General features: G+C 39.2%; 5 protein-coding genes across 8 annotated transcripts in view; all 5 read right to left on the bottom strand.

The window, feature by feature from the left end:
• The window catches only part of mapk14b (mitogen-activated protein kinase 14b), a 41,520-nt gene extending 30,900 nt beyond the window's left edge, over positions 1–10,620 (bottom strand). The window contains exons 1-2 of one of the 3 annotated variants that reach the window (XR_014029529.1): positions 10,165–10,549; positions 1,531–1,660 (exon numbers count right to left, since the gene is read on the bottom strand). Coding sequence is in view for 2 of the 3 variants with exons in the window: in XM_081358603.1 (XP_081214729.1) it covers positions 1,531–1,660; positions 10,165–10,283 (249 nt within the window). In the remaining variant the exon portion in view is untranslated. Of the gene's footprint in view, positions 1–1,530; positions 1,661–10,164 lie in introns of all 3 variants that reach the window. The other 2 variants (XM_081358603.1, XM_081358602.1) reach the window with 2 other exon arrangements.
• Positions 10,621–21,876: 11,256 nt separating this feature from the next.
• On the bottom strand, positions 21,877–25,162 carry tmem167b (transmembrane protein 167B). Of its 2 annotated transcripts, none has more exons than XM_081357021.1 (3): positions 25,012–25,162; positions 23,538–23,669; positions 21,877–23,459 (listed from the first exon to the last, which is right to left on the bottom strand). In XM_081357021.1, the coding sequence occupies exons 1-3, from the start codon at positions 25,019–25,021 to the stop codon at positions 23,377–23,379; spliced, it is 225 nt and encodes a 74-aa protein (XP_081213147.1). In that variant the 5' UTR covers positions 25,022–25,162; the 3' UTR covers positions 21,877–23,376. The 2 variants fall into 2 exon arrangements, with proteins under 2 accessions (XP_081213147.1, XP_081213146.1); XM_081357020.1 differs by lacking the exon at positions 25,012–25,162 and adding an exon at positions 24,755–24,953 and having other exon boundaries at positions 22,014–23,459.
• Positions 25,163–27,547: 2,385 nt separating this feature from the next.
• b3galt6 (UDP-Gal:betaGal beta 1,3-galactosyltransferase polypeptide 6) lies at positions 27,548–32,154 on the bottom strand. The gene is made up of 2 exons (XM_081357019.1): positions 31,803–32,154; positions 27,548–29,219 (listed from the first exon to the last, which is right to left on the bottom strand). Exon 2 carries the CDS (start codon positions 29,210–29,212, stop codon positions 28,208–28,210), a length of 1,005 nt encoding a protein of 334 aa, XP_081213145.1. The 5' UTR covers positions 29,213–29,219; positions 31,803–32,154; the 3' UTR covers positions 27,548–28,207.
• Positions 32,155–36,890: 4,736 nt separating this feature from the next.
• On the bottom strand, positions 36,891–50,235 carry ube2v1 (ubiquitin-conjugating enzyme E2 variant 1). The gene is made up of 4 exons (XM_081358523.1): positions 50,110–50,235; positions 47,466–47,614; positions 44,166–44,291; positions 36,891–39,388 (listed from the first exon to the last, which is right to left on the bottom strand). The coding sequence occupies exons 1-4, from the start codon at positions 50,129–50,131 to the stop codon at positions 39,242–39,244; spliced, it is 444 nt and encodes a 147-aa protein (XP_081214649.1). The 5' UTR covers positions 50,132–50,235; the 3' UTR covers positions 36,891–39,241.
• A 4,458-nt stretch (positions 50,236–54,693) lies between these two features.
• Positions 54,694–70,094, bottom strand: pip4k2cb (phosphatidylinositol-5-phosphate 4-kinase, type II, gamma b; the record flags this gene model as incomplete). The annotated part of the gene is made up of 10 exons (XM_081357438.1): positions 54,694–54,777; positions 54,912–55,015; positions 57,653–57,917; positions 59,462–59,575; positions 59,852–59,890; positions 60,068–60,214; positions 62,318–62,467; positions 68,376–68,472; positions 69,620–69,717; positions 69,948–70,094. The coding sequence occupies 10 exons, from the start codon at positions 70,092–70,094 to the stop codon at positions 54,694–54,696; spliced, it is 1,245 nt and encodes a 414-aa protein (XP_081213564.1).
• Between the last annotated feature and the right edge of the window lie 1,995 nt (positions 70,095–72,089).

The raw sequence follows: 72,089 nt of genomic DNA, 5'->3' as shown, positions 1-72,089 counted from the left end.
CAATGGCCTAGGACCTCAATACATTGCAGATATGCTCACTGAATATAAACCCAACAGATCACTCAGATCACTAGGATCATATCAGCTAGAAATACCAAGGGTTCACTCAAAGCATGGTGAATCTGCTTTTAGCTATTATGCCAGCCACAGCTGGAACCAGCTTCCAGAGGAGATCAGACGTGCTCCTACAATAGTCACATTCAAATCTAGACTCAAAACACTTCTGTTTAGCTATGCATTTACTGAATGAGCACTGTGCCAATGTTCGTCCGACTGTACTGTACTGTATTTTATTTTTTTATTTTTCTTAACTGTTTTAATTATTCTTATTTCTTTTTATTATTTTAATTTCTTTAATGTAAAGCACTTTGAATTGCCATTGTGTATGAAATGTGCTATATAAATAAACTTGCCTTGCCTTGCCTAAATGTGTAGGTTGCTACTTTTCATAACAAATGCTATAGATCAATAATAAAAAATTATAAAAATAATTTACATGTCTCCAAATCTCCAAAGTGTCACAATAAATGACTTTCATCATCTGGATTCAGTCAGATTTAATGAGAATCTGTTGTTCGTGTGTAATAAGTGGGCAGATAGTTCGCTCCAGTACAGTATTTTTTATGTTACTTAGCCTATATTGCGAAAGATAGTGACGATAAATAGGTTTACGGATCATGTTTCGCTGCACACAAAGAAAATAGAGCAAAAACTTGCAGCTCGTGTGCCAGTTGTTGCCACTGGTTTCAATATGAAAAAGGAAGATTGATGTTTGAAGAGCCGATCTGTTCAGGGATTTGAGGGTTATTAAACATTAACATCTGTGAGACAGAGAGACAGACAGCGCCAGGGAACCCAAAAGTGCGTGCATGAAGGAAAGTGGAGGGAGAGAGAGAGAGAGAGAGAGAGAGAGAGAGAGAGAGAGAGAGAGAGAGAGGAATAGAGCGAGTAGGTGGCTGTGATCCAGCATAGAGTTTCACCCACGCTCAAACAGAGGCGGCACAGATTCGTGGACTCTGGCCTAATGCAAAAAAATGAAGGGTGGTTGTTGTTTTTTTTCTATGCAAAAACATGGTGAGTACCTTGACAAAAACAGGCAATAAATAAGAAAATCGCATAGGAACTACTGCATGCCTGCTGAAAAACAGCAGCTCTTAAATGCACTTTTGACCTTTGACTTAGGCATTTTGAACAAAGCATTACAGAGATCTGTCACAAAACTGTTTTAAAAAGCAAATATTTCACATTATGCATTTATGACGTTGCAGGGAACGCAGCACAATAATCTCTCCCCACGCCCTCATTAGCTCTCAGACAATAATCAATAGAGTTTCATAACGCACAGATGAATCCCCCGCTGGGATCTGTGCTGGTAGAGGATGTGAGGTTGCTTAATAGACATGAAAGTGGAAGGAGAAGAAATCACAGATCATGAGCCGCATGTGAGAACTTAAGAAATACAGTCAGCGCAATCCTGTCAAAAGAGGAGTCATACTTTATCTGAAGGTGGAAGAAAAACATCTTTCTTACATTCTCGTGTTTCATGTGTTTCAGCAGCCGCAGTTCTCTGTATGTGCGCTTGGCGTGGATGATGGACTGGAAGGGCCGGGACAGCTTCTTGACTGCGACCCTCAGGCCCGTCTTTGCGTCCAACGCGGAGCTGTGGAAAAAACAACACCATGTTATGGATTCGATCAACATCGCAGGCCACAAGATTACAGGAGACTCCTGGTTTCACAAGCAGTGATGTTGTTGGAAATAATCAAGAAGAACATCCCTAAAAAGCTGGAATAACTGGTTTTAAAAGCATAAAATGCTCCGTTACCATAATAAAAGTGGGTTAGTTTCATACAGCAAGAGTAAGAACATGAATCATCATATGCAAATGAGATTCTCATAAGCCTCCCTCCTCCAAAAACGTGACTTCTTACAACCATCTAGATTTAATAACTAACACAGAATGCTTTGTTTGGAAAGCCTTAAATATCAGCATCCTCCTCTCAGCCACTGCAGTGGCGGATACAGATGGTGGAAAGACTGATCCTTGCTATTAGCAATTTTCCAGTTTTATATGATTTGCCTCTGTTCACGTACAGGGACATATTTAAGAAAAATTATGCTAGGAAAAGTGTAGGGGAGAGCGGGACACAAAGTAACGCTTTGTGACTTTCTCAGTTTGTGTAAATCTACTTATGGTTCAGAGTATTTATTTTTCCCACATTAATTTCACACGTCTAGTACAATTAAGTGGTTTTGTTTTATTGACACAGTATATACTTTTTTCTTGATGTACCCTGAAAGAATGGAAGTGAAATGTGACAACATGAAAATTTAACTTAAGTAAGAAATTTCTCCTTATGCTATGTTTTAATAAATGTCTATGGATATCTTCCAAAAAAGTAATAATTTTGGCGCAATTTTTTCTCTATATATTGTTGATATGGCAACTAGTAAATACACCAAGTTTCGTCATGCTAGCATGTGTGGAAGTATTTAAAACAAGCGTGTTATAACTAGCCCCGCGTCACGTTGTGCCCCGCGCTCCCCTGTCTGAGATTGTGGGGATTCCAAATAGGTTTAAATCTGTAAAATTTACTATTAAAGCATTTGTGTTGAAAATGTGTTACAAGTTTGACATCAAATAAAACCGTGTAAATGATCAGATGTGGTGAATAAATGTACCGTATTATTAACCTGGAAATCCAGAGCACACATTGAATTTGCTCAGCGAGTTACTCTAGCGGCGAGTAATGAAGCTCATTAAATATGCCCTCGTATCCGAGCTGCACCAATCACATCGGGTTATCTGATATAGGCGGGCCAGAGGCGAGCTAAAGATGACGACAGCGCTGTGGTGTCCAAGTCATTAGTAAACATTGCAAGATGGCTATGGATGAACACCAGTTGTTTGAAACGGCTTTGGCCGCTACAATGAACGAGTTAGACTTGGCTTTTTATCTAAAACAGGAACAGAAGACGGCGCTTCAATCGTTCCTTTGCAAGAAGGGCGTTTTTGCTGTTTTGCCGACCGGATACGGTAAGAGTCTGATCTACCAGTTAGCTCCGCTGGTAGCTAGGCTTGACTCACCCACCGCTAGCCTAGCTTAGCACAAAGACTGGAGGTAAACAGCTCCAGCTAGTAAATCACTCCGCAGAAGTAGCAGTGCTTCGCCTTCTGAGAATATAGTTCCCAGTGTGTATACGGTTAGAAGATGGATGTGTCTCATGTGACCTTGTTATTTGTACACGCTGTGACTATACAAATCACAACATGGAAATAGGAAAATGTTGGCGTTATTTTGTCACTTTTTTGGGAGCAGTATGCTAGCTGGAGCCGTTTACCTCCAGTCTTTGTGCTAAGCTAAGCTGGCGGGGGGTGCGTCAGACAGAGTTACGGTACGCACAGAGATGAGAGGGGTGTGTATGGACTTATTATCTAATAATACGGTGAATAAGCTAAAGTCCCAAAAAGTCGGCGTGTTCCTATTAATATTTTTTATTAATATAAGAATATTCATGTCTATGTAATTCTTATGTACAATTTCAACCAATCATCTACATTACAAAACATCTGCTCAATTCACAAAGCATGGCTAAGAAAACGTCATCATGCCAAACAGCCTCCGGCCCCAATTCCGTTTTCCACATAAGTGCTGGAACAATGGAAGAGCAGTGACTCCGGCTTCTGCGGTCAGGAGAGCCAACAGGCTTTCCAGGAAGTGTAAGTAGGCCAGTTTCACAGATGGAAGGAGCCTGAGTTACCGTTCTACAAAGAACACACCTCGCCAAAGTGTCTGCCCGCCCAGACAAATAATAACACACTGTCACACACAAACCCACAAGACACTATAATGAGAAGAATAGCCATTTACAGTCCAACAAACATGCACTCTAAAATTAACAATTAAACCATTTATTCCTGTGATCAAAGCTGAATTTTCAGCATCATTACTCCAGTCTTCAGTGTCACATGATCCTTCAGAAATCATGCTAATATGAAACTGTGGGTAAAAGTTTTGTATGCATATACATACGAAATACACATAGGGTTTATTATGGTTAACTAAAAACTAAAACTATTAAAAACACTCTGGCTAATTGAAATAAAATATTAGTTGATAAAAATGTTAAATTATGCCTCGGCAATAAACGGAAATAAGTTGAAGTACTGAAATTATTAACTGGGGTTTATTAACCCCCCCAAAAAACTAAATAAAATAATAATAATTTTATAATAGATAAACCTTAAAAATAAACCTTATTACATGTTTTTAGACTAATAAAATGACAAAAACACATAAAAATGATCATGAAAACTAACAAATATATACAAATAAAAGCTCAATTCAAAATATTAGAAACTAAACACTAAGAAACAAATAGACTATATATTTATTTTGTTAATGTTTGTTCACTAAGGCTGCAGTTATTTGATCAAAAATACATTAAAACATATTGTAAACTAGTAATATCAATTTGTAAAAAGATCACACCCTTGGAAAAACGTGTTGCCACACAGGAACACATGCAAATCTTTGTGATGCAAAAGTATTGAAATGACTTCCTAAGATAAATCACGCTCAGACATGCTAAAGTTTTGACAGACACACAATGCCAACAGATCCGCAGCTTTATAGTTGAGTCTTGTAGTAATGCTTCTCTTCTAGACTCTTACATAACGAGCAGTACGTGACTCAAACTAGCTCAGCTATTGGGATCAGGCATTGCTGAAGTCTCTCCACGGCACACGCTCATGGGTGTGGTGTTTAAGGGAGATATCGACTCGCACGTATTGTGAACAGACGGCTACAGACTGAACATTAGGTACGGTTAGCCAGCGATATCTGCACAGCACACCGGCACAGGACTGGTGCTCTACATGCATGCTGGGTCTAATCCAACAGAATGATCTAGTAGAGCGAGAGTCGGGCCAATGACTCAGAGCTGATTGTGAAACATGGGAAACCACCACAGAGCACAGGAAAAGTCCCATTTCTCTATCAAACTGCTCGTACTGGACACAGAGATTAGCATTTAGAGCCTCAGGCTTTTCCTCTGTATTAACTCAAAATACACGAACAGCCTATAAACATTCACAGATCATCAGAGGTTTTCTTGGCTTTTATCGATAATGTTCACTGCGCGATGTATCGTTTTAGCATCGATATCGCAATGTGCACATCCACAATCGCAGGATATGCGATGTCAAGAATAGGGATCGTAGTTGATCCGCGATTCATGATCCGTAGCGGCTCAGAAAACCATATATCAGAAGTTCACTGATAAGGCTTTATATACGCATGCAGATAATAAACTTTCATGATGAAGAACTGCAATGATAATCAAAACCAAACAGATGTTTGAGTTTCTGGCGAAGTGTCTGAGGCACGAGTTGCACAGGCTCCGCCCTCTTCTGTGAAACAGCAGCTCATTTGCATTTAAAGATACATGCATGAAAAAAAAGCATGTTTTTCCTTTATTCCTTCCACTCAAAAATCATTTACAACATGGTTTAATAAGTGATCTGTAGGGTATTTTGAGTGGAAACTTCACAGACGCCTGCAAGATATTACATCTTGTAAAAAGGGTGTAATGGGTCCCCTTTAAAATTAACTTTATTGAACTGTTGTATAAAATCAATATCACATTAATCATGCTGATATTTGGAGAAGAACGGCACTCTTCGTGGGACATTGATTAACTATATTAAATTATATAAATATAAAAGACATACGGACTTACGGAGGTATTTTTGCCGTTTTCTTGAATATTGGGGGGATTCTAAATGCATTTTAATACATCACGTAGTGTATGCGTGCGTGTTTTTGTAAAGTGAGGGACATTCAATATAATAATATAGTCACAATAAAGAAGAAAAGATGATAGAAATTTCGGTTTCATTCTGACTTTAAATCTGACTCAGTTTCACATATTGATTCAAAAATCAATCATCAAAAAACCCTTATTATACTTATTTTACGGAATGAACTTTATATCCTGAAACTGTACAGTGTATATGTGGTCATATCAATGTTCATTTTGAATAGCACCAAAAGTAACTTTGACTCATCCATTCCAATAAGTTTTCTAGAAAAAAAAAAAAACATTTAAAAAGCATTTTCATTGAGACTCTGTAAACTCTATTTTTGTTATTTCATGAATGAAGAAAAACTATTTTACACATTGAAACCAGAATGTGCCTTTAACACAGTAGCCAGGGAGACAGTTGTGTCTTCAGTTCGACCTTATCTAGATCATGAAGAAACAGTGCCAAGGCAAGAAAAACAGGACGGAAACAGACCGAAGGAGTTTCCGCCGTGACTCGATCGTTGCGTTCCTGTCCTTCTGCCCTGCACTCGATCACACACAGCTCTGACTGAACGACTGAAGACACACACTGACTATGTGCTTCTGCTCAGCTGTCGCACTTCATGTTCCCCACGGATGCACTTGGATGATAAACAACACTGTTCTTCACTTCTTTTTTCTTTTTTTAAATACATGGATTTTCCCTTTGATTCAGCAACTCCAAGAGAAACTCCCAATCTTCCAGATTCTTTCAAACAACAAGACTTGTGACCTCAACAATGTGGGACGTTTGCAGACGTTCACAGCCTGGAATTTCATGAAATCACAGATTAGATATTCCACTGGTGCTCCAATAAAACACACCTCTAACAATAAAAAGGAAAAAAGGCAGAGATGTCCACTGAACAACATTACATTGCTAACCTGTATATCCCGTTCTCAAATTTGATTGGGCGGGTGGCATGATATTTAGTACAGTGAGCAACAGTTCATATTCTATAACAATCTCTATATGTTAATAGACTTTTATCAATAACTCATCCACCATATTTTTTATTGTAAATTGAAGTTATTTATAGCTGTACAAAACAGGGCTGTGTTTAACCGTAGAGACCATTGGTGGCAATTGTTAGGCTGACACCGTGTCCTAACCAGACGCGGTGCGATAAGATTCCAACGACAAATAATTTGTCTGTCCACATTAGACGCGACGCGACTGCGAGATGCGTCAAAATCAATCAAAACCCACAGCCAATCAGAGCAGCGAGTGGGCGGAGTCTCGCGGCACCAGAGAGTAATCTCGACGGCACTCACAAGAAAATGGCTAAGTAGACATAATCAGATTCACAAATATTACACCATTTAAACATTATTGAAAACATAGGCTACTGAGTTACTAAAACAATCTTTGTCAAATAATACACTTGTTTGTTCACAGTTTGAACGTTCTTGTTTCCATTTGTATAATTTCAAGATCTGAGGTGAATTAAAGTGGGTCATATATTTAGTCGAAATGTAAAATAAATTTAGACTTTGGTGCCTTCTTGACCGAGGAAAGACAGAAAGTAACTTTAGGGCGCATTTGTATGGAAGACAACAACTCCCACAATGCACAGCTCCACAAGCCACTCCCACTAATCCAGAACACCACCTATGAGGTCTCCACCTATCAGAGAAATCACTCTTCCGCCTCCTGTTCCTCCATCAGCCTCAGCTGCTCTTCGTATATTGCGGCTCGTAAAGATAGCCACCAACATCTGATTCGAGCATCAGACTTTCAAAATCCTCTTCTTCAATATCATATTGAGTTCCTTCCGCTATCGTCGTAACTTCACATCTGGCTCCACAGCGCCTGTTAGCTTAGCTTCCAAACAAGATGGAGGATTTTGCTTTTTAAGTCCCACCCACTGATCTGTAATTGGTCAGTAGCGTGAGTGGGTCCGACCCCCTGGAGAAATGAGGAACGAGTGTTTGTAGTCTCAACCCCTCTACAAAGATATGGGACTTCCTGCTTAGAATGACGCGAAATGACGATTTTTACATCATTATAAGCAGGAACTCTGTATTTCTCCCTGTCTCAGGGGAAAATGAGGGAATAATGCACGACCATTCAAAAATATGACTGGGTTTCTAACGATACAAAGCTTAATGCAAAAGCGGTTCTCGTGACGGGGTTATCAGAAGTGTCTTTATATTCAGCCTGACAGACAGAGTGCTTCATGTGTGCCCAGAAACACGTGGCAGGAATGATTGACGTTGAACAGACCTGAACTGCTTGATTTACCAGACTGAAACGTCCTGGGAACACACACAATGGAGCGCTATTTATATCCCTGACAGAGGACACCGCGAGGACAGGACCCGCCCACATTATTAGGGACTGTCCAGGAAAAAGAAAGAGACCAGAATGGACCGTCCTCCAGACCCGTGGCTCGAGCAATGCAGGCTTCTCCTTCCTGAAACCCCCCGAGCCACATGGCAAACGGTTTTCTCTCATTCATTAGCCCAACACACACAGCGATACGAGCTCAGAGAATGCATTTCCTGCAGAGGTTTCTAACCATTTTGAGTCACTTGATGTCTAATGTAAAATCTGGGTCCTGGAAGGAAAACCACCACTAATCTAGACTCCTCGAGTCACTCATGTAAATGAAGTCATATTTAGCACAGGTCTAACAGGAGTCCTCACAAGCATGACTAACCCAGATCAGTGGTGAGGAGACCACCTAATCCTGGAATTATGAGTCAGAGCCGAGAGTGACATCATGCTGTCCTCATCAGCATGCACTGGAACATTACATTTCTTGGATACACCTCACGTAGAGTATACATATATATAATGCACCGATATGAACATTTTGGCCGATACCGATACACGATCATTTTTTATATTTAAAAGCCGATAACTGATATATTGGTCAATAAATCTAAATCCAGATTTTTATATTATTTTTTAAAGCCTGATTACAAAAACAAAAGTCTCACCATTAAAAGCCATGTCCCAAAGCACACAATTAAAATCATTGTAATTGCGCTGCACATGTTGCGCTTAACCGTATTTTTCTTTTTTGAAGAGATTTCAATCATATTTCAAGCAATTCAAAACCCTCATGTTGAACAGTGCGCATCTGAAGTGTCTCAGCTGGAGGAAATAATACATTATTTATCAGCTTTAATATATCGGAAACGATAACATTAAAAATGAACATATACCAGCCGATACGGTGGCTGATATATTGTGCATCCCTAATATATACATTTACTTGTATTATAATTAATTTACATTCTTTATTAAAATAATATTTTTATTATAGATTATTCTAATGTATGATTTACTTTTTATATTAAATGTGCGATAACTTATATAAACTGAGTTTTAATTGTGTTTAACTTTTTATTGCTTTTATACTCAATAATAAACTATTTTAACTTTATTATTTATGTTTATTATAGATTATTTTTGTGCAAAATTTACTTTTTACATCAAATGGTCTAAAACATTCACAACTGGGTTTTAATTACGTTTTTTACACAATAGTAACAGATTATTACTTTATTATTTAGATTGTAATATGTTATTAATTGATATTACTTATTTAAAATGTATATTTGTATCATTTTTTATTAGAGTTAATTACAATTAAATTTAATTAGTTATAAATACATTTATTTATTTTATTGATTTTGTACAATGATAACTATTTTTTACATTACTATATGTGCATTAATTTATATTATTTATTAAAAATAGTAATGATATTTGATTATATATTACTTTCATGTATGACTGCCTTTTTATATTACTCATTCGATAACTAATAAAACCAGGGTTGGGTGTAATTAATTTGAAAAAGTAAAGGGATTAGTCTTACTTTTTCTGTAATTTAATTACAGTTAGGCTACTTCTGATGTAAATGCATTAAATACTGTATATATTATAGAACAATTCTATATAAAACAATAGTGGATTTAACATCAAAATGTTGATATACATCGTGCAAAGAATACTGACCAGTACGTATCTCACACATGCATTATGTTCAACACATATAAATACACTGAGCATACGCCATTTGACACCCGGCAGTGACTTCTGCAAAGCAAAGCAAAAAAAAAAAAAAAAAAAAAAAACTTTTTTAATAAAAATCCAATGCATTCGTATTAAGAGTGCATGCCCGTTCACGTTCTCGGTTTGCAAAGAGTGTTTTCTGGCTGAACTTGCAGTGCTGCAACATGACTCTCCACAAACAGACCCAGAACACACACACTGTGGATCGCACGCGAGAGGCCCGAGCGGCCAGATCTGGTTATGCAAGAGCTTTACGCACGATACTATTCTCCAGTATAGATATTTACCATACGGATCCATAAGCTCCAGAACCCACGGGCGACAAATTCTGGTACCGCTCCGGCACCTCCCAGATGGTCTTATTGAGCTCCTGTCGATAGAAATTCGGTCTCTCCTTCTGGGACATTCCTGTAGAGGAGTGGAAACTTCTGCTGCTCTCCTGATCTCAGTGCTCTGATATAAACAAAACAACTAACTAAACAAAAGCGCGAGCTCCGCGTTCACAGAGCTGTCCGCGTGCATCAGAGGACAACGGTCACGTGCACTGGCGCTGAAGATCGTGCACAAACTCCAACTCTGATCCTTGAGGAGTCGCTGGGTGGCGAAGCTTGAGATTTCTGCTGCGGACTTCTTGGATTTCTTTCCCTTTTTTTCTGTTACAGGTTCTCCTCTGACTAACACGCTTGACGTCACGACATAAGGGAAACTCTCGGGACTTCGCCCCAAACCTCGCGAGAACGAGAACCTAAGCGACACAGCAAACTGTTTATATTACAGTCCAGTCATTTTAAGCCAACATGGGGGTCAACCTTGAACAAATTGCAACAGAAGCAAACTCAACTGATTTTGTATCCTCAATATGTCCCGAGTAAGGAAAAAAAAAACCCCGAAGAATTCCATTAGGGGAAAGTTTCGAAAAAGACCCAAATATTCATACGCCGTCGCCTATTCATTATTTTTCTCACGTGAATAGGGTAAACATTTTAACCTTTAGATATCACCATGACAATTACTGAGTTGATTACTTGCATCAAGACAAACAAAAAATGTATTACAAGTTTTTTGAAATGCTTTGTTAACATGGGCAAACGGTGCATAATCTAATTACGTATGTGCTAATTTGCATAAATACCACAACAGATCTAAACATTGGGTATAGCCAGGTGAAAATGTCTTGTTGAATCTTGCTGACACATAACAGTAAAATACTTAATGTTAAGGTCTGAATGGAACCCATTTAGGCTACCAATGAACATTAATACGTAGAGGCAGGAAGAAGTACTTTAGAAACCAGCCTTTATTAATTATTATTGCAGAGATGGGGTTTGGGTCCGTGGGACTGTTTCTAGGGATTCACTTTTTATTTTACTTTTTGTCTTCTGCATTCTCCTTACCATTGTCTCCTGTTCTTCCCTCAGACTCGTCCCCCAGAAACAGTCCCACAGACCCAGACCCAAACCTAATCTCTGCAATAATAATTAATAAAGGCTGGTTTAAAGTACTTCTTCCTGCCTCTATGTATTAGTGCTCATGGGTAGCCGAAATGGGTTCCATTCAGACCTTTACTTTAAGTATTTTACTGTTATGTGTCAGCAAGATTCAACAAGACATTTTCACCTGGCTATACCCAATGTTTAGATCTGTTGTGGTATTTATGCAAATTAGCACATACGTAATTAGATCATGCACCGTTTGTCCATGTTAACAAACAATTAAAAAAAAAACTTGTAATAATTTTTTTGTTTGTCTTGATGTCAGTAACCAACTCAGTAATTTTCATTGTGATATGTAAAGGTTAAAATGTTTACCCTATTCACGTGAGTAACAGAATGAATAGGCTATATATATTTGGGTCTTTTTCTAAACTTTCCCCTAATGGGATTCTTCAGGACCATTTTTTCCTTACTCAGGACATATTGAGGATATAAAATAAGTTGAGTTTGCTTCTGTTGCAATTTGTTCAACCTTTTTTCATAAAATGACTGGACTATTAGGTGAACAATAAAATAATAAAAATGTAAAGATATACAAGGGGAAAAATATATAAATAAATATATAAGTGGAAATGCTTACCTCAATGCTTACATCAATCGATCTAATAGGCTTGGAGCCAGTTTATGGAACTTCCCTAGCAATAATAGGCTATTAATACATATAAAATATATGTTTTTATCTTTTTCTTTCCTAGTGGACAGTGAAATATATTATGTTTTCAGATACCAGTTTTAAACAGCAGTTAACGATTTGTTTTGATACTTGCCAAGATTAAAATTTCCAACCGTGTCGTCATTAAAACTAAATCAAATGTTTATTTGTAAGCTAATACAACCATTTTGTAAGACAATGTTTCCAATAGTAGTCTAATAATAATAGTAAATACAAATATGGAATTAGTAAAGTTGAAGTGCTAGTAAAACGGGAGTACGCAGATCACTGTGATTGGGTCATCCTTCAACATCGGTGAGAAAAGTAACAATTACAACATGATGTTGCTTTTGGCCCAACATAAAGCCTTTACCTAGGTAAACTTTTACAGTCACTGAAATCAAAGTGATCAGTGAGAAAAATATAGAATTGTTATTTAAATTGTCTTTACGGCACAAACAGTCTGCTTAAAACATTTGGTGAATCACATTCCCGTCCACACCATAGATTTATTATTAATTTAGGCTAATACTTCATATCACATTTAAACCAACAATTAAACGATTACAATTAAAAGAACAACAACTAAACTATCACCATTCTCCAACTTTATTTTAATCACTAGGTACGTGAATGGAGAAACGACGATTTCTTAATCTTTGAATCAATCCAATAAATTGTAAAAATGATTCAGTGAAAAAAATGATTGAAAACACTGAACGCTGAGGACATCTGCTGGTCAAAAACGTGTCAATGCAAACGAAAGCCTCGAAACAAGCAGATGCAAACACAAAATGCTTCGGAGGTTACTGTCATTCACTATTTATTTCAGGATAAGGATGCGCGTTCATCTTTAAAATTCTTCAGATACACAGCTAATAATAGAATATGTATGATTTAATTGTATATATGGCCTATATATTATGGCATCTATAAAAAAATGAGCAAAATATTGGCTATCATTACAGAAATTTGAATTTACCTAATGTAACCCATCACATTATAGCCTATATATAGGGACTTTGACCTCTGGACCTCTAGAGTTGACATGTCATTAAGAACAAGAAGAAGAGTGATATATAGGCCTACTTTAATTAAGGAATCATTCAAACAAAATCATCACAATATCAGAGTAACTATGGAGGACGAAACCTGCAAAAACAATAAATAAATAAATAAATAAATACGCAAATAAATAAATATAAATAAATCCACAAAATTCTACATAGTATGTGCAAATAAAGACATAAATAAATGCATAAATAGGCCTACACATATTCCTGCATATATAAATAATTAAATGTGAAAAAAAAATGACTAACTAAAAACCAATGTTGAGGGGAATTAAAAAAATGTTAAAGGAAATGCTAAACTGAAAGATATATTTTCCTTTAAACCGTTTATTAATTTTTGAATGTAGCTCCGTATTTATTTTCCTTGGCGCAACATGCAAATGAGAATGTGTCAATCAAACATCAGAGGGCGGTCTCTATGCCACTATTGGCTGACACTATAGAAAATATAGTACACTATCTGCTGATTCTCTTCAGAGTAGATGCATCTATACACGCTTTATAGTTAACATCTACATTTGATGTGGGTGTAGATCCGTTTGTCAAGTAAAACAGGGCAGTAAAGTTAGTTTTAGGTTTGATATTCCTGCATATTCGCCTAAGCTGCTAAAGCGATCATCTGCAAATTCCACTCACAGTCCAAAAATACAGGTTTCGTCCTCCATAAGTAACAACTGTTTTAGAAAGAGAAAGCAGCAAACGGATTCATCCGAAGCTTATCTGTGATCATACTATACTCTCATTAATTCTTGACTCATTTTTTTGTGCTATGACTATTTTAACACGTTTTGTGTTCAATTTAATTTGATACAAGTTATAGCATGAAAAAATAACGTGCATTTGAAAATACAGCACAACTTACAGAAATGTATCATTCTCTTGTAATCGCTCAATCAGTGTTTCAACCGAGAAAAGACGTTAATAAAGTGAACAATGGCATTTAATGTTTCATTTAATATCAGTGTGTAGCCACTCAGGCTTAGCAGTTAGCCTGTCCTGGAGTTCTCTTACGAGAGGTTCTCTCGTATTGCGTAGTTGCTTACGCTACGGGAAAGCCTTTCTTTCTCGAGATACTGAAGCCAAAAATTATCCTTAATTTTTATAATCTTGTCAACGCAGTGCGGCAGCCTGCAGACCTAGGGCAAGCTTACTAGCGTGCCCATTGGCTGCCCTGCGGCAACTGCAGCAGCCTACCGCTGAGCCCTTGGCGTGACGTCACGACCAATGAGCGCGCTTGGCGCGCTTAATGCGTCACAGCCCGCGAAAAGGGGTGTGGCTTAGCGTATATAAACAGGGCTCGGAGGCTGCTTCTCTGATTTCTGTCTTTTCAGCGAAGCTCTACGCATCGCTGCTCTCTGAGGAAGCCGCCGTCGAATCAAGCGACCAGCACGCCGAGGATCTCAGCCTGAGGACGCCGGCCGCCTTCGCCGCCTTCAGCTTTCCCTGCCTGCTTCGCTATCCGGCGAATATATCCTTTTACTGCTCTGTGTTGTATGTGTTTGTGTGTTCGCCCCGCGACACACTTTGCATCTAAAAGAGCGCGAGGCGTTGTTGCAAATGCCTCGCTCATCCTGTGGCTCGTGCAGAGCCGCGCTCAGCGACGGAGACCGCCACGTGATCTGCGCTCTCTGCCTGGGTTTCGACCACGCAGCCCGCGCCCTTCACGGGCGGCTGCGAACAGTGTGAGGACTTGCCGATGTCGACCCTGCGGGCTCGACTCGCCATGTTTCACGATCCTCCACCTTCTCCGGCTGCCTCTTCCGGGCCGCGTAAGAAAAAACGCCGCTCTCAAAGGCCTTCCGAGCCGGTGGTTATAGCTGAGCGCTCGCCGGAGCCCCTCCCGCGAGCCTCGCTCTCTCCTTCTCCCCCGCCCTTCACCGACGCGCAGCGGCCGGCCTCTGCCCGCACTGCCGTCGCCTCAGGGGATGAAGCAGACCAGCTGGTTACTCCCCTCTGTCAAGCCGCGCAAACGGCGCCGCTCACAAGGGATGTCAGAACGGACGGTCACGGGCTATAGCTTCCTTTACGTTACAAGGAAGCTACCCCCCCCCCCCGGATGACGCACGCCCTCTCCCCCTCTGTTCGAGCCGCGCAAGGCGCCGCTCACAAGGGATGTCAGAAGTAGACGGTCACGGGCTGGCTTCCTTTACGTTATAAGAAAGCTACCCCGCGTCTCGGTCGCGCGCGTCACTCTCCGGCCACCTCCGTTTCTCACACATTTCTCAGTCCCCTCCTAGCTCAGGCGACTAGAAATATCTATATTGCAGTAAACGAGCCTGTTATACACGCACGCCTGCAAACAAACGATGTCACAGCACATAATGACATCTTCCCGCTCTCTCTCCCTTTGTTCGAGCCGCGCAACTGCGCCGTTCTCAAGGGATATCAGAGCGGACGTCACGAGCACCGGCGAAAGGAGGAAGAGAGAGTGTTTTCGTCCCGCTTAGGCCGGACTTCCTCCAATCCTCGCATATTTCTCAGTCCCCTCTAAGTTCAGGCGGCTGGAAATACTATTATTGCAGTAAACGAGCCTGTTGTAATACACGCGCGCCTGCAAACAAACGCTCGGTCATATGCTCGCACTGACTGGAAGCTCATGTGTGCCCCTGTGGCTCAGTGGCAGAACATTAGAGTTCCGCACCAGAGACCCGTGTTCGAATCCGGCTCTGGCAGCAGAAAAACTTTTTTCTGCTTGCTTCTCTCGAGCTCGCGGCCAGCTTTCTTACATACAGAAAGCAAACCCGCATCTCACGGGATACATATTTCTCAGTCCCCTCTAAGTTCAGGCGGCTGGAAATACTAATACTGCAGTAAACGGGCCTGTTTTAATACACGCGCGCCTGCAAACAAACGCCGAAACGAAACACGACGCTCGGTCATATGCTCGCACTGACCGGAAGTTCATGTGTGCCCCTGTGGCTCGGTGGCAGAACATTAGGCTTCTGCACCAGAGACCCGTGTTCGAATCCGGCTCTGGCAGCAGAAAAAACTTTTTTCTGCTTGCTTCTCTCGAGCTCGCGGCCAGCTTTCTTACATACAGAAAGCAAACCCGCATCTCACGGGATACATATTTCTCAGTCCCCTCTAAGTTAGGCGGCTGGAAATACTAATGCTGCAGTAAACGGGCCTGTTTTAATACACGCGCGCCTGCAAACAAACGCCGAAACACGACGCTCGGTCATATGCTCGCACCAACTGGAAGTTCATGTGTGCCCCTGTGGCTCAGTGGCAGAATTTTACGCTTCTGCACTGGAGAACCGTGTTCAAATCCGGCTCTGGCGGCAGAAAATATTTTTTCTGCTGTCTTCTCCGAGCTCGCGGCCAGCTTTCTTACATACAGAAAGCGAACCCGCATCTCACAGGATGGTGCTTGAGTATTTATGAGCGTCTAAACATATGAGCCATCAAAGCATTTGCTCTATAACGCCGATGGTGTTACAAGTGTAGAAAATGTGCCCACTCCCATGTGCTCACTGCTACACACAAACACGGTCCCCATGGTAACGCGTTCAGAGCGCTCTCTCATAAAGCGTTCACACGCCGCTCGAGTAATAAGTGTAGTAAATGTGCCCACAACTCTGTGCTCACATCTACCTGTAACTCGCTCTGCCACTCGGTTACCCCGGGCAACAGCGGCTCAAGCCGAGGGTGTTATAAGTGTAGAAAATGTGCCCACTCCCATGTGCTCACTGCTTCACACAAACATGGTCCCCATGGTAACGCGCATAGAGCGCTCTCTCATAAAGCGGACACAAGCCGCTCGAGTACTAAGTGTAGTAAATGTGCCCACAACTTTGTGCTCACACCTACCCGCTGCTCGCTCTGCCATTCAGTTACCTCGGGTCGCACACCCTCTAAGCTCCCAAACTCTGGCCGTGTCATAAGTGTAAACTCTGCGCCCGCTCAGGTGCACGCGCACTCACTTTTAGACATTACAATCCCCACGCCGCTTTCGCGCCAGGGGTGTTTGTCAGCAAATCGCGCTCCATCCTCTGGGACCGAGCTACCGAACGCTGTACAGCCGGCCAATACTGTTTACCAGCCCCCGTGTTCGAGCACCAGCGGCGCGCACGCCGCTCCATCCTCTCTGATACAGGTTCCCCAATCCCGCGCAGCGCGGCGATCTGAACCCAGAGACCATTCGACCCCTAGCTATGCATGCGGAAGCATGGGAAGCTATTCAGGGTGCGTCAGAATGGGTGCTGAGTACTATAAAACACGGCTATTCGCTTCAATTCGCTCGTCGCCCTCCGCGCTTTCTAGCACAGACGGAGACGAAAGTGAGTTCAGAAGCTGCGCACCTGCTTCAAGCCGAAATAGCGAAGCTACTGCGCAAAAGGGCTATAGAACAGGTTCATCCTTCTCTAAGCGAGTCGAGCCTTTACAGCCGCTACTTCCTCGTACCCAAGAAGGACGGAGCGTTAAGACCTATTTTAGATCTGAGACATCTGAACAAAGCCCTCATGAGACGGCCGTTCAAAATGATCACAACCAGAAAAATCCTCGCGCAGATTTGCCCAGGAGACTGGTTTATCTCTCTCGATCTAAAAGACGCATATTTTCAGATCCAGATAACTCCCCGTCACAGGCCATTCTTGAGATTCGCCTTCAACGGTCGAGTATATCAGTACACAATCCTGCCCTTCGGCCTGTCTTTGGCACCCCGTACATTACGAAATGCATGGACACGGCTCTCGCTCCCCTGAGAAAACAGGGAATGCGAATACTGAATTATCTGGACGATTGGCTTATTCTAGCGCTGTCAGAGACGGAACTTGTATCTCACGGAACAGCACTTCTCAGCCATCTGGAGGATCTGGGTCTCTCGGTCACTGGACCAAGAGCTCGCTATTGCCCCGTCAGTCAATTTCCTTCTTGGAATAGAACTGGACTCGGTGGCTATGACGGCCAGACTGTCGGAGCAGCGCGCGCGCCGCATCCGCCTCCTCGCCGCATCCCTCCAAATAGGCAGCCGGGTTCCGCTGAGGACATTCCAGCGTATCCTGGGGCATATTGCCTCAGCTGCAGCAGCGCTCCAGCTGGGCTTACTGCGCATGCGCCCGCTTCAACGCTGGCTGAAAGCGCGCGTGCCCCACCGAGCCTGGGCGGCCGGCGGCTTGCGAGTCAGAGTGAATCAGAGCTGCTTTTCAGCCCTGCAGCCCTGGCTGGCAGCCGAATGGTATCACACAGGAGTGACTATGGGAGTGATTTCACACCGGAAAGTTGTCTCGACAGACGCTTCCAACCTAGATTGGGGAGCGCTCTTCGAAGGCAGACCGGTCTATGGCCGCTGGTCAGACCAGGAGAATCTCCTACACATAAACTGTCTAGAGATGCTCGCGGTCGAGAAAGCTCTCAAACACTTCCTCCCATTCCTCCACGGTCACCATGTTCTAGTCCGCACGGACAATACATCGGTAGTGGCCTATGTGAATCACCAGGGCGGTGTCAGATCAGACGCTCTGCACCCTGGCGGAACGCCTCCTCGTGTGGGCTCAGCACTCTCTGCGCTCGCTGAGAGAGCCGCGCATGTGCCTGGCCACCTGAACGAGGGCCCCGACAGACTGTCCAGGGACAGCGTTCCCCCTGGGGAGTGGTCTCAACACCCCCAAACAGTCCAGTCACTGTGGCGCCGTTTCGGCAAAGCGAAAGTCGACCTTTTTGCGTCAAAAGAAAACGCTCATTGCCCAGAGTTCTTCTCGAAGAACGAGGACGCGCTGGCCCAGACCCGGCCCAGCGGCCCGCTGTATGCTTTCCCCCGGTCTCTCTGCTGCCTCAGGTCATCAAGAGAATCAGGGAAGCGCGCCACACAGTGCTCCTCTTAGCCCCATACTGGGAGAACCAAGCTTGGTTCCCGGATCTAATACAGCTGGCAGACTCAGCCCCCTGGCCGATACCGGTGAAGAGAGACCTTTTCTCTCAAGCCCGCGGCTCGATATGGCATCCCCATCCAGAGCGCTGTCTCTGCATGCGTGGAGCCTCAACGATTACACGCTGATCTGCCAGACGGGGTCATGAACACGATCATACAATCTAGAGCCCCCTCTACGAGGCGGCTCTACATGTCGAAATGGTCAGTGTTTAACAGATGGTGCACTGCTAAGGGGCTCGATCCACAGACATGTGGGGTATCGCGAGTACTGTGTTTCCTTCAAGAGTTACTGGACGCGGGCAGGTCCCCCTCCACGCTCAAAGTCTATGTCACGGCCATTTCAGCGCTCTCTGTTCAGAGCTGGGCCGCGCATTAGGAAGGAACGAGTTCGTCATCCGCTTCCTTAGAGGAGCCAGGAGGATGAACCCCCCGCGACCCCCCTCGGTTCCTATGGGGGATCTTTCACTGGTCTTGGAGACCCTGAAAGCGCATCCCTTCGAACCCTTGGAAACTGTGGATATGAAATACCTCACGCTCAAAACCGTTTTTCTGATAGCACTGTCTTCAGTCAAACGAGTGGTGGAACAGCTCTTTGTTTCGTTTGGCGGGCGCACCAAGGGTCTCGCCGCCTCGAAACACAGCCTGTCCAGATGGATAGTGGACGCTATTGCTGCTGCTTATGCGTCTAAAGACCTGCAGTGCCCATTGGGCATTCAAGCTCACTCCACCAGAGGCATGGCCTCGTCGTGGGCGTGGTCCAGCGGGATTCCCATTCATGACATTTGTGCAGCGGCAGGCTGGGCCTCCCCCTCCACATTTGTTAGGTTTTACAACCTGGATGTTCCCGCCTTGCAGGCGAAAGTGTTATCAGTCTAAGTCTCGCGTATGCCAGCCCACTATCTGTGCGCGGGCTACGTTGTGTGATTTAGCTCTACTGGTTGAGCTGCACTATGCAGGGAATTGTCAGTTCGGACCGGCCGTGCCGCTCCTAACCCCCTAGTGTGTGCTTATGTACGGCGCTAGCCCTCTTCGGGCCGCCCGGCTCTCTGCTATCACGTTCCCCGGGCTCTCCCTGGGACTCATTCAGTGGATGCTGGGCGCGCACGGCGTTGACAAGGGCGTTCCCGTAGCGTAAGCAACTACGCAATACGAGAGAACCTCTCGTAAGAGAACGTTTCGGTTACTCACGTAACCTCTGTTCTCTCTAGAAGAGGGAACGAGTATTGCGTAGCCCGCCGTGCTCGCACCACGAGCTCATTTCGCTTCATGCGACAGAAACCAGAGAAGCAGCCTCCGAGCCCTGTTTATATACGCTAAGCCACACCCCTTTTCGCGGGCTGTGACGCATTAAGCGCGCCAAGCGCGCTCATTGGTCGTGACGTCACGCCAAGGGCTCAGCGGTAGGCTGCTGCAGTTGCCGCAGGGCAGCCAATGGGCACGCTAGTAAGCTTGCCCTAGGTCTGCAGGCTGCCGCACTGCGTTGACAAGATTATAAAAATTAAGGATAATTTTTGGCTTCAGTATCTCGAGAAAGAAAGGCTTTCCCGTAGCGTAAGCAACTACGCAATACTCGTTCCCTCTTCTAGAGAGAACAGAGGTTACGTGAGTAACCGAAACGTTTCCCAGCATAAGTTGCCAGAGTGACTGAGTTTGAACTATTTTAAGTTTGCTTTATGAAACAGAATCAATGGACTAAGCAAAATAAGCCTGGCTTGTGTTCTAATCTTGTTTTATGGAACAGCCCTCTGGTCATCATATAAAGCAGCCGAGTATCTTCAGAAATGTTGGAGTAAATCACTCAATTCATATGGATTAGTTTTACAATAAACTTTTTAAAGGTCCCATGACATGGATTATTTTATTATTTTATAATGTTTCTTGGGGTGCCCTTATAATGTTAGTATGTTTTAACATCAAAATAATTTAGAAATAAAAGGCATTTTTCCTAGCCTGATTTTAGCCTCTGATTTGAAAGCTCTGTTTGAAGGGGCGTGTCTGTGTGAGACTTCAGTGTAAACGCCCACTGCTGTGATTGGCTGCTGTGAGACTTCAGTGTAAACGCCCACTGCTGTGATTGGCTGACATGCTTGCATATGAAATATCTAGCATTACATGTGGAACTCTCTCGAAAACTTTTACTATTATACATTTTTACTATTACAGCTATCGAGATTAAAGAATCGTGAGAAGTTGGAAAGGGATTGTTCTTTGATCGCTTTCTGTATATATTTTAATCACAGTTTAAGAAAGATTATCTTCATCCTACCAAGAGAAACGACGTGAAGTTGATCGTTCAGTCACTGGCTTGATTTACTGATGCATAAACGGTATTGAATGACTCTGAGAGAAAGATTATCTGTCTGAACTTGAACAATTGCACATCAGAAACTCACATAACCCACTGGTTCTTCAGAGGCTCGGATAAAGGAACTAAAAAAAATACTTTTGTGTTCATTTGTACATCCAAACACTGAGCGACTGCCATGCTTCGCTCGTTTGCAAGCCATGATGTCTCTCGAGGAAAACCAATATCGCGCTCGCGCAGCTTTTCTCATGGGTGGGCCAAGAAGAGAAAGGGGAGGAGACCTTTCCCCTAATGACGACATAAAGGGAAGATTCTAGATTCACCCGTCTGAGCTTTCATTTTCTCAAACATACCCAGGGCTTGGTTTACACCCATCAAAACGTCTAGCCACTGGGGGACAGGCTAGGGGAACTCATATTAAGGTTAAAAAACCTCATAAAGTGAAATTTTCATGCAATGGGACCTTTAAAGCGCCAAAGTGGTAGTTGTGTAGCTGTCAATGGAGGGACAGAAATCTCTCAGATTTCATCAAAAAGATCTTCATTTGTGTTCTGAAGATGAACTAAAGTCTTATGGGTTTGGAACGACATGAGGGTGAGAAATTAATGACACAAGTTTTATTTTTGGGTGAACTATCCCTTTAAGATGGTCAAACTATTGGTATTGGCAGATATCATCCTGAATATCCATTCACTATGTCATAGGCTATATATGAACAAGAAAAACCTCTTCACACATATTAGTATTGTGTTGCATAGGGTTTTATATCAATTATTTATTATGTTCCACATGTTTACAAATATGAACACCCAACAACTATAATTTTGTATAGAGCAGTTTTAGAGGATGACTATGTACATTTACAGGCCGAAAGAGGCGAGTTCAATTATTGACTTTTGTACATGATGCTAGGATTGGATTTAGGGCACACAAACTGAATGCAGAAATACAAAAGAACATCTTGGCATTTACACTTCTGTGATGCGTAATAGACAAAATTGCACCAACATGAGAAAAGAGGGTTTATATATTCAGCATTCTAAGGCTATATTACAGAAACTTAACATAATATTTGAAAAAAAAAAAGATAAATTATATGGTCACTAAACAGGAAGGATAAGACTGAAACCCTTGTGAATGTTAAAGATTTAAATTGTAGTGTGTAACAGAAAAACTCTGTTGTGTGTCTATGTTTATTGTGGTTTATCTCTACATAAATGTCCATTTAGCTGTGTATTTATCAAACCGAACCAAACACATCCTCAGACTGCAATCACATGGTGTGCGTCATTCCAAAGCGTTTACTTCCTCGTAGAGCTCGTGATAACATCTTGCAAGATTGGACTCTTCTAAGAGCTCCTACATGTACCATGTGACCACTGTAGATTGATAGTTGATAGTGCTGCCAGAGAAATGCATGATTCTCAGTTTGAGGACGTGAATGGCTACGTCTCGAGACGACATGGCGTGAACGCAGCATTGCTTTGACATATATAATCAAATTAAAGTATCTAGGCACATATGTAATATCAAAAAAATAATGTTATGTTTTTTTATTTTATGAGCCAGTACATTACAACTACTAAACTAAATGACTGTTATGCTTCCTGTTAAATTTGCCCCCTTTAACGTGAAACATTGAAACGGTCATTTTATCATGCTGCAAACAATAGGTCTTTATAAACATTTGGGATAACTTGAGTAAAGCCAGTTATGACAACAAAAACCTAAAATAGTTTTTTTTTTTAAACAACCTTATATTCAATAATTGTACAAGATAACATTGTTTCTACCTTCTTTACTGTAACCCCATAAGCCCAAGCAAAACATGTGCATGTTTGAGAGAACAACACAACAAAAAGATGTGAAGTTTGAATCCCTAAGTAGGCGCTCCATTTCCAAATGACCACTTCACCCTGATCTAGGACCGAGTTCCCCCAAAATCCAATCTTTAAGTTAAACATTTACAAAAGTGGAAAGCAGGTCCTGAACCAGTGTTAAGTCGGGTCTCTGAGCGTCGTCTTCTGGAGTGGGCGATCTCTGCCAGCACTGCATTTCTATCGGCTTTCCATAGTCCAGTGTCCAAGAGACAGATCTATCCAGGTCATTTCAGAAAAATCAGGTAAAAAGCCATGAACAAACATGACGCCGCCACAGCCACGTGAAGCCGCGTGCCGATCACTGCAGCTGCAGAGAAGACACAGAGAAATATCACTATCACTGCAGGAGAACGATCTTCAGTTGCAGGTCCTACACACCACTTACCTTTGTAAAACACTCCCCAGACACCTTTCTTCTCAGACAAGAGCCAGCTGTTGAGACGAGGGACCTTCTTCAGGTACGCACACGTGCAAATGAAGAGGAGTCCGAATACAAGAATGCCGTCGAAAGAGTACACTGTGAAAACAAAGAACACAACTAAGTTACTCTGTCACAAACATTTCATAAAGCAATGTTTTTCATTACATTAGCTAGACCTCGTTACTAAAAGCAACAACAACAAAAAAAAAAGTTAAATAACATTATATAATAATATTATAATATAAAAGAGAAACTAATAGAATAGGGTCATTATATCTATATATTTTACATTAAAGCAATCAAATTTAAATGTAGGCCTACACATTTAATAATAAAGTCTATCCATTCAGTCATTTACGACTCTAGGCGACCTTATGAGCCGGCATTCTCCATGCTATCCATATTTAATTATAGATATCACTGTAGATAAAAAATAGATAAAGTCTACTATTGGTGATTAATAAATAAAATACAATATAGTTGTTAAATATAACATAAGTTTTGTTTTTATTTTTAATGTTTATTATATATATAAAAAATATATTTATATATATATATATGTGTGTGTGTGTGTATGTGTTTGTATATGTATATGTATACACATATATATATATATGTATACACATGTATATACATGTGTGTGTATATATATATATATATATATATATATATATATATATATATATATATATATATATATATATATATATATATATATATGTTTTGTGATAGTGGAATAGCAGTTAATGTAGCCTGTATACAGTGTATATATATATGACGTCACAAAACGTTTCTTCTAGGCAACAAACACATTTCTTTATTAAAGATTTATACAATTACTGTTGGAAAATTAAATCTACTCTCTAACAAATGTTCAAACACATTTCCATTTTTCATGGGAAGAAAATAATTCCGCAAGGCATGGAAACGGGGATCCTCAACATAGCGTTTAATTCATGTTTGTACCTTACTAGCAAAGTGAGTTTCATTTTCACTCACATTAGTGTATGTCATGACGGCTGATATTTTAACAACAGATTGAGTATGTGAACATTTGACATCTACTGAGATTAATGTAATGACATGATTAATGATGTTCACACAGAAAACACTACGCCTGTGTACGTTAACTAAAACTGGTAAAGTTGAGCTCAGCTTGCAAGCTACCAACAGTCTCTCACCGTGACACTTGCTTCCGTTCAACGATAATATTAATAAAAGCATTTTGATTTAGACGCCATTAATGCTCGTTACTTAATAAAAAGCTTGCAGTGATGTTAAATATTAAACCAGCAGCCACCCTATAAGAGCCACGTCCACACACACACACACACACACACACACACACACAGCTCAGCTGACTGACAGCATTCATCGCTCTCCGACGTATAAAAGAGCACCAGACAGTTCACCTCAGAACACGAGTTTATTAACATACCGTTTGTCATTTTTGCAGATTTTAAATCCCGTGTTGAGATGAAGCGCAAGTTGCCAAAGCTTTTTTATTTACTGTCTTCATCAGTTCCGCATCGACAGCACAGGCTTCCCGAACGCTTCCGGTTCCACGGAATTATGGGAAATCGCCATACAGATTAAAAGCTTCTATCGCTCTTATTTATTTATTTTTGGTCATTACGGGAGTGTAATAATAATCAAATATATATTCGTATATAATGTTATAAAAATGTATCTTGAATATGTATTATTATATTTTATGTATCATGTTATATTATATATGTATTTGTTTTAGTTTACATAATAATAATGACAGCATTTTATAATGTTGTGTAATTTATTAGTAGACATACTTTTTTTAGCTTTATTATTATCAACATTATTAATACATAATTCTATACTATATATAAAATATACCTTTTATTATTAATAATAATTATGATTAATGATGATTAAAATAAACACTGCTAAAACAATAAGATAATAATAAATAGGTTTTTAAATCAATTTATTGTAAATCAAATGATTGTTATCTCTACTAAGTAAGTGAAACTCACACACTATTTTTAAATGCAGCAAAATTGTGAAAAGAGCAGTTGTCTTCATAATCGTTAATAACAGACCATGTCAAGTGTGCCTGCTGATGATATGAACATGATCCCAGGGGCGGTTTCTTCATTAGGGCGATTGGGCGACGCACCACTAAAGTCTGAAAGGGAATTTTTCAATCACATTCGCATTCAACCACAGAGTTGTCAAGTCAAGCAAATATTTCAATTTTGCTGTCATGACAGTGGACGAGCGTGAAGTTTACCCCCCGTGAAATTATTGATTTATTTGGTAGGTAGCCATGTAATAAGCAGGATAATGTAGAGCGAGGCGATTGTTATAGCGAATACAACCCCTTCAGGCTGATTCAAGACAATACAGTCAATACAACCGCCTCGCTCAACATTATTATCCCTTACATAACAGACCGCATTCTACATTAGAATTCAACCAAGATAAGTACATTATCCCTTACTTATTTTGTGCTGTGCCATCTCACCTTTAGTCCATGTGCAACCCTTCACTCGTTGGCTTTCAAAGTGCACTAATGACATTTTGTATCAATAACTTTTTTATAACCAGTCATATTTTTACTGGTCAATTTTTGAATTGCATTTATAATACAGGGTGGGCCATTTATATGGATACACCGTAATAACATGGGAATGGTTGGTGATATTAAAGTCCTGTTTGTGGCACATTAGTATATGTGAGGGGGCAAACTCCTCAAGATGGGTGGTGACCATGGTGGCCATTTAGAAGTCGGCCATCTTGGATACAACTTTTGTTTTTTCAATAGGAAGAGGGCCATGTGACATATCAAACTTATTGGTAATGTCACAAGAAAAACAATGGTGTGCTTGGTTTCAACGTAACTTTATTCGTTCATGAGTTATTTACAAGTTTCTGACCACTTATAAAATGTGTTCAATGTGCTGCCCATTGTGTTGGATTGTCAATGCAACCCTGTTCTCCCACTCTTCACACACTGATAGCAACACCGCAGGAGAAATGCCAGCACAGGCATCCAGTATCCGTAGTTTCAGGTGCTGCACATCTCGTATCTTCACACCATAGACAATTGCCTTCAGATGACCCCAAAGATAAAAGTCTAAGGGGGTCAGATCGGGAGACCTTGGGGGCCATTCAGTGTGTGAAGAGTGGGAGAACAGGGTTGCATTGACAATCCAACACAATGGGCAGCACATTGAACACATTTTATAAGTGGTCAGAAACTTGTAAATAACTCATGGACGAATAAAGTTACGTTGAAACCAAGCACACCATTGTTTTTCTTGTGACATTACTAATAAGTTTGATGTGTCACATGGCCCTCTTCCTATTGAAAAAACAAAAGTTGTATCCAAGATGGCCGACTTCTAAATGGCCACCATGGTCACCACCCATCTTGAGGAGTTTGCCCCCTCACATATACTAATGTGCCACAAACAGGACTTTAATATCACCAACCATTCCCATGTTATTACGGTGTATCCATATAAATGGCCCACCCTGTAGAATTCAGACATTTTAAAATAAAATACTGCATTCTGTAGACAAGACTAAAACTTAAAATTTTACATTGAACAGCATTTACTTTGTTAGCGCACATTGCTAGTCTTGTGGTGAAAAATTACAATGATAATAATCTTATAATTGATCATGAAAATTTGCTTCCCCTCTTAAATGGGAATTTCTTTGCCAATGGCTGCGTCCGAACTCACAGACTTTCTTGGTACTTATTTTGAACGAGTAATTCCTTCACAACAAAAGTATGTTCTATATAGTATGAATGTAATCATGTTGTCATTATCATGTAACCTACCAGCATTGGTTGCGTGGCTTCACTGCCATTCACAATCCTCTTTTTTGTGTGTTCCAAGTTTAATAAACTTGATTCTGATGCGAAATGCATGGAATTACAGATTCTGATTGAGATTACTTCATTTTGTCAGGGGAATTTCGCCATTCAAAGGTGATGTGACTGCATCCTAATGCTTGGATATGAGATTGCATTACAGTTTTGTTTTTTTTTATTAAAAACTTCATACAAGGCGATAGATGTGGTGTAAAAACAGAACAAACAAATGTTTAATAAAATTTGAGGTACATTATTTACAACTCTTGTCACATCACATAAAATACTAACAATAGTGCCAAACCTGGCAGCCAAGTCCTCAAGACAGCTTTATCATCATATGGCAAATTTGTGAGCAAAACTCAAAGAAAACCATCTCAGGTTCTTTATCACAAATGGAAAAAATACTTAAGGTTCATTTATCTTCAAGTTTCTTTCCTGTTAATAAACTGTTTGTCTGGTTCACATTTCTTATGTCGATTTATTACAACATATACACTCTCAGGATTACACATGGAAAACTGTATCAGTGGACATCAAGTACAGAAGGTGTATGGAGAGAATACAGCAGAAACATTGATCACTTCCCAGGCTCTCTGCGCAAACTGACTCCAGAAGACCATCTCATTTACTGATTCAACTTCCAGAAGAGCAGCTTTCTCATTTCAAAAGCCTTTTTTAAAAGGTTAAGTAACCTGTTTCAGGTCGACACTGATAATAAATAAATAAATAAATAAATAGCACGTGGAAAAAATGCACGGGTGTCAAAGAGTCAGGGGATGCCATCCTTCCGCTGGCAACACTGGGAAGGCGGGACGCTCCAGTCGTAAACATAGGACAGCCTCAGTTTGACCTCCTCTTTGCACAGGTGCCCGTCTCGCTGTAGTGTCTGATGTTTCTCCAACATGTCCTCTAAACTCTGCTTGTGTGTGACCAGGTACTTATTGCTGCATCCGCGCGACTTGTACTCCGTGTCGAAGCGTGGATCGTGAAGCCGCTTCACGTCCACGGGGGCCAACCACGCGCCCAAGGACACGTCCTCACTCTGCCAGATCTTTAGAAACCCCACGTTGAGATGAACGTAGTGCACGAGGTCGGCGGAGAGCACATAGCCCCCACCCAGAGCGTACGGTAAGTAGTAGTCGCACAGATCCCAAGTGCTTTCTTTCCATTTCCCGGCCGTTTTCACTCTCCCGCGTCCAGAGAAGAAGCCCCAGTACAGGCGGCTGGGCTCCTTGCTCTTCAGCTCCTCTTTGAGGAGATCCAAGCGGGCGAAGGTGTCATCGTCGGCCTTCAGGACGAACTTAAAGTCCACGTTTTGGTCCAACCACGAGTACATGTGCAGCAGTTTCTGCGTGAGGTTCTCGTACGAATCTCTGAGGTCGGGGAGCAAGAGGAGGTCGTGGTGGCGGACCTGCTCGGTCCCGATGTTCTGGAGGTCTTCGGCAGGTAAACCCTCTGTGCCGATGACAAACCAGTAGAGCACTTCGGGATCCTGCTTGGTCAGCCAGGTGCTCCGGATAATACTGCGGCGCTCGGTGTACTTCGGCCCCGTGGTGATGAGGACGACCAGGAACGCCGAGAGCTCTCTGGCACGGGGAGGGCCTGCCGGCTGCTTCTGACGGGACTCGGCCCGCGGCGCCACCCCCGGGGACTCAGCCGGCTTCAGCGTCTCAGACGTACATTTGGCGAGGAACAAAAGGACGACGGCAAATAGGAAGATGACACAGAGTGCCAGGGCTGTCTTATGACGACACACAAGACGGACCAAATTCATGATGTCACTGAGAAACAGAAGGAAATCGTATCACTTTTGAAAACAAGCCTTACCTAAAATGTGTGCAACATTAAAGGACAATTACGGTATTTAGCACTTTGAGTCTCTTTTCTGGTTTGTTTTGGATGAACTAGAGTGGTGGACGATGGGTCTTGTCTCGACTTTTTGACTCGTTTAGAATCGCCTTTGACTGCTTCAGAGTGGCTGTCTATGGCCATGCACGAACATGTCCTTAAAACAACCCTTAACGTTCGTTTTCAAAACTGTGCAACTCACCGAGTGGTTAGTGGTGTTCGTTGATGATTAAAAACAGTTTCTGTTGTGTTTTATTTGGCATTTTGTAAAATCCCATTGATTTCTGTTGGAGGACTCATTGCTCGTTGATATTACTGCGCTTCAGTCTCAAATATCGAGCGGAAGTTTATACGCGGTTGTGAGGTATCTGAAAAAATAGTTCCACAATAGCAAATAACACGGATTGAAATCATACATTGCGCTGATATATTTGTTTTTAATCACCAACGAACAGCACTAACCACTCGGTGAGTTGCACAGTTTTGAAAGCGAACGTTAAGGGTTGTTTTAAGGACATGTTTGTGCATGCCCATAGCCAGCTACTCTGAAGCGGTCAAAGGCGATTCTAAACGAGTCAAAAAGTCGAGACAGGACCCATCGTCAACATTTCTGTGTCCACCACTCTAGATCATCCAAAACAAACCAGAAAAGAGACTCAAAGTGCTAAATACTGGAATTATCCTTTACGGCCTATTCACAGCAAGATGAATTGTTCAGTTCGATAATTTTGTGCGATAAACATTTTCACTGTTGATGCGTCTGTTCAGACTTACATGAGCATTCAACGCATGCCGTCGGATTGGTTACGGAGCGGCTCTCTAATTACTTTTCCATTGCACTGCGAGTAAAACTGGTCAATCGATAGGATTTGTGCATTTGGTCATGTACCCGAAGACTAGAGCTGCATGCTTCTGGATAAATTGAGAATTTTTAATTCAATTTCTAAATTTTTATTTAGAGATCACGATTCTCCCATGATTCCGAATAGACATGAAATGACATGTCATTTACTAGAAGTACTGATGAAATGTTAATTGCTGCAATCTATTTAATAAGTAAGGGTTAATGCCCGACGAGGTGTCCATTGTCAGCCGTGAACCTGGCGTGCCTCCGCCGAAGTCCATTAATACCTGACAATGGAAGGGCATTAACCCGCTTATACCATGGTCACTTGCCAAATAACACATTTTTAAAACAGTTTATATTTTAATTAGTTTTACAATCGAAATCTAAAGTTTTTACAAACAATAACTTGGTTTCCCTGGTTACGCCTGACGGTTTATTAACTACTGGTGTCCTCTATCACTTTTTAAAGGAGAACTCCGGTCAATTTTAACATTGAGCTCATTTTTTTGTACATTTGGAGTGCTGTCAATACAGAGAACAACGACAAAAATCGGTGTTGCCTACACCATGTTATCCTCTTTTTAAAAGTTGCACCCTGTTGACTTCAATGGGGCAAGTACTAAACCTGCTTTTAGCCTCTTAACATCCTTGATGTGTCATTACAAGTGCCCAGCCATGTGAGCGATTGTCGAGTTCACACGCATAGGTTTAGTTACCTATGATCACGCGCGTGAACTCGACAATCGATTACTATGGACTTCGACTGAAAACAGGATGTAAATACAGGTATGTGAGCTGGCTGAAATAACATCATTTTTATTAATATCTTTCACATCTACTGCAGTCAGATTCACCTGTGATCACTCTGAAGGAATCACTCACATGACCTGTGCACTTGTATTGACACAAGGATGTTAAGAGGCTAAAAGCTGTTTTAAAACTTGCCCCATTGAAGTCAACAGGGTGCAAATTTTAAAAAGAGGATAACACGGTGTAGGCAACATCGATTTTTGTCGTTGTTTTCTGTATTGACAGCACTCTAAATTTACAGAAAAATTAGCTCAATGTTAAAATTGACCGGAGTTCTCCTTTAATGGACACCCTGCAGCCAATCAGAATCGAGTATTCACCCAGACCAAGGAATAAAATCTATTTAAAAATTTTGAATAAATTTTGTTGAATCGGTCTGAATGAATGATTCAATGACATATGAACGACTTAATGAATGTTCATTCAGCCTGTCTAACCAGACAAATATGAAAATTATATGAATTTTCATGCTGAACATTCGTGTTGGTGTGAACGAACAGGCACATGAAAATAACATTTTAAAACTTTTTTTTGTTGTTTAAATTTTTGTACACCTTGTTTCTTTTGTTCACTAGTTCATTTAAGTTGGCCTTGATTTTTAAAAGCACAATTATTCCATGCAGTCATGCTAAACCGTGGATTTTTTTCCCTTCAAAATATCCTCAACTAATAAGGCAACTGCAACTGCATGGAAAATAATCATAAACATAAAAATAATCATATTAAGTATAGCATGTCAATTGTCAACTAAAAAAAATATGTTATTTTGTGGAAACAGATTAGAAAGCCAAATCAACCTCATAGATACCATAGTGCGCATAAAGCCACTTAAGACTGATCACCCATCAATGCAAATTACCTGGTAGATTTCCGCCGATGTGATCATTTACTGTGTGTATGGCTCCTCGTGTGCATCTTTATGAGAGGCTGTTTTGTTGTGCAGTGGCAGCTGATGTGCTGGAGGTGTCACATCTGTCCTTCTTCTGCCCCTCCAAACAACACGTACAATATATACACACACAGCAAACGCACAGATCTACCGCGACGACTAAAAAGGTCAGACTAAAGTGGGAAGTGTGGGAGAGTCATTATTTCTTCATCTCAGCAGTCAGCTCAAAATACACTCTCTCTCACACACACATACACACTGCACTTCCCGTTCACAAGCAGCACAGTGAAATGCTCAGACATCTATGTTGACGACCTGCGCCACCTACCGGAAGGGATGATTGCGTTTACATAATTGGTTTCATGTCCGCAACATCTTAACATTTTATAAAACATTAAACTCACAATTTGTAAAGATGTCAACCATATTAAGTTGTTTTTATTTATCACATCACAATTATATACAAATATCTGTGATTTTTTAATTATTTAACTAATTTCATTAAAAAATAATTTCATATTTCCATATTTATAATTTAAAAAAACCCATTAAATGTATAGTTCAACCCCCACATTTTTTTTGAACAAGGTCCTGAGCCGTTGCCGAATGGCGCCGCCGGTGTGTGTGTGTGTGTGTGTGTGTGTGTGTGTGTGTGTGTGTGTTCACTCGCTACGCTTCTTGAGAAGTTATCGGATTTGATATTCTCAGCTCATTTAGTTAACGGACGCTCTGAGGTAAAGTGTTAAGACCGCAGACTTAACAACGATTGTATTTAATTGTACAGTACAATCATAACATAGTACAGACATTATCTTAATTTCATAATATCCTTAAACATAACAATATTGCTGGCCATAAACTGAGAAAGTGCGCGTCCGGTGTGCGATGAGTTGTCCTAGTTATACAATAGTATTTATTTAGCTATTTACTAGCTAACCCGAGTGAAAACGTAAACCAAACAAGTTATTTGATATATTCTGTCTTGTTTGGACAAAGTAGGCTACACAACTTCCTAGTGAAAGTACAGATACTAGCCTATTACTCCGTTACAAGTAAAAGTAGTAAAGACCTATTTTTACTTAAGTAAAAGTACAGAAGTACTCGTTTTTAAAAGTACTTAAGTATCAAAAGTAAAAAGTAAATGTCAATGCATTCTTTTATTATTGTTGCATTGTTGTACAGTGCCTCTGAATCTATGCCTGCCTACCCTCATATCAATATCACATGTATTTCTAGAACACAGTTCCAGTAGTGGGATTGAATGTGAGATTGAATAAGTCACTCAATAACGTCCACAATGGTTTCGGACACCCAAACGGCTGTTCCCCTATTTAAAGTTTTTTGGCTTTTAGTATGAATATGTTAGCCTTACTGTTATCTATAAGCTAGTGTGCTCCAAAACAATGACAACGACTTTCATTTCCAACCAAAATCCAACGTCGGATGCTGACGTCAGTCTGACATCGGGTTTCTGACGTCAACCCGACTTTAATTTCCAACCAAAATGCAACCCCTGCAACCAAAATCATCCCCTGACTGACGTTACTACTTTCTACTCAAGGACTTTGACAGAGTGGAGTAAAAAGCACAATATTCGTCTTTCAAATGTAATGAAGTAAAAAGTTTCCAGAAAAAATAATACTCAAGAAAAGTACAGATACTCGAAAAGTGTACTTAAGTACAGTACTCAAGTACATGTACTTTGTAACTGTCCACCTCTGCTTATACGTAACTGTCGATATATTATTTCTTTGTAACATAATGCTATATATAATGCCAGTTATGTACAAGATACGGATCACCCTCTGGTGCTATTCATTTAGGGGTCACTCATACTCCCCTCTGTCAAAAGATAACGTTTTATAATAGTAGTTATAGTTTAATAATAGTTTTTCTTTAATACTTTTCGGTGCTAAAGAATATTCTCTTCTAAATTAAGATAACAGACATAATTAAATTTGGGTATATATTTAACCTACATAACCTATGAAGGCTTTTTTTGTATGAATGCCTTGTTTTTCCTATTCTTCCCAAACACATACAATTTTGACTGACAACAAAAAAAACGGTAACACTTTATTTCGATAGTCCACTTTAGACATTCTACTAACAATATAAGTAACTTTGAAACTACATGTCAACTAACTTTCCGTCATTAGAGTATTAGTAGACTGTATGCTTAATCTATATGCTTAATATCTGCTAACACTTTATTTTGATGCTCCCCCAACAAAAAATTTTTCTGACTATAAGTAACTTGGCAACTACAAGTCAATTTATTCTACTAACCTGAACCCGAACCCTAACACTTAACCCGAACCTAACAATCTACTGACAGTCTACTAATACTCTAATGCCAGTTAGTTGACATAGTTGCAAAGTTACTTATAGTTAGTAGATTGTCTAAAATGGACTATTGAAATAAAGTGGAACCAAAAAGACTTCTGCACTGCTACTTTTATGTCGCAGAGTGAAAAACAGAGGCAATCGAATTTGGGTACACACCCTCTAAATGAAAAAAGGCAACAATTTGGCACTTTCCACCATAGATATCATATAAAGGCTAGATGTCTCGTCCGCGCTGCTGGCCAATGGAGGTCGACGTCCGCACACGGCGGCCATCTTACCACAGGGTGCTCGCTCACTCGTAACATGGTGCATGTACTTTTAAATAACCATAACTTGCTCAATTTTCTACCGATTTTCAAACGGTTTGGTTTGTTATAAACGTCAGAGATGTAGCTATGAAACTGCATACATATGAATAATTATACAAATGGACTTCCATATGAAAGAATTATAGCCACGGTAATGACGTTTGTAAGAAACCAAACCGTTTGTAAATCCGTTAAGATTTCACCGACATAAGAGGATTTGTGTGCGTGCTGCTCACTCACCTTAATTCACAGAGCCCTGTGGTAAGATGGCCGCCGGTGATGCCGGAAGTGACTCCGCCTTAAGACATCTAGCCTTTATATGATATCTATGCTTTCCACCTCCTTGTTCAGGAGCTGCACTTAAAGCAACGCCAAGGAACTTTTCCTCTGCGGTCACCCTACAGGTTGGAAGCGGAATTGTCCATTACCGCTGTCGTAATTAATTTAGTATTAATTTATTAATTAATTTGCATTCCCATTAAAAACCTACCTGATGCGGCCTCACCCTGGTCGGGACTTATCTACACAACAACGCATCTTCAACTACAGATTTTCTCGAGTGCGCAGTGAAGTAGAAAATGCCTTCGCTGGAGGATTCTGCATAGCAGGGTCAACATACACCCTGACAAAATAAACAGCCTTATTTTGCCAGCTTGCATCCGGCACAACTTTCTTCTCTAGCTAATGGAAGTAGAGAGGCGGCTGAATACCAGTGCCCCAACTACTGGATCATGGAGAGCATTTCCACTGTTGGTGGACTTTGTGGTGCAAGGGAGGCCTACACAGTTCCAGACTAATTCTGCTCTTATTTCGACTCTGGGGGACATGTATCTTGGCAGAATGAAATGGTTTAATGGTCACCATAGTCTTAGTTGAATTATTTATTTATTACATTTAATTGATTTTAGAATTGATAATCTTTAATAATCATCTGTATTTGGTGGTATTTGTTCCTGGGTGACTGTGGGACTTGACACATATTTGAATGTTTTTAGGCATGGGCTGCTTTATTTTTTCTGGAAATGCACAGTATGGAGGTTTTAATCAAAAGTATAGAACAACTATAACAACAATAACTTAAGTAAAATACTTGAAATTAAGACTTCCCAAAGGTTTCACAACAAAAGAAAATATTAAATGAACAATGTTTTTAGTTTTAAATGCTAGGAAGAAATTACTATGACTATTTTTACTGTGTGTTGTGATTGTCAAAACATCTGGTAACTAAACAGAATTGTATTAAGTTAAGTGACAACATGTTACAATGTTTACAGTGAGGCTTTTGATTTTATTATTGCTTGACGATTTCAATTCAATTCTTGTGATTTGATTCTGATCTTGATTCAATATCGATTCATTTGGATAAATATTACGTACAGTAAATATAGGCCTACATGTTAATTTTTCTCAAGAAAAAAAAATCTCACCTAATGCTGTAAACATACAGAAAGCCCGGTTTAAAAAATAACATAACAAAAAATAACAACTCAAATGAAATATGATGCGTTTTTTTATTATAATAACGTAATTATATTTTAATGATATAGCCTACATAAAATTATAATAAATATTTTAATATAGTGCACAAATTTAGCAAAATATACTCCTCTCTATAGCTAATTGTTCTAGCCAACTAACGTGCTATGTTCATTAAAGGGCTTTCCTGAGGTAAACGTTAAATCTAACGTTATGTGACATAACCTTTTGTTCTCCAGCTGTTTCATTGACCAGGTTTCCCACTGATCAGTCGATATTATGTATGAGGCATATACATTTTGGTAAGTTTTTATGTATCTTTCAACATAGGCCTGCCTACCTATTGTTCATTCGTGTTTATATACTATTAACTAGTAGTAGAGTATAAGATGATCGGTTCACCTGCCGCTTGAACTGAGGCTCTACAGCGATCTGTCACATACACAAGCGCCAGACCGGTATTTATTGTTTGAATTTCTCAATGCGTCAATGTTGGCTCACTGTTTTTTTGAACCGGTTCATTGAAACGAACTATCCGAAAGAATCGGTTCGCGGAAAAGAACTGGACTTCCCATCTCACCTCACTTCCTGTCCTATCCAGCCTAATAAAAGGCGAAAACGGCAAAAATATATAAATACACTTATGGTATATTGCTTATATGTTTCGAAGACACTCGTAATGAACTTTTAATGTACTTGTAACACAAATAAAGTACACTTTAATATCACTAATCAAGTCCCTACACAGGCATATACTTAAAGTATACTAATACTTGAAGTTGGTCCAATTTAGTACACTAAATACACTTAAAGTTATGGTTTACCACAATTTAATTAATTGTGCAAAATTAATTGTTTCAAAATATCACACTTCAAGTGAACTAATCATTAACACACTTGAAGTATACTGATAATTAGTCTGGCTGCAAGTATACTAAGCTTTATTTTCTTCACCAGGGTAAACACAGTTGTGCTGCAAGAAGCCTATACAGTTGATTATAATACATTATGAATTCTGGTATGTAGCCTATTGGTCCATTTTTTGGACTTATATTAAAATGAAAATATTGTGAAAGGATGGCCCAATCAGCCTGAAGTCATGTCTTATGTGTGCAACATAGCATTGAGTTTTCAAAGTCTTGATTTTGTGAATGTGGTAACTTTAGTGCATCCAGTGAGGGTCTGCTCTTTGAACACCTGTAAGTAAAATACAAAACCTGTGGTTACTTTTGTAATGTGCTGTGTTTAGTTTTGGTCACAAGTTTATATAGACGTCACCTGACAAAAAAATAAATGATACTTAGAATATCACTACCCTGAACAGGCTGTTTCACACACAACAAACAACAGAATTTACTCAAATTAACTAGTTCAAAAATATGCTTTAGGCCTATGCTCAATACTGAGTATGATCAACCACTGTATGTTTTTAATAGTTGTTCATGAGTTTGTCCTGACCAGTTAAACTGCTCACTGTTCTTCAGAAAGATCCTCCAGCTCCACTCTTTGGTTTTCCAGCATCGTCTGCATATTTCCAGCCCTTTCAAACAGTGGCTATAAATGGTTGAGATACAGTTTTCACACAATTCAGCGACTCAAAAAGACCATATGAGTCGGTGTGTGTAGATGTTTTGAACAGAATGATGTGTAAATTATTTTGTCCTCTGGAAAACATTTAACTTGTGTGTCTTCTGAAGGGCAGTGCTAAATTACATAAGACCTGTTCAAAGATCTTTCATTTTAATTTAATACTGAATGCTTTTAAACTTCAGTATCCCCTGGCACTTAAAGGGATAGTTCATCCAAAAATAAAAATTGTCATCATTTACTCACCCTCAAGTTATTCTAAACCTATATGAATTTTATCTTCTGCTGAACACAAATGATATTTGAAGAATTTTGGGAAGCAAACAGTTGCTGGTCCCCATTGACTTCCATTGTATTTTTCTTCCACACTATGTAAGTCAATGGGGACCAACATTCTTCTCGAAAACTCATACAGGTTTTAGAACAACACGAAGGTGAATAAATTATGACAATTTTCATTTTGGGTGAACTATTCCTTTAATGTAGCGTGTTGCTTTCACACAGTCATAGATAATCCAGGTAACGACACTTTTCAAGACTTTTGAACTGGTTTTGCGTGAATTCATTTTTTTTTTTTGGACTATAAACATTATGGAAATAGCATATTTAGAGCAGTACCAAATAATCAAAATGCATTTTTTAGGATCTTTTTTTAATTATTAAAATTGAGCAGATTCTGCAAGGGGTGTGTAAACTTATTAATCACAGCTGAAGGTGAAGCAACATGTAGCAACAGTGTGTGGGTTTCTGTTATAGACCGTTCAGTCATGACTGAATAGTAATCGTTGATTTTTTTTTCTTCTTTAAAACCCAGTGCGCAATTTATCTTAAATCACAACTTTTCTAATTTTTCTATAACATATTGAACACAAAATTTATTCATGGTGTCAACGCTCTCAACAGCTCAATGGAACGAATCATGTTAAAGTTGAAGTGTGTACTCTATGCAGCACCAAAATAATGAGTAAAAATAACCAGCCATCAACCTACAAACACCCTTTTCTCCGCATATGAAGCTAGGATAGAATTTATCGTCAAATACAAATTGCACACTTCATCTTTGATGTTGTTAGACATTTTCTACCATTGAGCTTCTGTTGTCATTTTGCACAAACTTTTAATAAACCCATGAAGTGACCTAAAGCTGAGAGGCTGAAGGAAGAAAGTAATGAGACACCGATCAAGATTCAACTTTAACCGGTCAGGCCAGAAACCTCTAATTAAACAGGCAAGACTTGCTGATTCTGATGCTATCATCACTAGAAAAAGAAGAAAAGAAAAAAGAAAGAAAAGAAACTCTTAATATTCCCACCACACAGCATGTTACATGATAGCACAAATTCATTTTCACTTGCAGAACTATTCTCAAATGAGGGCACACAGATTACACTCAATAAGATCATTTGTTATTTTTACAATTTGCATGTATAACAAATAAACATTTAAAAAAAAAAAAGATTAGAATGATGTACAGTATTCTGCTGTGCACACCACTACATCCATGGATTCTGTCCAATGGGAGCTCCCGAGGCGGGACTGCTCATTGGTTGCTGCAGCTCATGGGGAGTGGTCAGGGACTGGGAGGAATTCTCATGAGTCCAGAAAAAAAAAAAAAAAAAAAAAAAAGAGGAGGAATGCTCAGCCTTGCGTGTGTGAATGTGTTCTGATGAAGGTAGAGAAGAAGACGACTCAGTTGCTGTAGATCTGTCCTTCGGGAGGCTGCGGCAGCTTCATGTTTTCTTTGCACATCATGAGTCGTCGCAGCTCCTGCAGGACCACACGGATGCTGTAGGAGTTCTGCCACTTGGCCAGTGAGGACACAGCTCGCATATCAACCTAAGCCAACCAAAGACATTTACACAATGCATTAACCAGCACTAAAAAGAGAGAATTTGGGGGGGAAAATAAAGCAGAATTGGTTCAAAGAGCCCTGGAAATTTCTAGAAGTGGCAGAAGTCTCTCACATTAGTAATTAATGAGCACTAGGGCTTTGACTTTTGCCCAAAAATCATATTCGAAGTTCGTTTGTTTATTAATATTCGAATATATTCGAATATTTATTAATAATATTTTGACCATTAAAGGTCCCGTTCTTCGTGATCCCATGTTTCAGACTTTAGTTAGTGTGTAATGTTGTTGTTAGAGTATAAATCATATCTGTAAAATGATAAAGCTCAAAGTTCAATGCCAAGCGAGATATTTTATTTAACAGAAGTTGACTACATCGAACGGCCCATTTGGACTACATCCCTCTACTTCCTTCTTTAATGACGTCATTAAAACCGTTTTTTGACTAACCTCCGCCCACAGGAATGCTCCCTCAACTCTACCGAAATTCGTTTATGTACTTGCGCACTTCTTATAACTTACTGTGTTTACTCAGCTCTTACGGTGATTTTCTGAAGTAAAACTGACGCTTCATCTTTTGTGATGTACAATAAACTTTATTAAACTCATCAGTATGTTTGATCATCATTCAGACAGCAGACTTGTAGGCTATTAATAAATAATGGATACATACAAGCAGATTACAAATACGTTTTAATAACCGTAATTAAACTACTAAACTATACCTGTTTCATCTCTATACAGCACTCTGACTCTGTAGGCATTATTGTCCGACTCGAAATGAACACCGTTACTGAGAGTTTCTGATATTATCATCATTCCGTGAGATGTTATTGTCCTGAGAGACTGTGCGCGAGCTCATGAAGCTCCGCCCCCTGGGTCGTCCAGCAGCAGCTTATTTGCATTTAAAGGGCACACACTAAAACAGAGCATTTTTTTGAGCCCCAAAAATGTCAATTTAAACATGCTGTAAAAAATGATCTGTTGGGTATTTTGAGCTGAAACTTCACATACACACTCTGGGGACATCAGAGACTTATTTTACATCTTGTGAAAAGGGGCATAATACGGGACCTTTAAAATGCCTTCAGTAAGACCTATATTGGTATCAAACTTAAGTTGTATATGTTCTGTCCACCAGAGGGCAGTGTATCAGTCAATGTCAATAGGCAGGCAATGATGTTTTCAGAAGAAAAACACAGTCACGACTGCTTGTTTTTTTTTTTTTTTTTAAAAATGGACTTTGTCCTTACTCGTGATTTTTGGTAACCCAAAGTAGCGTCACACATTGCTTTTCAAATTGTCAGGAGTGTAGATTTCAAACTCCTCCTCAGGCGTGTTTGTTGTAGGCGTTGGCGCAGCCATTGTTTTGGTATACAAAATAGGCGCTAACCAGGACGCTAACGTCGCCTACCGGAGCCCAGATGACCAATAATAGCCTTGCTAATGAGCTCGCGGTTCACAACTTTACCAGCCGTGAAAAAGCCTCGGAATCTGAACTGAAAACAACGTTTACAAGCAAACACACTTACAAAAAATAATGCCCATAACAGGTTCGAATATTAAAGGATGCCTAATATTCGTTCGAATATCATTATTTTTTTAAATATTCGAATTATATTCGAATAACGAAGTTAGGAGTCAAAGCCCTAATGAGCACAGTAGTAATTAAGGGTGTAACAATATATCGTGTCACAATATATCACAATACAATGTATCGTGGATAGTGACGTATGTATTGTGGATGGTTCACCCAAAATAAAAATAGCTGTGTGAGGAAAAAAAATCAAGTTTACAGAGTTTTAGTGTCTTAAACTACTATAAATAATATTGAATATAATGTATAATAATGCAATGGGGGAATATTTGTGGGTCCTGATGATGCCAAATGTCTGATGTTACCAGTAAATGTGGCTTACATTATTTTAAATATATCTAGTCAGTGACAGTGCAAACATATTCGTCTAAAATAATCCTGTATTTTCAGCTTCAGAATCATGAATATTGTTATTCTGGTGTCTCTATTGTCCTGTGCTTTGGGTTTCCAGCACTAAGTCCAAGCCTGTTCATTTACACCCAATGTAATACCAAATTTAGCATTCTTTGTTTAACATTTTATCATATGTCTTGGAGTAACACAATAATATCGTATCGTGAGTTCAGTATCGTGATATGTATCGAATCGTGACATGAGGGTATCGTTACACCCCTAGTAGTAATCAAAAGCTAATATTAGTTATCCTCTATAGTTGCTGATGTTTTGCATAGTATCTATAGAGGGTATGCACATGACATCACAGTAGGCGGGGTCACAGTGTTTACGCCCACTGAGTGGCAGCACTGGTGTTCAGTGTAAACGCAGCGAAAAACACACAAAACAATGGGATAGAGCTGTGCGATCGACTGTACTTATAGATTCAACAAGTAAATCTGAGCTATCTTTTTACAGACTGCCGAAAGCTACAGAACAGAGATGCAAATGGATTGGTGTCATATTAGTGTTGTCACGATATACTGGAATTTCTAACTTTCGATACCCAAAAAAACTCTGATTAACATGGAAAAGATACCTTTAATCGCGTCGCGGTTCAAGACGCCTTTCCGCTGCACACGACATTCGCATTCGATTGTCGCATGTGTGCATCGTGACATTATTTTTGAGTGTATTTGAGCATAAATAATCTGCGAAAAAGAGCTACTTTTGGCATTTGTATGTCAGAGGCGGCTTTATTATGTGTGCGCGCTTCGGATGGGAGAGGGAAATCTGTGGAAATTTGTAGAATTATGTGCAATCCCTCGCCGAAATTCAGACCCGGTGTGGTGAACAAATGAGTCCTACTGAAGAGATAAGTCCGAGCTTAGGACCCAAGCAATCCGATAGGTTCAAAGAACGTTTTATGGGTAATCGCTTTAGTGCCTGGTTACAAATCATACAAAATCACTTTATTATAGAAGACGTTTGTACTACGTTATAACGAGTCAATGTATTTTAACTTATGTTTCATATACTAGTATTTAACCGAAGCTATAGATTGTGAAATTAAACATTTCTTGTTGTTAGTGGTTTTTTTTTAATAAAAGAACATATTTGAGCTTCAAACAACTACATTCTCGACTGAGAAACTCTTTCGTGACAATAACAGTAGTATTTTTAAATTTCACGGTCTTTCTCCTCTGCTATTGACGCAACTTGAGATTTTAAATATTAGCTATAGAATATATACAATTTACATATACAATATACAAATTAATTTAATCTTACCTTGCATATAGCAGCGGGATTTAACATTCTACATAAAGCTCCCACATAATAACACAAACAGCTCACGTTAGCTACAAGTTGTCGCGAGAACAGATCTAGATCAGGCATACTACTGGCATACTAATGGGGTCCTAAGCTCGGACTCATCTCTTCAATAGGACTCATTTGTTCACCACACCGGTCACACCAACACTATTTAACCGGAGTGAATGAGAGGAGACATGTGCGCGTCAACCATAGACGGTAAAAAAAAAAAAAGGACATAGTGTCCATGACGTCACCCGTAGGTTTCTGTAGAGTGTTTTTGAAGCCCAAAGAGGGCGGAGCCGGCCCTCGCCATCTTGGCCGAGGCGGATTAGCTGAGGTGGCGTGACACTAACAGACAGCAGAAAAACGGCTAGTAGTGACTTCAGTGGCAGTCCATCTGTCACTCAAGTGGCCATGCCCTTAATTATGCAGAACTTTAAGGCTTAATATAATTTAAATGGATGAGTTATAAAAAAATTCACCCCCCTCACAGTTGTCATGAAGGGCAAAATTAGCTATATAAACCAAAACCACTTATTGCACCAGGCTGTAAACACATTTTTTTCTTCTGTAAAGTTGGCCATTTTAACATGGGGGTCTATGGGATTGACTCTCTTTTGCAGCCTGTCTCTAGTGGCCAGACGATGAACTGCAGTTTAAGCCACTTCTGTGTTGGTTTCAAGAGAAATAGGAAGGTTGCTGGTTGGTGTCAACCCGCTGTCGGAGAGGAGAGCAAGAAAGCGCAGCTGGTATCTGTGTATCGATACTGCAGAGAGGAGTATTGGAATCGCTTCTGTATTTTTTGACAACACTAGTTCATATTGTAATGAAATATTTACCATCTTATATTCTAAGTAACTGTAATTTAACATGCATAAATTACATCTAATATAAAGCAACATGCAATTTATAAAGTCTAATGTCCTATAACCACAGGCTCTACTCTTCACCACAATGGTAATAGCCCAGAATGGCAACATAATCACTTTCAACCCAAGCTATAACAGAAATGCCAACAGAACTCATACTATATTAATTTTGACCAAAAACACACAACAAACACTTAATTCCATCATATCAAAGCATGCTGGGAAAATCAGATTTCCCTCTTTTTGTATGTAATTTTTTAATTGTCTAACTTCCTCAATTTCTTCAATGCTGTTTTTAAAGATATAAAATATTGATATGGAATGAGTAATAATTGTAGTTTTTGAAATAGAATTTGTAAGTCAAATGCTAAATAATTTTTGTGAAATAAACTGACAATGTCAGTTTTAGACTAAATGAACTATTGGATTTTTAGGCATTTATTTTGGTTTGTCCAACTCAAAAAAAAAAAAATTTTTTTTTAGCAATTCAGAATAGCAGAATATGATAAACAAAGGAATAATGAAAAGCATTCATTATGAAGGTCCCACTGAGATAAGAATAGCAGATGAGGAAGAACTGAAGTATTCAGTACTCGGTTTTACTTACCACACCATTTGAGTTATGCACTCCATTCAAGTTGATCTTCGTCACAAAGCGAACAAAAGGGGGTGTTTCTGGATATCTTGGTCCACATTCTACTCTGAGGCTGTACATCCTGTTCTCATAGATAGTCTGCATGAATAAACAAATATAATTATTATAACAGGAGTTCTGCAGGTTTTATAAAGGTACATTTGAAATTAAAGTAAAGAAAATTGAAGAGAACAATATATGTTCTCTAAATATAGGTAGAAACACAATGAGACTAAAAATACAACTTTCAACAGATATCCATTACTTTTTAAATTAATTTTACAAAAAGGTAGCTTGAATCGCTCTGCTCCCAATCTTTTACCGTACCTTCTGAACACACTGCTGATCATCAGTAGTTTTGTCTTGTTTTCCAGTGCAATTGTGTAGAAATCCTTAAATCAATTTACTTGAGATGCAAAATGATAAAAATATGAAGTCTTGTGAAATTGATTAAAATGAAGTGAGTTTATGATTAAAGCAAGAACAGATATCTGCCAGTGGGCTCAGCTTAATTCAAAGGGAACTCATTGGCAGATATTTGTACATGTTTTAAGTATAAACTCAGTTAATTTTGTTACATTTTTCAAGACTTTTCAAAATTTTACATATTTGCATGGAAAGCAGGTCAAAAATACTGATGAATATATTTATTTTTTTCCGATTCATGCAACATTTAATGCCATGATTATGCATTTGAGATTTTCTGATTAGATTTATGACTTTAAGACCAGAAGAAATTCTAAAATGATACCACAATGATGACTGACTTTCATCAGCCTAGCGAACACAAAGAAACAAAAAACAAAGAAATAAACGTTGATCAACGAGGATGCCAGGTTTGGCCCTGTAATGGAGCAGGATTGGACACCCCTGAATTAGGTCTAATTTTATTTCCACCAAGGTCATGATACCCCAAAAAGACTAAAACACAAGCTCTAGTGCACTTCATGAACACTAGATAGAAGTCAAGCATATTTGGGCCTTCTTCAATTGATGAGTGTGTTGGATGCTACTGCTCTGCACTGTAAAACATTTAATGATTCTAGTCCCACTACAATTCTATGAATGATTTAATTATTTATATTATTAGTTAAATACAATACCAGTATTTTAGTAATGTCTTAAAAAGTATATCACATTTATTACAACAAAATGGGATCCTAAGTAATTACTTTGTTATGTGTATGCTTGGGGTTTTTGAGACAACCAAAGTCAGGGTTCTTGGTTTATTTTGAGTTGTATTTGATAGCTTCTGCTAAATGATTAAATGTAAATGTATATGATCAAACAGAAAAAACATTGATAATAATGCACTTGCACACCCGGTCTGTAAAATATAAACTACTGCTACCAATATGAAGATAAGACTGGCCAAACGTGACATCAGACATAAGCTACATTCACAATTTCGATTTGATTGCCATAAAATTGGCAGAAAGCCTTCTGTGTGAACGCAAACCAGAGCTGGAACGCTAGAAAACTTTACAGCCGAGAAACATTTCCAAGATTAATCCGGAAATGCGTCTGGGTGAACAAGAGCCAGAGGAAATGCTAGGAAGTGTGTGTTGTAGCGATGACACCATAGTTAGTTGCCAAACTTGCCATAATAATAATAATAATAATAATAATAATGGTGGCACTTTATCCTTTTCCCCCTGTATGTACTTATTACAGTAATTAACTGTGTAATAACAAGGTACTAATCCAGAACCAACCCCTAAACTTAACCTTGACCCATGTAACCCATATAAGGTAAATTTATTATTATCCAGTACTTTCTTAGGAAAGTGCACGGTAAGTGCACATACTGTAAAATAAAGTGTAACCAACCATAATAATAATAATAATTTATTTTATAGCACTTTTCCAAAACCCAAGGTCGCTTTACAAAGTTAATTTTCACGGACCAAGAGCTGAAGAATAATACAGAGAATAAATGTATTTTTAAAAGGTTTTTAGGACCAGGCCCCATAGTGACTAAACTACATTTGGGCCATTAACAATCCAGCACTAGATCTTAGGGAGCGAACAGGGGAGATAAGGTTAATGTCATTCACATAGACATGAAGGACCAGGTTATGAAGTGCTTTGTAAGAGAGGTTAGTATCTTGAAGTCGATACATGAGGAAACCAGTTGCCAGTGAAGGTGATCTAGAATCTAAGTGATATGCTCATTCTTTCTCTTGAGCCGTGCGAGTGATCAAACGGGATGCAGAGTTTTGAAAATATTGTATTCGACTACAGTATTTTCAAAACTCTGCGTCCCGTTTGATCACTCGCACGGCTCAAGAGAAAGAATGAGCACATCACTTCGATTCTACATCACCTTCACTGGCAACTGGTTTCCTCAAGAGATATTACGTAGATTAAGTATCAGTACGAGAGTAGTTTTATTTAAAGCCATGTCAGCATCTGTGGCCCTTAAGTAGATTAAAAAAGCTGATGTTGAAAAAAAAGTGGCTGTTGAAATTTGAAATGATTTAAACAAACAAACTTAACAATTACACATGCATAAACCATATTTCACATGAAATGATGTTACCCAATCATAGGAATGGGCGTTTACATTGAAGTCTTAAAAGGACAAAGGAGACACACCCCATTTAAACGAAGTGTTCAAACCAGACGGTCAACAAAACAGGCAAGAAAATGGCCATTTATTTCTAAATTGTGACTGCTTTTGATGCAAAAATCTTAAAATTATAAGTGGACTTCAGAGAACATTTTAAAAAGTGTAATTCATGACCCCTTCTAATATTAAATTCTTGTGATAGTGAATTCATACAGCAATTCAATACACATTTTGCAATCATGCTACTATTCGAGAAAAACAGCAATCTTGCATTTTGCATCATGAATTTTGGGCCATTCTCACAAGCTAGATCCCGCAAGTGAAAGTGTTGGCTCTGAATGCACACTCGCAGTCGTCTACTCTGAAGGCGTGCTTGGTTTTTAGAAAATAAGTGACATACTTGATAATGTCAGCTGGCACATTGTTAAAACAACAATTACGATATTATCAGATGATACATATCGCACACCCCTACATCAAAGTGTGGTGATGTGCCTTTTTTCCCTCAGTAATATTGTTATTGGCATATTCGGTTCTTTTCAGAGTCATGCACATTGCATTTTCTAATAGAATAAACAGAGACCTCTTGTTTTTGAGTAGGAAGATGTGAAATGATAAAAATATGATAGCCTTATTCATGCACAAGAATATGCATCTAAACATTTGAATTAAATGGAGCCCAGGAAGCTGGTAGAACTGACCCTCGGGGGTCCGATGATCATTCCTCTCCAGCGGGTGAGGGTCATGTCCTCGTCGTCCTCCAGACCCCAGCTCACTGTGCCATCTCCAACACCCTTCTGACCCTCCTCGAGCTCCTCCAGCAGCCGAAAGTTACGGGGGACTTTCACGCCTGTGAAAACACACACAATCACATGAACATCTGCTGCTGGAATAATGTTCAAAACAGATACGGCTTCTTCTCGCTGATATAGAAACTCTATGGGTCAGAATATTTTACATACGGCTGTAATTTCTAATCTTTTTGAAGAGTTTTATATCAAATAGGCCTGGTTTCACAGACAGGGCTAAGATTACACCAGGATTAGGCTAGACTCGCTTTTATAAACATGGGTTAGAAAAAAAACATTACTGGTGTGAATCTTGAGACAAAACAATGACACTGATATATTTAAAGATATATCAATGCAAGATGCTTTCGGTTAAAACAGCTCAAACATGCATTTTAGTCTGGGACTGGATAAAGTCTTGTCTGTGAAACCAGGCAATAGTTTTCTAAGTCAGCCAAAGCAAAAGATAATTCCCAATTATACGGTCTTTTCTCTGTCAATTGTTCGGAGAGTCATAAAACCATAAGGCACATGGCAAAAGGTAAAGCACAGTTGTGTTTACCCTTAAAGTCAGTGAGCTTGATTTCCTGAAGGTGAGCTTAAAGAATGGCCTGATTTTGACTAACAAACACTGGATTAAGAACAAAGACTCAGTTGAGCATGATACTGATAATGAAACCAGGAAGCGCAGTCCCAAGCACTTTTATGTTATGATATTTGTGCTTAAATTGGATTGCAAACCAGTAATGTTAGTATATCTACTAGAGAGGATTGGTGATGACTAGGTGGTAGTTAGATGCTCAGATTTGATCAACGGTGGTACTTAGACTGAAACGTATGCTGTTAAAAACACGAGACGCAGGTCAGTGGAAAAAAAGGTCAAGAGATGTGTTTTTTTTAAAAGTTGAACAACTTTTAACTTGTGCGCCACGTTTTTTTATTGAATGCCGTTTTTATTGAGTGCAACCGTTAAAGATGTCCGTCTGGCATGAGTTTACATTGAAAAACAATGGAAAAGTAGAGCAGTGGTGTTCGGTGTTCCGATTTATTTTTCCCATAGGGAATTTCAAAAAAGTGCTTGTGAAAAAGCACCGCAACTTTGATTTGAAGACAAAATGTATTTGAAAATCAGAAAAAAACAGAACAATACTGTGTACTTTACGTGGCTTTAGTGAGAGAAACAGCCACAGTCTCATGAAGCACTGCAAATGACAATCAAATAGAAAATGATAGAGAACTATAGAACTATTGATGTAGATATGTTGATCGTGTATTTAGGAAACAATGTTTTACATTGATTGCAATATGTATATGTATATATACACAAACATTTAAATAGTTTGACAGCATAAGTAGACTATTACATAATTCGCAGTGCTTTATGCGGGTGGGAGGCGCTAAAAAAGGTGCAAGTTTTAAGTGTAATTTGCTTGACGTAGTTCTCTAATTGGTGGAGATTGTGTTTGCAGAATCATTGCAATTTTATCATTGATTAACAACCTGGGGGCTTAGTCTGTCTTTATTGGTTTATCTTTATGTAATTCCCTTATGGAGAAAGTGAATGGCAGTTGAACACATAAACAAATAATATTATAAGCTCCCAATAAAAAACAAAACAGAGTAAAATAACAAGCATATTGTGCATATGCTGTGTCAAAAAAATGTCTCATATGTATGTTTCTGTCTGTCTATCTGTATATATATATATATATATATATATATATATATATATATATATATATATATATATATATAATGTCAGTTGTGTGCTACAAACCACTGAGCTAAGGGCTGTGACGAATGAGAAAATTATAATTATAGAGAAAACCAGAGGTCTGCAAAGCAACTGACATTTGAATGGACATTAAACAAATTAGATAGGCGGATAATTAATGTTAGATATTGTGCTTAAATTGAAGAGGTAACGAAGTGATAGGTTTCCAATGTTGGGTTCCCTGTCTGTAAAGAAAGATCACAGAAGTCAATGGCTGTGCCTCAAATTAACGATCTGCCTACCTACACCACCGCACTTTGGTAAACATATTCTTAAACCTAACGAACTGCCAACCTAGAAAGCACTTATAAAACATCACTGGAGTTCAGTAACGTACTCGGAAGGCGTCTATGATACACAGAACTGCAGTCTAGCTAGGCGGCTCAGCAGGTTTTGTGACACAGCCTGTGTATTGTGTTGTTTCCCTATCATGACGCTGCAGTTGAATAAGCTACATGGCTAACCAACAGAAAAGGCAGATTACATTAAAAACCTGTTGTACTTTCACCCCTATACATTAATAACCATGTATCTGAATCTTAAGCTACTTAAAACTGGCTAAAACATAAACTCCATCGACATTAAACGCGACAAATGCTACGGATTTGACAGGCTAATGCTGTGCAAACACACCCACATGAATGCTGAGACCCTAAACACAGCAACACGAGTGAATACTTCAATGAAAGTATACTTTTTACGCGTTTTACCTGATCATAACACTCGCTGTGCATACTAAAGAAAGAAATAATCTAATACAACAGCAGTTTTTCATAAATTTACCTGATCCGGCGGCGGCCGCCATCTTGTTGCTCAGCAGCGGGGACGCGCGCCAACAGTGAACAATCGCCTCATGAATTATGCATGTGAATAATCACTGAACCTGGATATTGAAGTTCTCTCTGGTGCGTTTATTGCTCATCATATGCTCCTGAATCTAGTATTTCTTAAATAATTGCTGATGTGAAATGTATATTTTTATTGTAGGTTTTGTTTGTAATGTATACAGTGAATCAGCAGAGTTTGTTTACATAATAGACTGTAAAAAAAAAAAGGTTTACATCATCTGAGCTTATAAGTAGCCAAGTAGGCCTAACAACGTAGTTTAAGGTCTCGTCAAATCTTTTTTGCTATTTCTAGATCTTTGTTCAACATCAGATCCAAAACTAAGGTTCAAAGGAGAGATGAACTTCAACCCCAGGAAATAATCATATTAAATTATTAGATAATAGTATTATGTGTAAACATAAATTTACAAAAAAGAAAAGAAAAAATATTGTTTAAAATAGCCAGGGAATCAGAAATCCATTGCACCGTTCCGATGTAAAATATTAAGAACTTTGAACAAGTGATTTAATTTAGTTTCTTTTGCTCAAAACTGCTAATCCAAGGGTCTTCAACCGGGGGTCCTCAGCGGTACTAAATAATTTTTTGTTAAAAAATGTAAAATAAAACATGGGTATAAAACATCACAAAGTCAAATTTAAGCACCATGAAACGAAAGCAAGAGCACCCTCAGTTGATACTGTAATAATATAATATTGGCGAAACAGATTTGGCAAACACTCCCATTCTGTTTTTGAGTCTGGAGAAATGGCGAAATGTTCCTATTTGCAGCGTGTTTTTGCAGCGGTGAGAAATGTAGCCAATCACAGATATGTTTGATGATCTCTTGAACGCATTGTCCAATCAGAGGTGTTTAAGTTAGAGTCCACTCACCGCTCAAAACGCATGAGTTTTTGTTCGGTGACGAGTTTTGATCACTCTCGCGAATCCTCTCATTAACAAAGAAATACACGATGTAAGTAAGATATTCATCATGCAGTAATGAAGACAACATTATTGATTTAAAATTTTAGTTATTTTTAGTGATTGTAAAGTGTGCGCTGTTTCGCGCTTTCATAAAAGTATTGTTTTTTAGAAGTGACATCTAAGTTACACATAAATGCAGAATTCATTCTCGAAATTGACATAGTGATAACTAGCACGGGACAAAAATATTACGTCTAAATAGGCTAGATACGCCCAGACTAATTTTTATAAATTCGTATCAATATATTTTTAAAATTCCATTCCAATTATTTGTAAAAACCAATGACTTTTAAATAATCTTAAATTGATTATAAATGGACAATCTCATTGCTATTCTTGTTATGGTGGAGCCGTTGCTACACAATACATCTGCACTTTACTAGAGAACACGCACTCATTTCACATAAGATTTATCTGACAGTCAAATTAAAATGTGAATTTTTAATAAACGTGTTGCTAAAGTTCAGGTAAATGTCTAATTATCCACCTGACAGTAAAATTAAAATGTTATTTTTTTAATAAACTTGTAGCTAAAGTTCAGGCAAATGTCCATCTGATTAATAAAAATAAAAATGTATGACTGCAAACAATAAAATCATTTAACTGCAAACAACAAATGAATTGTGATTTGTATTGCAACATGTTGTTTATTATGATGCATACATCTCAATTTATCTCTATGAATCTATCTCAATAAAAGTCCAAAGATGAAGAAGAGTCAAAAGGTTCGAGCATATTTAATATTAAATGAAATAGGCTACAAATAATCCACAAGGCATAACAGCATGCACGTAACAGTGAACTAAGGAAACACAGGAACTTAAGTATACAATGAGAACAAACTCAAATATGAACAGAGTGATGATTAAATGGATATCCAACAAACAAGTGGCAGGAAACATGAAAATAAAAAAACAGGAAATGATGACAAACAAACTAAAATTCCATGAAAATGAAAACTAAACTGACAGATATATAAATGCATTTTATGTAAGTAGTCTGCTACACTGTTATATAGATCTCATTGATTTACATTTTAGGCCATATAAATAATAACTGCTCCAAATTGCTATTTTTGCTCAGTTTGGGCCTCTGAATAAAATAGTAAGCATATTTTATAAATGAGGCCCTGGGTGCACACCGAACAAGCGGACTAAGACACATCACATTTTCTATGGGTCTGCTTCCAAACAAACCCTGGCGTAGTTCAACTGAAATATGAACGCAGCACAAACCAGACATCTAAATCAACCAAAAACAGGATATGATTGTATCGATTATGTTCTGGTTTCATTTTCAGTTCGTTCTGTTCCTGTTTTGCCTTATAGGGGCTGTTTACATGACACCGTTTTCAACTAAAAACTGAAAACTTTTTATGCATTTTGCAACATAAAACGCAAACCTTTGAAAACGGGTTTCAAAGTGCAACTTTTTGAATATGACTGGACACACTTATAAGCTGTTTTTTTTCCAAAGTAAAGGATACAGATATTAACAGTAAGTACGGGGGCATACGGACAGTCAGTGAAGAGTAACAAGTGAAGAATTATAAGAATTACACAAATAACACAATATAACATTTTATCATCATGAAAAATTAAAGGTTCCTTACAACAGACTCAAGGATGAAACATGTTTTCGAAGCCTTCGTGACATTTTCTTAAAGGAAGTAGCCTATAAAGGGACTTTATATCAGAGGAGAACATTCTAAAATTGGGATTACAGTGAATGTTTCTGGCTTTGTGAAGATGAAATTTACCCAGAAGACAAAGTAATACTGTAGTAAAAGAATGCGTAGGCCTACATGTGCGTAAACGTACCCTCAGTTCAATTAGTTTCCTTGGCTGTTGAACAGTTTCCACACCTGTTCCATTTGATCCTTGATTACAATCCCCATGAATTTAAAGGTGCAGTATGTAAGATTGACAGCTAGTGGTTGAAATAGGTACTGCAGTCCAAATTCAGAATATCAGAGATCGTTGTTTCCCCCGCCCCCTCCTCAGACTCGATGCTCACGCAAGTTGCCAGATTGAGGACACGCAACAGGAATGAGCGCAATGGACAATGAAATGCGAGGAGACTTGTAAGTTGACGAGTTGATTAATTGATTTATGAGTTGATATTTAGATGGATAGATACCGAGGCTTTTTAGGTCAGGTCTGCGATCTCTGACCCAGTTTGTTCGCTGGCTGCAATACGCTGTTTTTTCTGCTAACTGGCAACGTGAACGTAAATCGGCAACGTGCGATATTGCACAGACAAAAGCAAAAACAGACATTCCAACACGGAAAGTACTTTTCAAAGTAAAATAACTGGCTGTAGAAGTGTTTTTCAGAGAAACGAGTATGTGAACTCAGGTTGTTTCCTAAATATTTGCAAACACATTATGGTATTTTTATGCTTTAGTACAGTCAAACACGTACATACAGCACCTTTAAAGGCACACTAGTTTCCGTTTTTCTCAAACAGCGACCCCTAGATTCGCTGTGGAGTACTTGTATTTAACGTTACTGTCGTAAATACCACTCACGCAGAGCTGTCGTTTTCTTTTCCTTGACTCTTCCGACCGTGCTTTCTTCGTCGACTCTGCCATGATTCATGTCTGAAATGCGTGCTAGTGTCTTCCAGAGAGGCTGCTTCATATGTTGTTGATGTATGTGACGTCATGCCGTAAAGCAAGTCGAGATTCTCGTGAGATTTGTCGGGGCGCCACCTCTCAAACCTGCATTGCTGGTTTTTCCAGCGGCGTCCCCCCCCCCCTGCTTTGCTATCGGGATGATTCGCCCTACTACGAGTTCGTTTACCATTGAAATGAAATCGCAGCTGTTATATTAAGGTACAAATCTTGCATAGTGTGCCTTTAAGCCCTGTGTTTTGTTCAGTTCTTTGTCTGTTATCGTCTGTGTTAATGTGGTTGTGTTTAAGTTTTCTCCTGCTATCTTCTGAGTGTTTCTGTTGTGGATTTATTAAAAACTACTTTTGTTAATCATCTCCTTCGTCGTATGCGCTTTACTACAACCACCCGTGACAATGAGGTCATAAGAGACAACGCTAAAAAGACAGCATGCTTAAGCATACCTGTTTTTTTCTCATTATAGGAGCTACATTACAGTTTAGTACAGGCGTCAGAACCGTCGTCTTCTTGCAGCTTTGTTTGTGTGTGTGACGGAGCTCTTTTAACTTTTCTTCAATACACTGTTATTTTAACACAGTGCTTGAAAAGCAATTTCACACTTTGATTACATTATATGTTTATGATTCACAGTTATGTCTGCACATCCAATTCATGTACCATATCAGATGGTTTTATTGTGAAAAAAAAAATATAACTATAATTTACATGATTTTTTTTTACACATTTATTTTACCCAGAAACTAAAGGATCGATTTAAAAGCAATAAAGCCATTCTCTTGTAAATCAGAGCACTAAAACAATTTCATAACATTTTCCATAATTTTTACAGTAAAAGCTAAACATTTTAGTAATTAAATAATGATTTTGAAATAATTTAATAATGTGGTAATCGTACAAACCACTCAATCAATCTTAATATCTCAATAGGCAAATATGTTTGCGATGAATTCTCGAAACCGCTTGGCATATTGTTCAGGGTGAACTGTAGAGATCTCAGCCCCAGCCTTTAAATAAAAAATAAAAAAAATATAAAAAAAACACTAGTAACATGTAATAACAGATAGATTTAGAATATTTACAGCTCAGTTTAGTCTTTTTACAATAAATGCGTATTGTCGATTCATTAAGTATCACTTACTCCATGCTTGACTGTTTTCGCTGCATGGGCTGCTTTCTTCTTGGTATCATACTGGGTCAAAATGTCTATAAGACCCATGAAGTACACTTCTCTGTGTGGGGCACCTAGATCAAGGACAGACAAACACAAGACTCATAAATGAAATGTGAGGATTTAAAGACCTAGGCTGTGTTTCCCGATAACGTTGTCTCTTAGCGCGCTACAAAGACTCTTAAGGTATAACTTAACTAAAGGTATACCATTTCTAGGCGTGTTCCCTGAACCATACCTTAGGAAGCTGTTTAAGATATACCTTCTTACGTGTGACGTTACTGTCCAGGGCGATGCTGCTGAATTGATTGATATCGACGGCTCGAGAATCAATTATTCTTGTGCAGGGGCTGCTTCAATGCATTATGCGAGAAAGCGGTGTTCTTTATAAAAGAAGCACTTCAGAAATAGTTGAAATTGCATTTATTAGGACTCTTGGGATAATAATCGAAACTAATAGCCTAGCCTACGTATTTTAAAATTGTATCATATATTGCTGCCATAATAACCATTTCAAATCAAATTTTTACGTGCTTTCTTCTCTTTCCCATTTTTGTTCGCTGAGGTGGAGCTGCGATAAAATATTGTTCTTGTAAATACTTTCCAACGTTTCAGTAATAAAAGTGTACATCTTACGTACGGTGCTCAGCGGTGATCAAAAAGGATTTAAACAGTGAATTTTGAATCTCTTCTTGTAAACTCGGAGATTTGGATTCAGACGGCATTTAAATTACCACACGAACTGCCTGTCAAAAAACAGTAGGTACTAATTTGGTCAGGCATTTTTACGCGGGTTGGGTGAGAAAAAACACTGATATTATGGATTCGAACGGCAATAAAATCACAGACTTAGCCCTGTAAATGTTTAAAATACTGGACGAGGCCATGAGAAACAATTAGCGTCCGACTTAACTGACAGTTTGCTTTCACTGGCCGTTGAAAGCGCTCTGCAGACGGCGCCGTCTTTTAGAACAACTATTCGCTGTATCGCTGCCATAGTTTGAGCAAACTCCCCACCACAATCATTCCCTTTAAATAGACTATTAAAGGTTGTATCAGCGATTTCAGGCCCAAACATAAATGATCACACTCATTTAATCTTTCCTAACGATCCGCTAGCTGCCCGCCCCATAAGCATGCCGTCAAAAAACCGCGTCTCTGTAGGCAGCCTAGGCTCTGAGATCTGCACACAAAAACAGTTGGTTTCACCACCACTCAAAACCAAAATAAATAGTGTTCCAACCAATCACCAACAGGGGTGGGTGTTGTGAGGTTTTCGCGTGCAGCCGTCATAGGCAGCCGTGCATGAGCGCAAAACCTCACAACACCCACCCCTGTCGGTGATTGTGAAACACGTATTAACGATAAGGTAGCTTAAAGGGATAGTTCGGCCAAAAATGATATTAAACCCATGATTTACTCACCCTCAAGCCGTTCGAGATGCATATGTCAATCATTTTTCAGATGAGCACATTTTGAGTTATTTTAGAAAATGTCTTAGATCTTTCAGTGGTTATAATGTCAAGTTATGGGGTCCACCTCATTCAAGTCCCAAAATGTGCATGCATCCTTCACAAAAGTAATCCATCCGGCTCCAGGGGGATAAACGAAGGCCTTCTGAGGGTAATCCGTGCGGTTTTGTCGTAAAAATATACATATTTAAAACTTTATAAATGAAAATAACTGGCTTCCGGCAACGGTCGACACGTGTTGACGGGAGATGGATGCTGGCGTATGACGTAGGACGTAGCGTAGTAAGCGTCGTGACGTAGAACGAACGCGACAGCGCAGCCAGAGAGCAGAGCAAAACAAAACTCCACTCAGGATTTCCGCGATTTAAAAAACGTGTATTTAAAAGACAATGTCGGAGGATTTTGATATTAGAGAAGAGGATATTTAGTTTTTGGCCCAGCCCTATCTGTTTGAACTGAAGTACAGCGATGAAGAACTCAGGAATATGGAGGAGGCTGCATTAGCAGTAAGTGAGTGGAGTTTTGTTTTGCTCTGCTCTCTGGCTGCGCTGTCGCGTTCGTTCTACGTCACGACGCTTACTACGCTACGTCCTACGTCATACGCCAGCATCCATCTCCCGTGAACGCGCGTCGACCGTTGCCGGAAGCCAGTTATTTTCATTTATAAAGTTTTAAATATGTATATTTTTACGACAAAACCGCACGGATTACCCTCAGAAGGCCTTTGTTTATCCCCCTGGAGCCGGATGGATTACTTTTGTGAAGGATGCATGCACATTTTTGGGACTTGAAGGAGGTGGACCCCATAACTTGACATTATAACCACTGAAAGATCTAAGACATTTTCTAAAATAACTGAAAATGTGTTCGTCTGAAAAATGATTGACATATGCATCTCGAACGGCTTGAGGGTGAGTAAATCATGGGTTTAATATCATTTTTGACCGAATTATCCCTTTAAGGTGTAACATAAGAATGACGTAGCGTTAAGAAGGTTTCGGTAAACGCAGCCCTGATCTGAAAGAAAATTAGGTAAGAGGGGTAACACAAAATGAGTAATGGACAATTATTTTAAGAGAAATGCAAAAGTCATTACCTTCATGAAAAGATTACTCAATGAGTTCAAGATTATAGAAAAGTTGGGTACTGGTACGCTAACCATTTATTTGAGTTTTATTGTCTATTATGTATTTCAATGTTTTCATGTAGAGTTTGACATGAGACTGAATTGTGACTCACCAACTGCGCTCTGGATGGCATACACGTCAACATAAGGGTCAAACTCTCCTGGACCAAGAGGTTTATAAGAGCTCATGTACCCTGCGATGCCCTCAGGGGACGAGCCGAAAGACCCCACGGCTGTAAGGCACTGGTCATTCTCTGAATCCTCCTCCTCTTCACTTAAAGAGTCTTTTATTTCTACCTCTTCTTCTTGCTCTGCCCTCCCGACATCATGAATGCCCAGCAGCAGGCTGTAGTCCATGATCCTCAAACGCACAAGAAACTGCACACAAACACATACAGATACAAAAACAGAGTATTAGGCCCTGTTTACACCTGGTATTAAGATCGGATCGGATTACAAATAGACGAGGGAGACACATTCCAGTTTACACCTGGTGTTTTAAACCTTCTCTTTTGTCCACTTTCAACCTGATTTCTTCGAGGGGATAGTCTCAGGGCGGAAAAATGTTTGGGCTTTTTCAGATCTTTCGATCTAATTGACAAAATAAGCTCACGCAATTTTCAAGCGACCGGAGACGGAGAAACACGTGGAGAGCAGCAGCTTTCGTTTCTGCTCTGACAGCCACAAGACCAGCCGAACACTGAGTGTGTGTTAGACATCAGGAATGGTGAGAGAACATTGTGCTTAGTACGTTTTTCATCTTCAAACCAGACTTTTGCGGAAAACTGCGAAAACGCGAGTAAAACGATTAGACGTAGAACTATTTTCAGTTTAAACTAAAGGTTGGACTCTATATAGTGTTCCTCAAAACTTACCAAAGATCCAGTGATCCATAGATATTGACATGCAGCCAGGAATCGTGTTTCCTGACATTTATTTGAGCCTGATTTCAATGCCGGGGAAAAACATAAAGTAAATTTGCCTGTGAACGCTTTATATAAATACAATATAGGTCTAAATCCATGTGATCACTTATGTCAATGTCATATATATCAACATATCATAACATACATAAACTTGTATAGTGTTTATTTAAAAACATCCAATTATGCAGAATATATTGAGTTGGCAATACAATATATAGGGTATGATTTTACCCATGAATTCAGCATATGATTTAATATATATTATTTATTTTTGACACAAAATGATAACTGCAAATCCACCTTTCTCTGCCTGGATCCAGTTGTCTCTATGAATTGCAGCGATCCATTTGCTTCTCTGTTCTTTAGCTTTCGCCAGTCAGTAAAAATATACCTCTGATTTCTTGTCAAGTCTAGTTGTACAGTCAATCGCAAAGCTCTTTCCCTTTTTAGATGTGTTATGTGTGTTTCTCGCAGCATTCACGCTGAAAACCAATGCTGCCGCTCAGTGTTTCTGCCACTCAGTGTGTGTGTGTGACCGCAGTCACTCCGGCCGACGGTGACGTCACGCACATACCCTCTACTGAGACACTTTTACTCAAGTCAGTTTTTTAGTACTCTTTCCACCACTGCGCATTAGGTCAGTGAAGACAAGAAGGTCTTTTGCGGCTGTTCGAACACATTCGACCACTTGAGCGTTTACACTATTAAAGCAATCCGGTCGAATGTGTTTTCCACTCTGAAAGTGGTTGAAAGTGGACAAGCTCAAAATGTTTTACACCCCGTTTACACCTGTATTTAGTGCTGTCCACTTGTGATCCGATCGACCAAAACGCATCTTAATAAAAAGGTGCAAACAGGGCCTTAATTTTAGTAAAGCCAGGTTGTTTGGGTCCAAGAAAACTTCTCGGTTTCGCAGTGGGTAAAATCAATCAATCAATCAAATTACATTTGACCCTAATGTAATATTCTGTCAGTTTGGTTATTTAATCGTCTCACCTCTACATCCCTGTTCAGTTTATCCAATAGCTTTTCTTTCTCCTCTTCACTGATGTAGACTCGCTGCATGTTGTTTCTGAAATCTACATCCTTGAAGGTAGGCAGCTCTTTTCCCTGTGTTTTCAAATGACTTTTAAGCATTTATTTTCAAGAACAAATTTTCAGTTTTGAGAAACTGAAACATCTTTCAAGAACAGCATACAAGAATGCATTTGTATCAGAATGAAAACAAGAAAATATATAGTGTAAATGTTTAGGATTTAGGAACCTGTTCTAAAGCAATTCTAAAAATAACCAAAACAAATCTTTAATTTGAAGAGGCTATAAAACAAAATGTTTAAGATTCATAAATGTAAATGTTTTGGATAAACTCAACATTGCTTCTCTTACCTTTTCTTTATCACTTGCTTCTCGAGAAACCAACGAGCCCTATAATATGAAATATTCCTGATAATTTAGATCTTTCCATTTTTCTTTTACTTATTTTGCACTTATTGTTTTGAATAACATACTAAACTCCAGTCGTAACATATTAGTTCCTCACCATTATGGCTCAATAACAAATTCAAAATCGTAAACAATGATTAAAGAATGAAATTGATCTACCTTGAGGTCATATTTTCTGTGGACAGTTAGTCGGTGGCTGAACATGTTCCTCGTGACTAAAATATACGTGTCTTCATTGTCCACAGTGACACGGTACATGCCGAGGAACTGGGGAAGTAGTGTGCTACCATGGCAAGTTACAATGTGCTGAGGGGAAAAAGTAGATGTTTTAGTTCGATATAAAAGGGAATAAAAAAAACTAGCCTTTGGTCCAGGTGAGTGTTGCTTGTCAGTTGAACAATTAAGCTACATCTCAATGAAACCAGCACAAACATCTTCAAAACTATTTTTTACTATATTTATTATATTTTACTAAAATAGCATTGCAGTCAAATGTTACATTGACTTGTTCTCATCTTTTAAATAATAAATCAATAACTAAACACAAAAAAGTGACTGTTTACCTCTGTGGTAATAGTAAAATAGACATAATGCAGTTTATGCTTGGTTTGTCTGGGGAAATCTAACCATCCATACAGCATTCAAATACATCTCAATTAGCAGTTGCTTGGTTTACGCATCTAGACCAGCTTGGCCAGGCGAGACCATCTCAAAGCAGCTAAGACCAGTTAAGAGTGTAAGTAATTTTTTTACTCAAAGTAAGCAGGAGAGCTGGTGGACCAGCAAACCAGCTCAGATTGCTTGAGAACAGCATGACTATGCTAGTCCACCAGCTTGACCAGCTCTAACCAACATAAACCAGCCTGGACCTACATGCTGGATTTTTCAGCAGGGAAGCCTACCAGCCGCCAGTGCAACAAAGCATCTACATATTATCCAGAATGCATCTGGTCTTGAATCAGTCAAAGACCTCTCCTGATATCACTTCCAATAGCTGACAGAATCAGGTTGCATTCAATAAACAAGCAGCACCTTGTTGTTCCTCCACAATGAGATTCAAAGTCACTCTCCAAAACCTTCCCCTCTTTGAAGAAATGGGCTACCAACATTCACTCGATCTGCCGAGACCATCACATATTTCAAGAAGCAACTCATCCGCAAGCACTTAATCTCTCCACAACCTTAAACAAAGGCACTTACTTCCAATATAAATCTGTTTCCTAATATCGCCTTCTAATAAACATGGCATTGTATAGTATGGATATTGTTGACTGCAGTGACATTCCTTATTATGTTCCTCATTAGGAAGTCAGCCTGGATAAAATTGTCTGCTAAATTTTTAAATGTAAATATGGACTATATTTATGGAAGAAAACTGATAGCAGTTGAGAGGCAGTTGAACTCCCTCCCTCTCACAGAAAGCCAAGACCAGCCAACCTACTTGGACTGGAAATGGGCCGGCAGAACAAACAAGTAGAAAACTGAACAACTATAGAGAGCATTGAAGACATGAGTGTGGACCAGATGACTTCCCCTTGTGCGTCGGAGAAACAAGCACCATAAAAGACTTCTGCACGTCTTCTGAAGCGATACGATAGCTTTGTGTTACCCCTTTTCCACCAAAAAAGAACTGGTTCGGATCTGGTGCTGGTTCAAAGTTGGTTCAACTTGCGAACCTTCTCAGAACCTGTTTGTTTTTCCACTGACTAGAGAGCCCAGCGAACGACGTCGTTACGTCACTGTGTACGTTGCCATACGTCTTAGCTTTCCCAGAAACGCTTGCGCCAACTTCAAGCATAACAATTACAATGGCGGACTACATTCTGCAAATGTTTTTCCTGGCTTTGCGATCCTATATTGGGGTCAGAAGAAGACATTTAGAACACATTTGTGCTGCTCGTCTGGATTACTATAGATGGAGGTTACGCTCGAGAAGAAGTTCGACAATAACCCCGCCCACAGCCCCCGACGGAAGCATGACGTGGTAAAAGAATAACGGTTCTAGTCCAGCAAAGAGTTGGTGCCACTTTGGAACCAATTTTCCTGGCCGAGAACCGGTTCTTTGGCTGTCGAAACACAAAGAACTGGTTCGCGAGTAGGCACCGGCACCAGCACTGCCTTGGTGGAAAAGGGGTATGTGAGGAACAGACTAAAATTTAACTTGACATCTGTGCTAGCTTTCTGTGATGTTCATGATAGCTCATGATAGAAGCAACAATATCCAATTTGGGACCAATAGTTCTTTCACTAGATCTTTTCAGTGTATCATAGTACTGTATAAGGAAGATAATGGCAGATTTTTATTGTTTGAATGAACTAATCCTTTAAGTTTAATCAGGAGACTACATTTTACAAAGGTTAAATGTATGTGTTATTGAACAACTTGACTTATGAAACAGTGCTCTATACCTGGTGGTATTCTGAAAGGATGTTGTGCATGTCCTCCACCTCCTCACTGGAGATTTGCTTGACAATTAATGTGCAGTCATATGATGTCAGCAACAATCCCGCTTCCTGACTCTTGCATTCCTTAACTGGAGGACTACGTGTTAGAGAAACCTAAAAGAACACATGGAAATTTGGAAATGTTGGGAAATTCCACTTTAAATCTCTCTTACCAGCAGGTGTGACCTAAAGAGTCACTATAACATATCAAAATCATTCCATACAAAATCATATGGTAATGGTCTGGGAGGGGGAAACGGGGCAGATGAGAACTGATAAAGGGAAACAGGTGGGGTAAGTGGGAGTTAACAAGGGGTGTGTGTGTGTGTGTGTGTGTGTGTTTTATATGGCATTTCAAAGTCCATACTGGAAGCAGAATCCAGTAAAAGGGCTATTATAAAGATAAGCATGAATTCATGCAGTTTTTAGAACACAAACCATGACCTATACTTGAACCTCTCAGATTTACTTTCTAAAATGATTGACTTAAAACTAATCTACACACAATCGTTCATTTGATCATCCTTGCTCAAACCACCGGGTATGTTAAGTCCAAGAGAGAGACTCTGGGACAGGATCCAGCATCACCACAACCCAGGACAAGCAGTTTGGAAAATAGATGGATGTGAAGTCCACCCCCACAGTCAAGCAACCCTGTTAAAAGACTAAGATAAATGACCCTTTCAATATAGAGAGACTCTCATTTCTATAACATGGGCGCTGAAAAAATATGCGCTGCTCGCAGTAAAAATTATGCTGCAACTTTCACAGTTATGTTCTTAATGAAATTCATATCTGTGAAAAGACTTCATCCCAGCCTTTGCCAGCTAGTGAAAACCTTTTGGCTTTGACTAAACAGTGCATGCCATTATTGTTATTAACCCTGCCAAATTTCATTTTATTGTCATTTATCATTCATCAGGTAAACTAGGTAATATCCTTGAGGAGATAGATAGCCTCCTGTCCTCTTTTCCTGAGGATGGCACACATGGTACATGACACATGTCCTTGGTCCTTGGTTGTGCAGGGTAACAATGCAGTCGGAAAGGAGCTGGAATCCCTTTCAAGCCTTGAACACAAATGGGATGCTGATATCCTGGAGCACGGAGAGTGTCCTAACCATCTGGAACATGCAGATGAAGGTACCTTGAAGTGAATATTTGTCTTCTGGATGGAGACTCAGAACGTATTCTGTCTGGTTGTGTCCCTTTCTTCACAAACCAGAGGCTCAGAAAGTGTATTTATCTGTTGTTAAAGGACAAGTTATGGTTAACAGTTCTATGGATGGCGAAATGATCAGGGAATAACATGCTTTGAGGTGGTGGTGGCCCATTTTAAAGCACACCTGGGGAAAAGGGAGATGATGAACGCTACATTTGCTCATTGCGTAGGGAATCTGTGGGGCTCTATGTTCTGACGTTGCGCTGCGCTGTTACACTACGTGAACTCTCGTCAGAGGCCCACACAGAAGAAAATGAATAGTTGAATAAATTCATTATTTTTGTTTGTTTTTTTGCACACAAAAAGTATTCTTGTTGCTTGATAAACTTATGGCTGAGCCACTGTAGTCACTTGGACTATTTTAAACATTGTCTTTACTAACTTTCTGGGCCGGCAAGTTTCACTAACAGAGAAGCCTATGGAGGAGTGAGACAGCTCTCAGATTTAATCAAAAATATCTTAATTTATGTTCCGAAGATGAACGAAAGTCTTACGGGGTTTGGAACAACATGAGGGAGAGTAATTACTGAAAGAATGTTCATTTTTGGGTGAACTAACCCTTTAAATCTGTTTTTCCAACTCCTTCATTGCCTTACATAGTGGAGATTTGTACAATATCCAATACAGGCAAGATGATGGAGATGGAGGGTGTGTTACATTTGTTACGCAGGGAATTCCTTATAGAGTTACGAGATTGGCAAGTGAGCAAGAATATGTGGGAATAGAGATTTGGGGAGGATCAATTATAAATTACTATAATCCATGTAAAAAGCTTGAAATGAACAAACTTATAGAAATAGGGGACAGGGTGAGAACAGTGTTGTATGGTTTGGGGATTTTAATGCACAAAGCACATTGTGGGGATGTGAAAAAACTGATAATAATGGTTTAGTATTAGAAGAGTTATTGGAAGAAAGCGATTTAGTGTGTCTAAATGACGGAAATAAGACACAGATTGATAGGACAGGAAAGGAATCAGTGCTTGATCTTACCTTGGTATCAAATAATTTGGCATCAATTTGTGATTGGAGAGTACATAAAGATGGGACAATAGGGAGTGAACATTATCTGGTTATATGTAAAGGCAATATCTATGTAGTGGAACAAATAGATGGAAGAGGGGGAAATTGGGTGTTTGAAAAAGCTGATTGGGAAAAGTTTCAAGCAGAAAGTGATAAATATTTAAGTCTAGTTGATAACTATATAGAGTTAATGAAGTAAAACAAGGAATATTTTTAGCAGCAATAGAAACTATACCTAAAGATAAAGGTATGTGTAGGGAACAAAGGTGGGACCAAGAATTAAAAGAAAGACATTTATACTCAATTAAAAAAAGAGTCGACACTGTGGAAAATAAGAGAGGAAACGGAGAGAAGAGACTATTGTAACCAGATTAAGAATAGGGCATAATAAATTAAATTACACTCTTCAAATAATGGGGAAACATCCAACTGGGTTTTGTGATCAGTGCCAAATACCTGAGACTGTAGAACATGTGCTTATTAATTGTTCAAAATATGAGTTACAGAGGATAGATATGATAAAAGACATAGGACATGGAGTAAAGAGTATAATGGACTGCAGTAGGAGTGAAAGAGGAATGAAATATTTGATTTGCTTTCTGACTAAAACGGGACTAATGACAGGAATATGATGACTAAAGTATATGGGGAATAACTAGAGCCAGAAGATGGCAGTAATGCAACATCAAGGATGCAAGTTGGCATCAAAACCCAAAGACGAAGAAGAAGAAGAAGAAAAATAAGAAGAAGAGCTGTGTTGGCGGTGGCTTGACTGTGTGCAACAGCTTTAAGGTCTCATCTTCAACCCAGACTTGATGTTGTGTTGAAGCAAGTAGTTGGTGGTGTTGTGTATCTTTACCTCATTTGTGTTCTACTGATTGAAGTAGAGTTTTCTCTCCTTAGTCTCTTTTGATCACACTCTATGATTGAGACTTAAAAGGCAGAAGTGAGTGTTAACTTCAATGATTATTCATTGTATGGTTTAATTCATCTTTTTTCTCTTGGTTTAGGCTACTTGAAGTTTGCTAGTTAATCATTTTATTTCTTTATTTGTGCAGTAAGTAGGGAGGTGGGTGCCATTTATTTTGAACTTGACCTTTTCTCCTGTTCATGTTAGCAAGGGAGTTAGCTTATGTACTCTCGTTTTCTTTTCTTTTAGTTTAAGTAGTTTGGTTAATAAGGAGTTAGACTGATTATGTTTGTTTTTTTGGCAATACCCCCTTCTGAATCTGATACCCCTCTTTTTCTTTTGCTTAATTTGTAAATAAAAACTACTTTCTTTCATGAAATGTTATTTGGGTTGTTGGGAAACAATTCTGGGTCTGGAGACGGGGTGGCTTCATACTGTTGCACATCCATTTTTGCTGTTGCTTTCCTCCCCTAGACCAATCAGGAAATCGTAACACTGAGGTTACCTATATAACTTCATCCATAAGGTCGCAGGAACCTATCCCAGTGTCTCGGGCCACAGGCGGGCAACACCCTGGACTCCAGTCCATCACAGGCCTCACACACAAATCATCAATGCTGCATGTTTTTGGATTGTGCGGGAAACCAGCGCATCCAGAGAAAAACCATGCATGCAGACAAGAGGAGAACATGCAAACTCCACACAGAAAGGACTCCTGACTCAACCGGGACTTAATATTACATTATTTAATTAATATAGTTTAATGTTTTTTGTGTTATATGGAATTTTACAATAGCAAATTTTATCATTTCATGCAAGTATTATAAGAAAGGAAAATATATTAAAGGTGCTCTAAGCGATGTCACACGTTTTTTAGGCCAATTTTTTTTTTGTCACATACAGCAAATATCTCCTCACTATCCGCTAACTGCCTGTCCCCTGAACACACTGTAAAAAAAGCGCAGTCTCTAGACAGCCCAGGCTCCACAAACAGCAAGAAAAACAAACTGGCCCAGCCTGGACCACGAAACATAACAAACAGTGTTGCAGCCAATAACCGACAAGAATGATTTGGGGGTTGGGGGGTTAGTGCGCGTGCACATGAAGGGGGGAGTGGAGGAGAGAGAAGAGGGAAGTTAGCTAGAGGAGAGATGTCCTAGACAACGACAACGGCTAACATTAAAAATGTATATTCTTGAGAATTTTGATATGGCCGACACACGACCAAAAAGATGACATTCAGATGAACAAATAACAAAGAAGAGGGAAAAGGAGAAGGAAGGCACGAAGTCCCGAATTTACATCGGAAAAGCGTTCAAAAGATGTCAAGAACTCCGCCGGCAGAAGCGCTTCCAAACCGACATTCAGGTGGCTCTGTTTTTGCTGGAAAGGAGAGTAAATCCAGTTTGGTTTTTCTAAATGGTTCATGACTGTTTCAGGAAGCACGGAAGGGATGGGGGGAGGGGACGGGATTAGGAGGAGGGAGGGTCGAGCTAGCCTCCGTTTTGTTTGAAAATACTTTGAACGTCCACAAGAAGTGACTTCACCCAACATCGCTTAGAGCACCTTTAAGACTTAAAGGTCCCGTTGCATGCGATTCCATGTTTCAAACTTTAGTTAGTGTGTAATGTTGCTGTTAGAGCATAAATAATATCTGTAAAATTATAAAGCTCAAAGTTCAATGCCAAGCGAGATATTTTATTTAACAGAAGTTGACTACAAAAAACGGCTCGATTGGACTACACCCCTCTACATCCTGCATTAGTGACATCACCAGAACCGTTTCTTGACTAACCTCCGCCCACAGGAATGCTCCCTCAACTCTACTGGCTATTTGCGCACTTCTTATAACTTAGGCTACTGTGTTTACTCAGCTCTTACGGTGATTTTCTGAAGTAAAACTGACGCTTCATCTTTTGTGTGATGTACAATAAACTTTATTATACTCATCAGTACATGTTTGATCATCATTCAGACAGCAGACTTGTAGGCTATTAGTAAGTAATGGATACATAGCCTACAAGCAGATGACAAATACGTTATAATAACCGTAATTAAACTACTAAACCATACCTGTTTCATCTCTATACAGCACTCTGACTCTGTAGACATTATTGTCCGACTCGAAATGAACGCCGTTACTGAGAGTTTCTGATATTATCATCATTCCGTGAGATGAATTTGTCCTGACAGACTGAGCGCGAGCTCATGAAGCTCCGCCCCCTGTGTCGTCCAGCAGCACCTCATTTGCATTTAAAGGGGACACACTGAAACGGCTCGTTTTTCTGAGCCCCAAAAAATGTCAATTTAAACATGCTGTAAAAAATGATCTGTTTGGTATTTTGAGCTCAAACTTCACATACACACTCTGGGGACATCAGAGACTTATTTTACATCTTGTGAAAAGGGGCATAGAACGGGACCTTTAAGGATTGAAATAGAGGCTATTTATAAAATATGACCTATGGGCAGATTGTAGGATCCATGTGGGCCACTAGGTGCTCGAAGTGCATCATGACATAAAACTCTACTGTCATGTAAAGAACTGGCATATTTTAAAGGTTTAAAGCACACATATGCCGAATACTACATTGGCAAGAGCCTCATGCAAACATAAAAGCAAATGATGGCCACCATTCAAATGAAGTTGAGCACATGTGCTCTTCCGTCATATAGGCCTGACCTGATCTATGCAAATAATGAAAACGAGAGGCTCACCGCAAAATATTGTCTGGAACAGTTGTGACGTTTAACCATTATTGTGACCGATACAGTATGTAACTTTTTAAAGTACAGTTGAGAACTATTCTACACAGGGAGCTTTCAGCCTTTTATGCTTCCAGTCTTAAACTATACAGAAATTTCATACCTGATAATCTTGATGTTCAACTCCAAATCTCTCTCTCAGATTCCGGAACACGAGTGGGCAGTACTCCTTAAACTTAAAATGTCCAGGGAGGTTTTCCCTAAATATTTAAACATAAATAAATAAACATTGTGGATTTTAACAGTGTAAGAGCACCTTTAATAAACTCTCTTTCCTTAAATAACTAAAGCTAAAACAAGGAAATACTAATGAATATATATTTACAGTTCAAGCGTTGCTTTACTAACATGCTAAAAACTTAATTGATTTATTACACAAAACTGGATCATATTTATCATGTGCATTAATGCTAGAGTCGGAGAGCTCCTCCAGACTTCCTTTTAAGGTTTTTCCTCTTCACTACCTAAACTTTTAGTATATATATATATATATATATATATATATATATATATATATATATATATATATATATATATATATATATATATATATATATATATATATATTGCTTACTGGGGCTTCAGGACATTAAGGCACAATTGTTTTTAAACAAACAACATGAATGGTGAAAATTGCTGCAAAAAGATAATGATCATTCTGCTCTTATAATAATAATAATTACTATTATTTAATTACTATATTACATTTAAGATTCTAATTACTATAATATTCTAATTTAATGCAGAAACCACACACTCACATTGATTGTCAAGATCACTATAATTGCAAATACTTTGAGTGCATGCATTTGTGTACGAATAAACAATATTTATTCTTGTTTTGTTTTTGCTTGACAATTGTGGTGATTGCATTTAATCATAAGAACTGTGTCTAAGGTTGCATTTCATTGAGGTCACAAGTCTGGACTGTTTGCCAGCAACCCCCATCAACACCAAAAAACAACCCTGTCTGCATACCACAGCGGATTATGAGTTTTACAAAAGCTTTGTGCAGTTCATTGTGCACAAAAAAACTGTGACAATGAGAACAAGTATTTCTACATATCAATATTTGCATCACTTGTATCTCTTTGAAAAGAAGTGGAATTTAAGTTAAATAGAATTGTCTAGATAGGAGGTGAAAATTAGCACTTTATTTGTATATGTATATTTATATTTATATACGGTATATATGCAACCTTATCATGTCTTCTCAAACTGTATCCTAAAGTACAAAAATTAAAATGTACTAAATTTGATATTGGCTTTCATCTGTCAGTCAAAAAATCTTTCTTTTGAGTTTTATTGTTCTGATTTGTTGCACAGTGTGTGTTCGATTGACCATACTTGTTGAATAAATGGTTGTTGACTTTCATTTTTATGTTGGCTTTGAAGTCATCTGGAAGTAGCATTACTGGCATAGGCACTTGAAACAGGTCGTTTATCTGTAAAGATTAAATGCAGGAAGGTTAAAAGTTAAAGGAAGACTGACATTTTTTTTTATTGTTTTATGTTGTTTTTTATATGCTTTAATGACAGCCATTCTCCCAAGCACATAACAACAAAAATAAACAATATACATCATACTTTAGCAATAGGGCAACATATAATATTTAGGCGTTACAGGAAACTAAATAGATAGTTTTTTTAAGATTCAGAATAAAGTATAACATACCGTGTGATTGATGCCCCACATAAACACAGTCAGGACGGGGTCGCTGGCCCAGAATATCTCCACTTTTTGATGCACAAAATGTTTTTTCTTGCTTTTTGTTCGTGAAAGTCTTCTTGAAATAGGCCCTGTTTTACCAGGGGAAGACATAATTGCAGAAATGAACTCAGGTAATCTTAGACCACAACAACTACTTGCCTCCTCACTTGTGATGATGAATGTCTTGAAATGCCTGGAGACATTAACGATTGCAATGAACCTATACAGTAGAGGATAAACTACTCCGCTGACTTGCTCCAAAATAGCTTGAGAGAATTAAACTTGTTATAACTTGATCCAAAACAGTCACATGCCTGATCAGCATTTCTGTCGGAGGCGTGTAGTTTTTCTTGTAAATGAAAGCTCCTCCTAAGTCTAGCAATTTTTTAATAAGAGCTTTTCTGATAAGTTCAGTGGTGAAAGAGCAAAATAGATGCATTGTTGTGCATGTGTGTGTGTGCTGAGGTGAGGAGGTTAGTTGTGTTGACACAGTCAAATGTGTGCTCGCCATTGCTGCAGTGACCGAGTTTAGCTTAACAACACATTTAAAGGATCCTATTATGCCTTTTTACATCTTAAACTTTCTCTAGCGTGTAATGTTTAAAAAATCATAAAGTTAATTTTATAATATTTTCATGCCTTATAGTCACATTTAGCAGATTAGGGGCCAGAATTACTAAGAGGGCAAATGAGCGTGAGAGTGAAAAAAAAGAAGAAGAAAAAAAAAAAACGCAGATGGGAGTGGAAAGTTCAGAGCGTGATCTGTCAACGATGCGCTCATTTCCATAATGACCAATGTAATCTACCAAGGCAAGAGCAGCGCAAATTAGTTTAAGACATGCTTTTTTGGGCATAAAATAATGGCGCGAATACCAGTAAATGAAATAGCGCAAACCTTAATAAATCACCTTGCATGATTCATTTGAATACTCTCCTCCTATAAATTTAGCGTCTGGCAGGGAAACTCCTACAAATGCAAAAATAACCCTGTCTACGCCTTTTCAGTTATATTTATTTTCACTGCATGTCTGTAGTAAATCCTGACAGTCGTTTTTAACGCCAAAAGAGGGTTTGCGCTGGCATAAGCTGTTAGTAAATCTGGCCCTAGAGCTGGGCGATAATATAGTTTGCATTTTGTGGTGATATAAACAATCAAGCAGTTGAGATTTGCTTTATAGTATACAGTATATATTATCACTTTATGTGAGTGGACTGTGTATATCCTAAGTTTATTGTATCAAAGGGCAGTCGCTAGCAGGGCGAAAGGTGACAACTTAAAGGTGCTCTAAGCGATGTTGGGTGACGTCACTTCTTGTTGACGTTCGAAGTATTGTCAAACAAAACAAAGGCTAGCTCGACCCTCCCTCCTCCTCACCCCGTCCCCTCCCCGGGACTTTGCACGTTCCTTCTCCTTTTCCCCTCTTCTTTGCTATTTGTTCATCGGAACGTCGTCTCTTTGGTCGTGTGTCGGCCATATCAAAATTCAAGAGAATATAATTCTAACGTTAGTCATTGTCTAGGACATCTCTCCTCTAGCTAACTTCCCTCTTCATGCTTCTCTCTCCTCCACTCCCCACTCCCCCCTTCATGTGCACGCGCACTAACCCCCCACCCCCACCCCCATCCCCAAATCATTCTTGTCAGTTAATGGCTGGAACACTGTTTGTTATGTTTCGTGGTCCAGGCTGGGCCAGTTTGTTTTTGTTGCCGTTTGTGGAGCCTGGGCTGTCTACAGAGACCGCGTTTTTTTACAGTGTGTTCAGGGGACAGGCATCTAGCGGATAGTGAGGAGATGTTTGCTGTATGTGACAAAAATGTTTTGGCCTAAAAAACGTGTGAGATCGCTTAGAGCACCTTTAAGGGGGCCCACTGCAAAAACCTGCTCTGGGGCACCAAATACCCCAGCTACGGCCCTAAACTGAGTATACATGAGTAAACGATGTCCTTTGCAAATCCTGGTGCTGTGTCTAGCCATTTTTTCCTCTGCCAGCATAAACTCAAGAAGCAGCTGTATGCCAGACGTCAGGAAAGGGCAGACCTCCTAAAGAAGCTTACTGACCAGGGGTGTGTTTCCCAACATCATCATTAGCCAACTATGGTCGCAAG

The sequence above is a fragment of the Scardinius erythrophthalmus genome (assembly GCF_964197995.2).
Source record: "Scardinius erythrophthalmus genome assembly, chromosome: 25".
Taxonomy (NCBI): Eukaryota; Metazoa; Chordata; class Actinopteri; order Cypriniformes; family Leuciscidae; genus Scardinius; species Scardinius erythrophthalmus.
Note: the sequence above shows the minus strand (reverse complement) of the source record. Positions and strands in the feature narration are given on the sequence as shown.

Bases quoted from the DNA above. Each gene is read 5' to 3' on its own strand.
- ube2v1 (XM_081358523.1), bottom strand. From the start codon at position 50,131: ATGGCGGCCGCCGCCGGATCAG. The intron at 47,615-50,109 runs GTAAATTTATGA...GTGTTTTCACAG, and splicing joins GGCGGCCGCCGCCGGATCAG to GCGTGAAAGTCCCCCGTAAC. The intron at 44,292-47,465 runs GTCAGTTCTACC...TTATTCATGCAG, and splicing joins TGATCATCGGACCCCCGAGG to ACTATCTATGAGAACAGGAT.
- tmem167b (XM_081357020.1), bottom strand. From the start codon at position 24,797: ATGCTTTTATTAATATTATCGTTGAACGGAAGCAAGTGTCACG. The intron at 23,670-24,754 runs GTGAGAGACTGT...TTGTTTTCACAG, and splicing joins GAACGGAAGCAAGTGTCACG to TGTACTCTTTCGACGGCATT. The intron at 23,460-23,537 runs GTAAGTGGTGTG...TCTTCTCTGCAG, and splicing joins CTGGGGAGTGTTTTACAAAG to CTGCAGTGATCGGCACGCGG.
- b3galt6 (XM_081357019.1), bottom strand. From the start codon at position 29,212: ATGAATTTGGTCCGTCTTGTGTGTCGTCATAAGACAGCCCTGGCACTC.